We start from the raw sequence: 72,089 nt of genomic DNA, 5'->3' as shown, positions 1-72,089 counted from the left end.
AACCAGCTCCTGTCAAAGATCGATGGAGTGGAGCAGCTCAACAACATCCTTGTCATCGGTAAAGATCAGCAGCTTTTATGTTTGCAATATTTAATTGGAGCTCTATGCTCTCTCTAAGACACGACATTTAAGGATCCAAATACAATAGTTTATTTAAAAGGGTAATCCACAATCGTAGTCAAAAACAGGCTGAAAGTCATAAACACAGCAGTCCAAACCATAACGGCACAGGAACACAGGCAAGCAGGTAAAATACACGAGAGACAGGCAAATAGTGTAACTCCGAAAACAGGCAAACAGTGTCAAAACCAAAGGACGCAAAACCACAGGAGCGCTCAGAAATGCAGTATGACACACCTGGGAACAAGAACTAATCAACAAGAAAAACTTCAAAACATGGTGCAGAACAGGACATAACAAAAGTCCACACAATAATTTAAAAATTTAGTTTTGAGTTTTGAAAGAAATGATTGATTACTGGCCAAAAACAATGCATTTAATTTTAATATAATAATAATAATAAAATTACTATTATTAAAGTCAACGTTTTATGGCGAAACTAATGTGAATTTGGCCATAAACCTAAATAAAATATTCATTACAGTCCAAAAATTATTTCTTTAGTTTTTTATACGTATTATTATAATTATAAAATATGAAAAACTTTTTAAGTAATTATAAAAAAATATATATATATATTATAAATAATTTAATAATTATTATGAATTATTAAATTATTTATAATATATAATATATATATATTTTATAATTACTTAAAAAGTTTTTCATATTTTATAATAAGAATTATAATACGTTTAATGGCAAATCTAATGTGACTTTTAATTATATAGTAATAATAATAATTATTGTTGTTATTATAATTATAATTAAAATTTCAAATTTATGACAAAACTGATAATAATTAATTATATTATACTACTACTACTACTACCACTACTACTACTAATAATAATAGTAATATTATTATTATTATTAGATTACTGTCACGTTTTTATGTTAAGCATAATAAAAGTCACTTTTAATCTCTTATATCCTAATTATTTGTTTGTTTGTTTTCTTCTAACTTGTGCTTTTATCTTTATCTGGAAGGCATGACTAACAGGCCTGACCTCATAGATGAAGCTTTGATGAGACCTGGCCGATTTGAAGTAAAGATGGAAATTGGTAGGGCCTCAAAAACTTGCCCTTTGTTCAAAAAGAAATACATAACACTCTCTCCATCTCTGTTTATTCTCACCGATTTGTCTGTCTCATCACCCAGGTTTGCCAGATGAGAAGGGCCGTGTTCAGATCCTGAACATTCACACATCTAAGATGCGAGAGTTTAATCTCCTGGCTGGTGATGTGGATACTAAAGAACTAGCAGCTGAGACCAAGAACTACAGTGGAGCTGAGCTGGAGGGCCTGGTCAGAGCTGCCCAGTCCACTGCCATGAACCGCCACATTAAGGTGCGTAGAATGATCTGTGCATGCCTTATCAGGGATATGTTTTCATAATTCCTCATTTGAAAGATCTAAACTCATGCTGAACTCTATTCCAGGCCACATCTACTGTAGAGGTGGACATGGAGCGAGCAGAAAAGCTACAGGTCACTCGAACAGATTTCATGGCCTCCTTGAATAACGACATCAAACCTGTAAGTATATGCCGTGTTGAACAATTGAATGTTTTCAAGAGCAGAATGATTTCAGAGTTCAGAGAATCATATGTTGTAGCTGAATTTGTCAAGCGAAACCATGTCATTTTGTCCCTTGTTAGGCTTTTGGCACTAACCAGGAAGACTATTCCTGTTACATCATGAACGGCATCATTAAGTGGGGTGATCCGGTGACCCGAGTGCTGGAGGACGGAGAGCTGCTGGTGCAGCAGACTAAAAACAGTGACCGCACCCCACTGGTGTCGATGCTTCTTGAGGGTGAGGTTGTTCTCACAACTTTTATGCTAACATTACAAAAATTAGTTTAATTCCCGGCTCGGCTTTGCCAATCCTGTTCCCCTCTGTCGTGTATACTGTCCAAAGAAGGCCAAACATATATATATATATAAAAAAGAAAGCAAGTTTTGTTCTAACATTTACATAACCTTTTCAAAATGTTAGTGAAAGTAGAGGGAACGCTTCCTATTAGGTGGGATAATCTCTGTATTTTAGCCAGCTGTAGACTATTTCAGTCTATTCAGACTATAGAGTGCAACAGCTGGATTCCGGAAGTAAATTTATTTTGAACGATAACATAAACTTTCAAAGACAGACCTACTGTGAGCTATGAGGTTGTTAATTAATGATATTTGACTTGACTGTTGACTTTACTTTATTGTCATTCGCACAACACGGATGAGGGGAACGAAATAAGAACTCAGGTCACGGTGTTGACCAACTACTTCAGTAGTTAATAAATACTTACATACTTAAATTTAAGATCCAATTAAAATACAAAATAATTTACAAAGACAGTATCCAAATAGCGGCAAGTTAATAAATAAATAAAGCGCAGTGCTATTTCTTTAGAAGAAAAAGGCATGTCAGTGTGGAGGAGTTCATTAGTCTGACCGCATCCGGGTAGAAGCTGTTCTTGAGCCTGGTGGTCCTTGCCTGGATGCTACGCAGCCTTCTGCCTGAGCGGAGGTGGGAAAACAGTCCGTGTGCAGGGTGTGTAAATGTCTGAGAGGCCTGGTAGGTTGCATCCGATGGTCCGTTGTGCAGACCTTACCACCCTCTGCAGCATCTCTTTTTCTGCCTCTGTGCAGCAACCATACCACACAGTGATGCAGGAGGACAGGGTGCTCTCCACCACGCACATGTAGAAGGAGCTGAGGATGTTTGTGTCCAGCTTTGCCTTCTTCAGCTTCCTTAGGAAATATAGGCGTTGATGGGCTTTTTTTAGGGTGGTCAAGGTGTTTTGGCGCCAGGTGAGGGTGTTGGAGATGTGTACTCCAAGGTATCTGATGCTGGACCCTCTCCACAACTGCACCGTCGATGCGGAGAGGAGGGGGGGTGGAGGGGGGGGCAGTGCCCTTCTTGCGAAAATCCACAATCATCTCCTTGGTCTTGTTCGTGTTCAGGATGAGGTTGTTCTCCTTGCACCACAGCTCTAATCCACCCACCTCCTGCCTGTTTGCTAACTCGTTCCCTTTGGTGATGAGCCCAACCACTGCAGTATCGTCTGCGAACTTCACTATGAGGTTGCTGTCATAGTGAGCTCTGCAGTCATGCGTGAGCAGTGTGTAGAGCAGCGGGCTGAGGACGCAGCCCTGGGGGGAGCTAGTGTTGAGGATGATGTCTGATGATGTAATGTTATTCACTCTTACAGACTGTTGGTCAAGAAGTCCAAAATCCAGTTGTGATGGAGCTAGACCTATTGCTGCCAGTTTATTCACCAATGTCTGTGGGATGATTGTGTTAAATGCAGAACTAAAATCCAAGAAGAGCAGCCTCACATAGGAATCCTTGTTCTCCAGGTGTGTGAGGGACTTGTGGACCACAGCAGCGATGGCGTCAGCCGTCGAGCGGTTCCTCCTGTAGGCATACTGGTGTTGGTCAGCTATATCGATGGAATTTTTTATGTGTGACATAACCAGACTTCATAACCAGATAGTCATTTAGACAGGACACTTTGGCGGCCTTTGGCACTGGGACGATGGTAGACGTCTTAAAGCACGTTGGTACTGTGGCCTGGGAGAGTGAGATGAAAATATCTGACATGACATCTGACAGCTGGTACGCGCAGTCCTTCAGGACCCGGCCCGGGACTCCATCGGGGCCTGCAGCTTTGCGGGGGTTTATTTTCTGCAGTGTCCTCCTCACCTCAGCTGCTGTCAGACTGAGAGGGGGGTCCTCCGGTGGAGGTGGTGGTGTTGTTCAATGCCTCAAACCGGGCATAAAAGGAGTTGAGGGCATCAGGTAGTCGGGGATCTCGGGAAGAATGAAAATTTTTCTTGCTGTAGTCCGTAACGCATTTGATGCCCCTCCACGTGCTCCGAGGGTCATTTGAGGAAAAATGTCACTGGATTTTCCAAGCATAGTTTGATTTTGCCCTCCTTATGCCTCGTCGGGCTGCCCTCGGTGTGTCTGCATCTCCCCCCCTAAATGCAACATCCCGCTCTCTCAGGAGGCGGCGCACTTCTGCATTCAGCCATGGTTTCTGGTTGTGAGAGACCATGACGGTTTTGGTGATTGTAACATCGTCAACGCACTTTTTGATATATCCCAGTACTGATGTAGTATATTCCTCCAAGTTCACTATGTCCCCCTCTGTTACTGCTTCTCTGAACATCTGCCAGTCCGTGGTGTCAAAACAGCCCTGCACCATTGGGGCGGCTTCAGTGGGCCACACATTGATGGTTTTCTGTAAAGATTTCCCGTTGTTTAGTATGGGGCAATATGCAGGGACCATCATGATGGAAATGTGGTCTGAAGCGCCGAGGTGGGGGCGGGGGGGAGGCTCTGTATGTTCCACGTACTCTTTGTGTACACTTTGTCGAGTGTATTTTCCCCTCTAGTGGCGATGGTGACGTGCTGGTGGAACATGGGGAGTATGTCTTGCAGGTGAACATGGTTAAAGTCCCCTGCAACAACATACAGGGCCTCCGGGTGTTTTTTTGTGTGCTTCTGCTGAAGCCGTCAGCCTGCATTATTTCAGCTTTTTTTTAAAGTAATCATGTTAAACGATGGAATTTCTGGTGAAAAACTACATTACCCATGATGCTGTACAGAAAATGACACCAATCGGAGTCGAAAATAGCAACATGCTCCAAAATTGCTCTTTAGCTCCGCCCACTCCCATGAAGCACTGCGAGTCGATCTCCCTACACTCTCAGAATACTGACATTTGTGTATATATATGCATATTTTCTTAAAATATATTGTATTTATACATATAATATGTAAATTAGTAGTTTGATATTTCTCCATCGTTTTAATTGGATTATGCTGTTTGCAATGCTTCATGGGATTGTAGTTCTTTACCTCAATAAAATCGTTAAGTACAGTCTTTTACCTTTGTCTTTTTGTCCAATTTTAAAAACTTTTTAGCTTCAAATGACCTACTACACTATTCTAAAATCCCTATGGGAAAAGTTAATGAAAAAAAAAAAATTGTTCTGGAACTGCTGCACTCTATTGAGTCCTGACACCTCCTGTTTTTGGCCTCAGGACCTCCTCATAGTGGAAAGACAGCCCTGGCCGCCAAAGTCTCAGAGGACTCGGAGTTCCCATTCATTAAGATCTGCTCTCCAGACAAGATGATTGGCTTCTCAGAGATCGCCAAATGCCAGGCAATCAAGAAGGTTAGTGGTAACATGTGCTTATAAATGTCAATATAATATATTATCAATATGTAATGTATTCACATTCACAAATGTTGCATTGTCCACAAAAATGCTCAAATTGTTAATTATTGTAAAAAATGTCTTCTCAGGTCTTTGACGATGCTTACAAGTCTCAGCTCAGCTGTGTTGTGGTTGATGACATTGAGCGTCTGTTAGGTTAGACTTTGTTATTTAAATTTGTTGATTCTGTTTGCTTAAACTAGGGCTCTTCAGTAAGGAAAACTGCCAGTTATTGTTTCATTTTGATACAATTTTTGTGAAGAAATAAAAAGAGCATACCGGTATGTGTTAAAAAAAAAAAATTTAACAAGCAAATGTTTTTTTTTTTCTTCCAACATAATACACAAGTATAATTATGAACTTGTGAATTTATGTGGTGAAGTGCTGAAGACCCCTGGTTTTAAAAAGGTGTCGTTGCTTGTTGGAATAACTTTTAATGTTATTACTTTGTACACTATTAACGGTATACTATCATTCATGTGTGGTGAAACAGATTACGTGCCGATTGGTCCTCGATTCTCCAACCTGGTTCTTCAGGCCCTGCTGGTTTTGCTGAAGAAGACTCCACCTCATGTAAATTATGATGTTTTCATATAGGCGTGATTTATGTGCATTTGTAAATGTGTATCACTCTTTTTTCTGTCTTTGAATGCATTTATCCATGTACTGTGCGCTTGTTAGATTATGGGCATGACACGTCTGGTGTTCTTGTTTTCATCTGAAGGGCCGTAAGCTGCTGATCATCGGTACCACCAGCCGTAAAGATGTGCTGCAGGAGATGGAGATGCTGGATGCGTTCAGCACCACCATCCATGTGCAAAATATCTCCAGCGGGGACCATCTGGTTGAAGCCTTAGAGGTGAGACAGAGCGGATGCAGAGGAAAAGCGCTAAATATATAAATAAATAAAATTACAGCAAAAATAATAGTATATATATAATAGAAGAAATAATTAATTAAATAAAAACAAGAGACAAGGCTGTTATTTCAGTATTCTAGGTTATTTGTTTATTACTGTTTCAGCATTAGCCAGCAGAGGGTGCTATTTAACCACGCTGCAAAAATGATGGCACAGATTTCCTACTGCATCTACTTGCATAAAATGTTATCATCATACTTACCTTTTTTTCTGTTGTTTACAAGCTCCTGGGCAGCTTCACAGATGCTGAGAGAACCACCATTGCCCAGCATGTGAAAGGAAAAAGAGTTTGGATCGGCATTAAAAAGCTTCTCATGCTTATTGAGATGTCTCTGCAGGTAAGCATCAGTGAACTGTGCTGTTGTTTACCTCAGGCCGACGCGAGACAAAGTCTGTAAATACTATTGTGAAGCATTAAGAGTCACCCAAACCCTTTAAATCTTTAGAATTTATTTCTACTAGAAGCTATCAACCTTGCAACTTTGCTTTGTTAAATGTATCTCTTCATGTTGTCGGAGGTGTGGACTAGAAATTTAATGAGCTCAAGCAGTTTCCTACCATCTAAATAATTTAATTCATTTTCTATGCTTTTTATAGCTGTTTCATGCACAGAGGGATCACACACTACATCTAAACTACTGTCTAGCAATCTCATGAGCTCACTTCATCTCGTGACTGACACATGCAGAGAACCAAAGCGAAATTGAAAGTTTATTTATAGCATGTTGTGTTTACTCTCTTCTCAGATGGATCAGGCGTACAGAGTCAGCAAGTTCCTCTCTCTGCTGAAAGATGAGGGAGCGTGAGTACTTACACCTACACTAATACGTTTCATATTTGTCCCAATGATGTCTTCTAAAAGAAGTATTGCCACAGACTCACTGGATCACAAACCTGATGTAGAGTTACACTGTTTTTTTTTTTCCTCTTCACAAATTTGATTTTGTTAATTGACAGGCTGGATGAAAACAATCACATCCGAATTTAACTCTCCCCATGAAAACTGATGGTAAGGGTGTTATGGTATCTAAGTGTGTTGTACTTAGAGCCATCAGAGTGGTTGCTTTGAAATATCTTTATCCTTTCTTTTCCCCTTAAGATTCAGAACCTGAAAACCAGTTTCCTGTAGCAACTCCATACAAGCTAGAACCTGATGCTTTTTAAAAAATCTGCTTTAAATATTAAAACGTTACAGTTTAAAAGTTTGGGGTCAGTAAGATTTTATTTTTAAAAGAAATTTACACTTTTTTTCAGAAAGGACCAATTATATTGATCAGAAGGGACAGTAAAGACATGTACTGTATAATGTTACAAAAGATTCTTTTGAATTTTTTATTTAACAAAAGAATCCTGAAAAATCACAACAAATCACAAAAATATTAAGCAGCACAACTGCTATGATGCTGTAATGATGCTGGAAATTCAGTTTTGCATCACAGGAATAAATTACATTTTAAAATGAGAATGTTATTTTACATAATGTTATTTCATTTCATAATGTTATTGTTTTGATCAAATAATGGCAGCTTTGGTGAGCATAAGAGACTTTTAAAAACATTGAAAAATCTTACCGACCCCAAACTTTTGAATGGTAGTGTATAATAGATTAATTCTGTGCTTATATATTATACCTCACAATTAAGTAGGCGGCGGTTATATGATTACCATACATGCATTTTGTTTTATGTGTAAGCTAGTGTTGCTTCCCGTCCAGCGCCTGTAGAGGTCAGACCTTTCCCATGTGAATCATCGCAGTGATTCATTCTGAAAGTCAAGATGAAATGCTGAAAACTCATTTTACTTCTAGAATCGGACACATTTTTAGTTGAAACAGGGTATTCAAGAAAAGAAAAGGGAAGAAGAAAGAAATAATTTACCACACGTGTTCAAATAATGTAAACATTATATAGTTATTTCTGTGGTTTGAGTTTTTATTAAGGCCAGTTTTCATATGTTGATGCATGTTTAAATTAAATATTTGCATCAATTAAAATGTTAGTTTCATTAACTAAAAATTGCAGAGTTTTAACTAAAAGTAACGGTCAGAGTAAGATGACAGGAATGTATGAATATGACAGGATATTGATTTTGACTAGCATATTTTAATCAAAGGCCTAAAACATTTAAGCTACTTATAGCGATATAGTTAAAGTGGAGAAGAAACAGAAGTAGTGACAAATCTTTTCTTCTGTATTATGGTGTGAAACGGATTGTATGGCATGAGACAGGACATGGTTCTATCCTGTTGATTGCATTTTGAGATGTGGGCATGATTCCACTCGAAAATGAATGCAAGCTTGCAGTTGATCGTAAGAAATGGGCGGTGTTTGAGCGGAAGAAATGATTGGAGAAGTCTGGCATACATCACCAGAGAGAAGTGTTGTTTCACCCAAAGATCAAGATCAATAGGCCTAACATGAATAAAAAAAAAGAAAAAATAGTGTGAATTTTCATTACATGCCGACTTTTAAGAATAGAAATGGAAACAGTATGAAGGCGTAGGCATGTTATGGATAACGTAAAAGTTTTTCCTTTAGAACAGTGTGCACCAATCATGCACAATAATAGCAATAGCGATAGCAACTTTATTTATATAGCGCAATTAAAACAGCACAAGTTGACCAATGTGCTTTACAATGTCACAGATTAAAGAAGAGAAAAAAGCTTCACAGGCAACACAAATGATAAAGTTATTACTGATTAAAAGCTATTGAATAATAAGAGTGTGCATTAAGAACAAAAGCAGGGTTCATTCTGAATTCATGTTGACTTTATTTCTTAGAAAACCAGTCAATGTTGGTAATGATTGACTTTCAGATGGCAGCCATCAAAGTCACAGAGTCTGTGTGCCAGAGCTTGTCTGTAAATTTGGACTGTGCCCAAACGGGTCTGAGGTGAAACCCAAAACCAACCAGCATACCTAACACGCTCCCACAGAGTAAACACTCAGCGCCTCCTCACGCTCCATCCTTCTCTCTGCAGAGATCGTGGTTTCTACGAGTAACAGAAGACAGGAGAGCAGGACGCTTGCTGTTTCTTTAAATGGAGGCACTTGATGCCCTCTGCATGTTCCCTTGGCAACTACAAGCAAACTCCACCCAAACGACATCCTCCCAATACTGATAACTGGACGGCGATCACACAGCTGTCCCCTCATACCAAACCAATATCAAATATAGTCTTGTGCTTTGTGTAATATTTCTGTACGCTGTTTGTTTATTAAATATCCGTTTCAATCTACCCAAAGCCATGAAGATGTAAAAAATCTGGTAAAAAAATGTATATATGCTGCTGGTTGCAGGACATATCTAGTGAATCTATATCATGCAACGTGTGAATCTTTAAGTAGGACATAAGAAAGCTGTTTGTGTGTGTATATAGTGAAGATGAGCCGTGCTGTTCGTAGTGTGCATATGCAGAACCCTTCCTTTGTGATTGTGTTGTTGTGGTAACACAAGAAGAAAACATATAGATCACAGTGTTATTTGATATTGTACATAGGTTCAAAATATAACAATTTTACTTGTTTCATTTGTTTCGTTTTGAAGTTACTGTGTCAGAGCTGGTAATATTTAGTAAGTATATGAAAACTTCTCGACTGTATGTACTGTATGTGCGTACTAGTGTTCGAGAAGTCAGCACATTTTTTTAGATCAACCTTGAGTTCAGTTCTACAGTGGATTGATAATCTGTTGTGGTCACTGTGTGTGTGTGTGTGTGTGTGTGTGTGTGTGTGTGTGTGTGTGTGTGTGTGTGTGTGTGTGTGTGTGTGTGTGTGTGTGTGTGTGTGTGTGTGTGTGTGAGTGAGTGAGTGAGTGAGTGAATGAGTGAGTGAGTGAGTGAGTGAGTGAGTGAGTGAGTGAGTGAGTGAGTGTGAGTGAGTGAGTGAGTGAGTGAGTGAGTGAGTGAGTGAGTGAGTGAGTGAGTGAGTGAGTGAGTGAGTGAGTGAGTGAGTGAGTGAGTGAGAGTGTATTAATGAAAAAAGCTACAGAGTGAATTAGTTTGTTTGGCTGTATTGATCTGTGTAAGTATAGTGTGTGTAGATATTGTTTTTGGAATTACTATTCATATTGTTTTATGTATTTATTTTGCCTGCCCAGTCATATAGTGTATGTGACCAGTGTTCAATGTCCAGAGCTCTTTGATCTGTTATGACTATTGGAGATGTGCGGCCAGACGCAAAATGTGTTACTGCAATAAAAAAATAACAGGCTGCCAGTAAAAGGTTACTCCTTTTTGTGCTGTTGAATATTCCTTCCATTGCTGTGATAGTAGCCACGACAACACTGATATGTAATGTTATTAGTACTATTTTAATAATACATTTAAATAAATATTAAAGGGTTAGTTCACCAAAAATGAAAATTATCCCATCATTTCATCTTTTTTTTCTTTTAATAAATATAGTTTTTATTGAGAACATGTATCGTTTTGGAATGGAGAACATAACATCTGGAATCAAAGGTTTAAAACAAGCAGTTTCGTAATAATTATGAAAGAAATACTGGAAATATTTGATCTATTATACAACGGTCAGTTCCAGTCTTCCAATTTGATTCCAGCAGCAATTTGACTTTTCACAGTTTGTATTATGCTGCAATGACTCTGTTTCATCGATACACCAGTAGGTGACAACAAATCACTTTTCATGCATGAGGGATTGAATCATTCAATCTCCCGATTTCTTTCAATCTTCAAGATTTCTTTCTTCTGTTGAACACAGAAAAATGTATTTTGAAGAATGTCGGTAACCAAACAGTTGACGGTAGCCATTGATTTCCATAGTAGGAAAAAAAATACCATTGAAGTCAATGGCTACCGCCAACTGTCTGGTTACCAGTATTCTTCAAAATATCTTCTTTTGTATTCAACAAAAGAAAGAAACTCATATGAGTTTAGATCAACATGTGGGTAAGTAAATGATGGCACATTTCATTTTTGGGTGAACAATCCCTTTAAGGCTACTACCTATATATTTTGCTGCGTTGATCTTTCCTTCTACTCTGAGGAGTCCCCCAGTCTCTGCCGCTGATAAACACCCGCACAGCATGATGCTGCTACTACACCACACTTCACCGCTGGGATGGTATTGTGCAGGTGATGAGCAGCGCCTGGTTTCCTCCATATTTGGAGGAATATAAACATCCATGTTTGGACCTGAGGTTCATCAGACTGGAGGATATTGTGCGAGAGAGTCCTTTTGTGGTTGTTTTCATTCATGTGTCTTCACTGAGGAGAGAGTTGAGTCTGGCCACTCTGCCATTAAGCCCAGGTCAGTGCAGTGTTGGGGTGATGTCTGTCCTTCTGTAAGTTTGTCCTGTCTCCATATATGATCATGGAGCTCAACCATCAGCTTCTTAGTGTCCACTGTAAGGCCATTATCCATCGATTGCTCCATTTGACCAGCTCTGAGTCCTGGTTGTTCCAAACTTCTTCCATTAAAGATTATGGAAGCTACATGCTTCTGTGTGCCTTCAATACAGCTGATTTTTTTTTGTAGTCTTCCCCAGATCTGTGTCTTAATACAATCGTGTCTTTGAGCTCTACAAGCAGGTTTAAAGCTATCAGCGATAGCAAAATACAGGTCATTGTTTCAGATTTCAGCTGCACCTCTGTAGTGTCAATCTTGAATGTTCTTTAGTGCTAACCACATGTAAACCGCGGGTAATTAAAGACTAGGTTGAGATTAGGAGTTAAGGATTGAACACGTGAGAACAAGACCAAAGACAGATGCACATACGCACACAGTTGAATCGCTGTACTCCTGACATACAAATCTCTTGTTTGTGTTTGAAGGTCTTTGAACCTCCATCAGAGTTTCATAATGAAGTGTGCGCATTATTATCTAGCTGATTCAATGAGTAAATACATTCAGCTTTATAAGCATGAGCAAAAGAATAGCATGACTAATGAAAGAACAGAACAAGTATTTTAAAAACAAGCAAGCATTTCCAAAGTTACTGAAATATTTGGAGCTGTCCATGTACGAGAGATTCATTTGTTCAATAAGTGGGAGAACGTGTCCTGAAAGGCTGTACTTGATTTAATGTTACTTCAACAATTCAATTTCACTTCAAGTACATATGTGTATTGAAGTGGGTTTTTCAACTCTGATATGTTTAAACAGAAAAAGGTTATTTTTCACACTCTCTGGAATGCTTGATTCTAATTGGTCAATCGCAACATTCAGTGGTCAGATAGCCTATTTCCTAATATTTTCAGTTTTTCATGGTCTGCTGATCAGTCTGCTCATCCGGGTAACTGCAACCGGCATACTTTCATGTTTCTTTTATCATATCATGCACTCGTGCTCTTTTGTTTAATACAAACGAAACTGCCATCTTTAGTATCAGTTTATTTATTATAATGTGACCTCAAAGGACGTAAGTAAACTGTTTCGTGAGTTTTAATGGATTATAAAAAAAAAAAATACTTAAATGTTTATTGAATTCAGTTTGTTTTAAGATAATGCTGACTGTATGACTGTATGATATACATAACATCATTAGAACTAAAAAATTTATATTATTGAAAGAATTCCATAATTTGGATTTTGGCTTCTCACTGTTAAGGAGAGAAAACCATCATCACTTATTTGCAGATATTTATATTAATGGAAATCATATTTTTGACAGGAAGAAATGGAAATAGCCTTGTTATAATAGTTCTGAAGCTGAAATGCAGATAACCATACAACACACACACACACACACACACACACACACACACACACACACACACACACACACACACACACACACACACACACACACACACACACACACACACACACACACACAGACACACACACCGCCCTCTTCAGAAGTGTGTCTAACACTTTCATGTGCCTGTGCCCTTGCCCTGCAGTGATGACTTTGATATGTGCTTTTATGGGATCAGTGGGAATAGGATTTTGCATGGTTATTATGACAGAGACCTCCCTATTTCTCTGATCCGCACTCCAGTCCTCTTCTTCGGCATAATCCCCACATGTTCTACTTCAGCCTTCATTTCCCTGCTGGTGGGAGGCCCAGAGAAACATTGAGAATGTTGTCTTCAGCGCCCAGTTCACTAACAGATCAGATCAGATCAGATATGAGCACCTCATTGTAACTAATCGGTTGTTCACCTTATGTTTGTCCATACAGTCATAAATGAAATAAATCTATAATCTCTCCATATGATTTGGAAATGACTTGACTGAGCTTTGAGAAGCAAACACTGATCACTGGATGCAACCCAGTAAATCCCAGTTTGGGCTAATACTAATATTTATTTGGCATTTTGGGGTTATAATTGTTGTCTAATGAGACTTTACGCCAATATCATTCCTACGTCATGTTATTTTATTTCTGCATCATGCTTTGCATAACAGGTGACAAAGTAGAAAACAGTGTGCAGTGAACCGTGTATTATAAACTTCAGACAGTTGAGTGCCTGCCTCATCTCCAAAATGTGTATATTGTGTATATCTCTCATCTATATGGAGAGGATTTCAGACATACAGCTCCTGCACTGCTGAACAGCACATTATGCACTAAAAACTGAATGAATATCGCCTTATTGTTCCTTCACAATCGGGCACTAGGAAAAGCCACTCTTCAAAACTTTCAGCCTCTCGGGTTCTTTCTGGTGGAATGAGCTGACATCCTCCACCTGATCTGCTGAGACCATCACATCTTTCAGGAAGCAGCTGACACACGATGGCCTTTCATCCCTATTGTGACGTATATCCTAGTGAAACGACTTCTCGAACAAGGAAAAATGAAGGGTGGGACTTGATTTTGTCCATCGGGAATTGATTGGATCGTTGGATTGTTGTGGTTTTGCTATTGCAGTGATGTCATTTGAGTGACAGGTTGCCCGCCCTCACGCCAGTAAACACGTCGTCAGAGAAAAGTCGCTCTAAGAGGGAGGGGAGGTTATTTTTATTAAAGAAGATGAGGGCACATGAATTTAAAAAAAGATATGCACAGACACATTTATTTGAAGAAATATTGTAATATTCCATAAAAAATAAGAATAGTGAATTTTAATTTCATGGTGATTTTAACCACCCCTCAAATTTAAACCAATGCACTACAAACAAACACACACACACACAAATGTTTTCTTCCTGATCTAGTTGTCAAATAAACCTGACATTGTACATTACGAACAATGCAAGTCACTTTGGATAAATGTGTTTGCTAAAATGCATAAAGGTAAATACAAATAGTGTATCTTTACATTGTGTGGTATTACAATTAGGCTAATAAAGAAATGAATAAAGACATATTGTGCATCATTCAGCCTTCATTTATACTTTATAATTAAACACGTGCCTACTACAAACCCAGATATTTGAATCACTTATAAACTCTCATGAATCATCATATACAGCACAAAGCACATTTGCAGCAGCTGTTCAAATGTACATGATACAGTTTAGATTCACTGAATGAATCAGATTCACCTCCAGAGGAAGAGCAATCATTCTTCAGACAGAAAAAAGCAACCAGTTCAAGAGAGAATTAACAGAGAAACCTTGTTAAGTCTCTTTTTAAATTAAGTGATGTATCACACACTGACCCTATTAGGTTTTCATTGTAATATGACTGCAAAGAGACAATTCATCTGAATGTGAATAGTCTGTATCCTGGAGAGAAATAAAGCACTGCTGAGCAATGGTCTCATTCTCGCTGTTAATTAATGTACAAACCAATATCCCACAGCCCAATTCACTAAGAACTCTGTGCCGTTCCTCTACATTGGCACAAAGTGAGCAAGGATTCTGAAAGGAGAGACTGACAGAGAAGGGAATGGTCGGCCGGCTCACTGTGGGGAGGGTAAATCAGCCGTGCAATACGATGTCCCCAAAGATTCATTAAAGCTACTATATGGGTTTCAAATAAAGTCAGTAGCAAATCCACTGCTACTGGTTCTCCAAAAGCATGAACTTTATGTGACAATTCAGAGTAAAACAGTGGGACAGATGTATTTATTCTGCTATTGATTTATGGTGCCTGTTGTCATTAATATGAATGAACTTTCCAACTGTGTCTGCACTGCGTAACAGCCAGCAGGGTCAATTCTCTCTGGTTTATGGTTTTCACATGACAACAAAATTACTTTCTACGTGTTGTTTACACCACACAGACATTTATTTGTTGGACAACATGTCATTTGTATAATATATATTAAAATGTTTTAAGAAATAATAACAATCAAGTATATATAGAGGCTATATATTATTATTTATTATTATGATTGTTATTTCAAGTATACAGGTTTTATTGTTACAGGGTTCAAATTATGATTTCATCTTTGTGGGGGTCTCTTTAAAAAAAGAAAAAACAGTAGCAGTGCGCAACTGTGAGCAGGCGCAGTGTATGTGATAAATAAATTGCTTAACATATATTGAAGGAAAAAGTGCTTTATTTGTAATTTAAAATAATGGTGCTGATGATTTTTAGAGACCCCCACAGGTGTATGATTTCACTGCTTTCATGGGAGCTCATCCTCTCTCTAGCACTAGCTCCCACGTAATTCGAACCATGTATATATATATGTGAATTAAAAACTAAAGGAATGAAAACATTTACACCTCCTTCAAATGGTTGAAAACCATCAATCCAAATCCATGAGTAAGCACATTAGTATTATACACAGAATCACTCTGCAGTGTATGAGCAGTTGCCCTCCATCTCAACCCTCTCTTTCTTTGCCCTGATTAAAAATGGAGATGACACCCTTTTCAACGAGCTGTGAAAACCCCACTGAGATCGAAAACAATTAACAACACCCTTGTTGTTTTTGTTAGTGTCTATACTTCACTGATCACTGCTGTGACTCGAGCCATTAAAATTTTTATATTGAGGAGAATCATCATGTCAATATTGCATTTAATACTGTAGTTTATGTATGGTTAAAAAATGTATGTTTGCGATGATAAAATAAGAAACTCAAATTTAATTTAAATGATATATATATATATATTTATAATCATAATATTAAATAATTTAAAATAATTTAATATGTGAAAAACGTTTTTCATTAATAAAATTATTTTTAATTCAGAAATTGTCAAATATGTTCTTAGACTATTCATTTGTTGTACAAATATTATTTACAATGTGTTTTTGAATACTTATTGCCAACTTTTTGGCAATATACAGCAAAATATGTTTGAATTAGCATGCTGCAAGTTCACAACAATGCAATGTCCTCGAGATGTATAGATCTGTGGGCACTGGCAACCACACAGCTGTCTCAGGAAGTACTTTCAAACACAGGGTCATCCATCTCACATAGGGTTAAAAGGTTTAAGCTGTTGTGAACCTGTAGAGAGCAGCATTTGATATAATCACATACTTCTATACTATCAGCTCTTCCTTACAGTAAAGGGGGCGGAGCGATTATAGTAAAGCTCGAGCATTTTCCTGTCGTGGCAGCCGAAACATAATCGTTTTTACACCAAACAAATTATCTACCAACAGCGTCTAAGCGGATATATTCCGAATATAGGCTATCATTTTAACTAGTTACTAGCGGTTTGCAAGCGTATGTTCACGCTGAACGCTGATTCGCGACGAAGACCGCTCGTTAGAAGCCTGGTGGGACTTCAGTGTACCAATTCGTTTTTTTGGAAGCAGGCTGTCTTTATTCACAAGGAAGTGGGTGAGTAATTGTCCTGCTGTCTTCTGGTCAGCTGTCGTGTTGAGCTTCTCACTTCAGAGGTGTCCGCTTATGGTGCGCGCGAAAGCGCAGAGCTGTCAAACATCTGCGCCGTCGTCACTCTGCCGCTTATGTTTTAAGGCTCTGCACTTTGCACGCGGCGTTAGAGGACACCAAGTGAGTGCTACTTACAAAGTTCGGTTTAGCACACACAGAAAACGATTAGTTAACTAGTTCCGGTTCTTGTGGCTTGAACACAGACGTGAACAGAACCATTGAGATGAACAGAACGAAATGTACAGAGTTGATTGCACTCGAGAGATTGGCGCCGGCGCGCGATTTCTTCACCACCCAGGTGTCATGTAACGTTAGAAACATTTCATTCGTGAGATCACTCTAAAGTAGTTTTGTATCACTTTAAAGTAGCTAGTTTATTTTGCGACGTCTAGAAGAATGTACAACCTTCCAAATAGGCCTACAATAGGATATGGACGTAAAATATAGAATGAAGTTAAAATGGTTTTATTAAAGGGATAGTGCACCCCCCCCCCCCCCAACCCCCCCAAAGAAAAGAAAATTCTGTCATCATTTACTCACCCTCATGTTGTTTCAAACCTGTATGAGTTTCTTTCTTCTGCTAAACACAAAAGAAGATATTTTGAATGACAAGAATATTTTTTTCTCTCCATAATATGGAAGTCAAAGGTCAACTCTTTGGTTACCATATTCTTCAAAATATATTATTTTGTATTCAACAGAAGAAAGAAATGCATAAATGTTTGAAACAACTTGAGGGTGAGTAAACAATGACAGAATTTTCATTTTTTGGTGAACTATCCTTTTAACTTAAGATCTTTTACATCCAAACGACTCTTAAATATGATCATCCTCGTGAGAGGGACCTCCTCCTGAATGTTTTTTTTTAAAGGCATCATATAGTTTATTGTATATAAATCTAATTTATAATGTGAAAAATGTATAGGCTATTACTAAATATGTAAAAAATTATTTGGCAAATATTTAGTTTCCATTAAGTTACATTATTGTTTCTTTTTTTCCTACTCCTTATAGTAGCCTACTGTTAGATGTATTATTTATTTACTTATTTATTGTTATCAAATTATTTATGTAATCAAATTATTGTAATACAATGTTTACCCCTGTATTAACTTGTTGAGAACATGAGCACAGCTGTGTTGGAAACAGGTTTACCGGATGAGGGGTCAATTGCACAGTGTTGCCCTGAGCAGCCTGGTTATTCTGAAATATTTGAGCTGCAGCGATTGACCAATCAGAATGAAGTATTTTACAGAGCAGTGTACTGAAGGTGCATGTTTAATGACTTGTCTTTGATTTTACTAAGATTATTTGTTGGTGGACTTGTTACCATCTGATTAGTTTTGGCAGTTTATTCATGGGTGGTGAGGAATAAATACATCCTTTCACCTTGATAGAGGTTCATCATTCAGCAGTGCAGTTTTACAAGGCTTGATTTTAAAGACTCCTTTGGAGAAATCTGTCAGTTCAACATGCAATGGTATAATCCACAGCGGATGATGTTGCCTCAAACTTAAACTCAGAATTGGAATGTAAATTACGAATTACTATTGTTGCTATTTATAAGCCTCGACCGGCCAACTGATCTATTGTTTCATCTAATCGCAGTTATTGCAATAATAATACTAAGCTTCAGTTATGACAACAACAATAATAAAATATTATATTACTTTATACTACAGGGCTGTTGAATGCTTGAATCTGATTGGTTGACGAACGTTCTGAGGTGTGCAATTATTTTCAGGGAACCGCATGGCTAAAGTAGTTCCAGCAGGTCTGTAACCGCATTACAGTTCCATATCACTGCGCCTACTTAACTGTAATAACGGAAAATAGGATACAATTCATAACAAGAAAAACAATGCAGCCCCATGCGCTTGATCTGCAGTTTTCAATGTCTAACTTCACAATAAATGGAAACATGCAGTTTAATTTTAATAAATAAAGTATATAGTCCTATATATAATCAATAGAAAATTAAACTGAATATTTAAATAAATTGATAGTCCTGCTGCACGGGTTTTCGTAATTATTGCAGATAATATAACAAATAATAAATTATTGATAGGCCTATACTTGTTAAAAGGGCTTTGTGTTTCATTTATTAGGCTAGTCTACTGTCACTAATAGAAAAAAGAATGAACAAATTCATTCAAACAAATTGAATTAATAAATAAATCATAATATTGACACACATGCTTCTCTCTCTCTCATAACTGCATGAATAACTGCATAAAGCCGGGGACACACTTACAGTAAGGCTTGGTTATGATGTCATTTGATACTTATGACTGATCATGCACGCGTTTTCAGCGCATTCAGTCTGTGTTATAATTGAAATTTATTGTTGAGGATAACCCCTTGAGATGAAACATCTCGTTTTCAAGGGGGTCCTCGAGACAGAAACAAAAGATAATACAACACATATACATTCACACTCGCAAAAGCTCTCCCTCATCCCACCTTACCCGCCCCGCATAAACATGTATCTACATGCATTCGCACACCTACACCCATAATCACATAAAAAGATAAAGAAATGAAAAAAAAAAAAAAAAAAGAAAAGAAAAAGTCCCATTTATTTAGGTGTAGAAGACATAAAAAATATATATAAATAAATAAATAAAATCACAGCGGTGTTTAAAATCTGCTGCAGTCGATGGAAACAGTCAGAGAATGTGTCAGTCGTTAAGTGTGTGTCCCCAGCATTAGTCTGCTATCAGCGGCTCAAACCTCCGTTACTAACTCTAAAATTAAGTTTTGGAATTAGCAACGGAGCACGGGTTTAGATGCGCAAGGAATTAGTCCTACATACAAGAGCGTTTTAATGACAAAAACTTTACAAACGTCTTGAAATACATCATCTGAACAATATTTCGAGGCGTGGTAACTGTAGTATAAGCGGAATAATTGACTCCAGGCCGTTGAATTATTAGAAAAATAATGCACACCTGGGGTGTAACGGCCACTCCGCTTCGCGTCGTGACCGCATTACCACCTCAGGTGTGCATTATATTTAGAATAATTCAACGGCCTGGAGTCAATTATTTCTTATGGCCCCGTAGAAGCAGTTTTTGTAAAAATAGGCTAACGATTGCGTCATAACCACTCGACTCTCTGTCGCACAGTAGATAAATTACCGTATAGACAGGAGGAGAAGCTCGCAGGCAATCGGGGGGACGTGGAGGCATAAAGTAAAGGGAGAAGCCCATAGAGAGTCATAAAGTTGATCCTGCTGCTAGCTCATGGACAGCTCGTACTCACACTCTCCGTCTCTGCAAGATTCGAAAGGGAATTATTCAGATTTCTCTCGGCACAGCTACTAGAAGACTTACAATTGTCAGACAGGTTGCTCACGTCACGTCTACGTTGCTTCTAATTTACTTCAATTTTCTCCGTTGAAATCTATGGGGTCGTTGTGTCCATTTCTTTTACTGTCTATGGTTGTGGTTTGCTATTGATGTGATGTCATGTGAGTGACAGGTTGTCCCGCCCTCACGCCAGTAAACACGTCATCAGAGAAGAGAGATGTTACTGCAAGAGAGAGGGGAAGTTATTTTGATGAAATATTATGAGGGCTAATTAATTAAAGAAAATACTGAGGTGCATGGGTAAATCGTTTATAATAAATGGGCTACTGCAGAATTAACCAGTTGTCCAGAGACATATTTATAAAACGTTTGTGAATATTTTCATATTTAATAATTATTACTAGGCATTCTACCCCCTTATGTTTACAAAATCATTGTAGGAAATTTTAGACTCCAAGTATAATGAATGTGTGCATAATTAAATCGTCAATCGAAATTATTCGTGAAAAAAACAGTCATAAATGTCCTAAAATGTCATAATCGTACCAGCCTTAGCGGATGCAACGGCATTGAATAAGAGCATACAAGCTTGGTCAAGAGGAGCTAAATAATTCAGTGCACGATGGGAACGTGCGTCCTTAAAGAACCTAGACTGTGGAACATATGCGATAAACAGCCCGTCAGCTCCAGTCTTCCTCGGGTTTCTGCTTCAGACACCGAGAACACGGTTTACGAATAGGCAGGCACACTTCAGCGCGACTCTTGGGCCGATGTGACCCGTGAGCGCCGTGTCTTGCATTTGGGTGTTCAGCACACAGTGCGCTTGTAAGAACGAGCGAGGTAGTTAAATAGTTCAGTTGCATAAGAGCGTAGCTGACGTCCCGATCTGCATTCATTATATGTTGACGTCAGAGCGGCCGTCTCGGGAGCGCGCTGCGCGCAGCAGGTCATATGAGGGAACTGCCTGCTTCACTCTCTTACTGTCTGAAGTCTGAACATAATGTACGGATGAATTATTCTCCGTGTTTTAAGCAGTCGTTGAAGCTTACCATACAAAATGGTGCCCTGTTTGTGTTCTATTTACAGTACTTTATTTTTAGTGCAGCAGGTTTCTGAGTAGGCCTAAACTGATTTAGCTCCGTGATCGTTTATAGATTAGCAGTCATTTCTTTACGTGCCTGAAGCATGCAGGACATGGATTACACCTTCGGATGAAGGATGAGACGTTAAAGGGATAGTTCACCCAAAAATGAAAATTACCCCATACGGCCTAGCCTTCTCACCCTCAAGCCACAGGTGCATGACATTCTACTTTCAGATGAATAGCCTACAATCTGAGTTATATTTAAAAATATCATGGCTCTTCCAAGCTTTATAATGGCAGGCAGTGGATGGGAGGCAAAAATTTTATTTGAAGCCCAAAAAATCCATCCATGCATCCATCCATTATAAAAATAATCCACATGACTCCGGGTGGTTAATAAAGGCAAAACGATAGCCTACGTTTGTAATTGCGATCTTGTAATTATGGTTACGACATGGCATGGACGCAACATGAGCTTGTTTTGGTTTGTTTTTGGCACTCAGCTGTTTGTATACAACTGGCAGAACACGCTGATGACGTGTGATGTCTGCGCAAGCATCCTTACATGTTGACAGGCAGGTAGGGCATCGTATCATTGCATTCGGACAGAATGTGATGGTTGGACATTTATTTTTTTGGTCCTAAGATCTCCACAGAAGATATATGTACATGTTTTAATATTTAGACCACTTCTGTTATTGATTACTGTATCAGGGTGTGAAGAGCGTTTCAACCAACAAAAAGGGTTTATACTCTATCTTCAACATCATGATTTTACGTAAAGCTGCTTTGAAAGAATATGCATCAAATGAAAAGCGCTATATAAATTCATTTGACTTATAATTACAAATATTTTGTTAGAATGTGTAGTCTTCTGTTAATGGATACTTTTTGTCTTGGCAAATTTAACTTCAATCAATGTTACTTTGTTTTCTTAGTGTAATCAATAGAGTGTACATTAGTTGCACAATTCATTTGATTGTAATGAATGCTCAGACACATATATCTCTCAAGTTCAGTATTGGTTCAATAGATCAGTGGTTCCCAGCCTATTTTTCCACCAAAGGTCTCCAATCAAAAAACAAATACACATGCACTTAATTTTCTCTGCATTATTGAATCACATATTGTGAGAAGGTGCAAATTTATTGTTTGGAACATTTTGATTTCTGCTCACTGAATTTTGATCACAACCACTGTGCTGTGAGTGAAGTCTTCGCAATCAGTTCCTTTCTCCCAGATCTATCACTGTATTATGTAGTATGCATATTTTTGTTCTGAAGAAATGTGGTGATAAGACCCAGAAACCATCGGTCACCACTAGACTTAGTAATGGAAGTCAGTGACAGATATGGGCCTATGTACACTAATGGTCAGTGAGTGTCTCCTAAACCACAGGTCTGACCTTGAGACAAGAGTTAACAACTATCCCCTTTTTATCTCAGCAAATCATAATTATTATATTAACACAGTTGTGGTCACTACAAATAAGGATCTGCTTTAGTTGAGATATAATTGGAACATAAAATTATATGATTAAATTATTTACATCATTGATCATTTGAGATAAGAGTTTATGGTTATATGAAAACATACACTACCATTTAAAATATTTTTTTATGCTTTTGAAAAAAGTATTGAGAAAAGTTTTCTATTGTTATATATTTTTTTAAGTGTAATTTATTCATGTTGTGCCAAAGCTGACTTTTCAGCACCATTACTCCAGTCTTCAGTCACATGATCAGTCACATGATCCTTCAGAAATCATTCTCTGATGATTTGCTGCTCAAGAAACATTATTATCAATGTTGAAAACAGTTGTGCTGCTAAATATTTTTGCGGACACATGTGATTTCTTTTCAGGATTCTTTTATGAATAGAACGTTCAAAAGAACAGCATTTATTTGAAACATTATAAATGTATTTTCTGTTACTTTTGATCAATTTTATGCTTTCTTCCTGAATAAAAGTATTCATTTATTTTAGTGTTTAGTATTGCAGCTCAAAACATTATCCCAAAAAGCCCATCCTAAAGTCTTTGTGCCAAAAAGTCAACATAAAGTCTATATTTAACATTTAACAGCTTTCATGCAGGAATGACTGTACAGTGTATTTTGTACAGTGTACCACATTGAGAACAAGAGCACCAGCAGCCCAACACCTTTAACAGCCTCATAGGTCAAAATATATCATGTAAATAAGATATGATGACATTCCTATAGGAAATTTATGGAAACTCTTTTAAAAAATAAAACATAACGCATTCAAAAATAACAGGTCTTTCCCTGTATATCAAATAACATATCAAATAACACTTAATTTTAACATTTACTCTCCTTATCCAGATACTATGCAACGTGTGCTGAACTAGAAATCCATTACCCAAGTTACCAAGACAATTTCATTGTTACAATCTACAATCCATTAACACAGTTTAAATTATGCACAATATTAAGTTAATGTAATGATCAACATTAGTATGTCAACTGATATCAACAAAATAATGTTTTCAACCTAAAAGGATAATTAAATCAATTAATAATACATTTTAACTTGTGATCATGCACTTTATTTAAGTTGTGGTAACAGGAGGTCGTCCCTTGAATTACTTTTTAGAGCAGTAAAAATCTAAGCTGATTTATAAATCTAAATAAATATGTTTTAGAATGATTTCTCATTCCTCATTAGACACTTAATAATGAAGAATGGCTGTCTTATTTAGGTCATTTTTGAAAAACAGAAAAACATCCTGGGTCATTGACTTCTCATTGTGTATAGATCTAAGAGTGATGCTAGTCACTCAGTTCACTTTGTAAACAGATTTCAGGTTTAATTTCAAACCCTTCATCTCTTGTCCCGGTAGTTTGATTTAACTGTTTGTGGGAATTCTTGATTTACTTGATCACAACACATATACACGACACACTTGTCGTCAGTTGGTATCTGTGTTGGTAAAGCAGAAACCAGTTTGACTATCACTGGAGGAAGGAAGTGGTTGCAAAGGGAATTTTGTGTTCTGCAAAATAATCAAAATGACTCAAAACAACATAAGTTGTGTTTCTTGCGCATCAGATATTTTACATTGATCATTAGTTGCTTTCACTCATGCTTGTTCAATAATCATGTTATATATGCCATGTGCCAATGCATTTGCAATTACGCTAATGTGTGTTTTGTCATGCAGTTGGATTATTTGAATATGTTTGGACTTACTCACTTTCCCCTGCAGAGCAGACTGTATAACTAAGCAACCAATTAAGAGAGAGAGAGAGAGAGAGAGAGAGAGAGAGAGAGAGAGAGAGAGAGAGAGAGAGAGAGAGAGAGAGAGAGAGAGAGAGAGAGAGAGAGAGAGAGAGAGAGAGTGAGAGAGTGAGAGAGTGAGAGAGTGAGAGAGTGAGAGTGAGTGAGTGAGTGAGAGTGAGAGTGAGAGTGAGAGTGAGAGTGAGAGTGAGAGTGAGTGAGTGTCAAGTCTATAGTTCTATTGTATTTCATATTAAACTGTTGGAGGAAAAAGGGAATGTAGAGTCCAAACAGGATGTAGTAGTTTGGCAGCTTGTTTAGTGATGTGAAGTATTTTGGCATGAATGCTCTCTAAACATTTTCCAGATGGAAGAAGTGTGAACAGGCTTTGTGATGGATGATAGCAACAAAACTGGCCCCATGCACTGAACTGGGACATTTGGAGACCCTTTGCAGGGTTTGAGGTTGTTGAAACTGCAAAATAGATCTTGATTACCGGTACCTCTTTTTAGTGAGAATTACACTACCATTCAAAAGTTTGGGGTCAGTAAGGCCATCAGGGCCAAAACTAGCAGGCTGGCCAACAGTCTTTACCCCCTCGAAAAACATTCGCAATTGACTGATGGGCAACCATGATGAATCGGTCATTTGCTGTGAGTCACATCTGAGGGCTCAAATCTCTGTTCTTGACTACTCTGTTCTTTCTTTTATCCTCTGTGGCTACAAAACCCTCTCAGATGGCAAGATCAGAGCATATGCCTGATGTAGAGAAAACTATCATATTTCTTGATTTCACTGCACACAGATGGCATTGAAATATCAGTATCAGACAGTTCTGTGAGACCGCCAACAGATGACATAATTTTCCTTGTATACTTCATATCTGCTTCTTTGTGCGGTGTACATTCGGTCGACACAAAAACACAAACCCCTCTTTTCCCGGAAAGGCTTTCCCAGAATGCTTTGCTATGTTGAATGCACGTGCCGTGCTGTGAGCCATGAGTTTATGAAGTGTCAATGACTGTATAGAATGGCAGCTTGTTTAAAAAGCGGCACAGGTGCAGTGGAAATGTCCCCAAGGTCGGACCGTGACCCTGCGTCTCCCCAAAAAGCCATTACGCATTACAGCGATAGCACTGTAACCGGAAGATCGAAGCAGATCGTGTTCCACTGGCCTCCCTCTGCCCCCTCAGTCACCTCATTCAGATTGTTGATCCTGCGCGACTGTGTGCGAGTCTGCATGTAAATGTGAAATAGGAAGATCGCGTATATATATTCCGGCAGGGTGATTTATGTGTTAGTCAGGTTTGTCATGCCCTCACCTCCCTGTTTTCCCTCACAACTATGTGTTTGTCTTTCTGCTATAGTGTGACATGTGTCTGTTTAGTTGGCAACATAACTATGTGCTGTGATACTTATGATAGTGCCACACCTTGAGCTCCTTGGAGATAAAGTATAGCCTTATAGTGATTAATGCAAACACAAACACGTAGAAACGCATGCATACTTGTTCATTATGAGTAACTCATCTCCTGTTGTTTGCTTAACAGCCATTCCACCTCTGCTACTATATGTACACTAATCTGTATCGTGGAACAACAGAGTGCCACTTTTAGTACTTATGGTAGTAGTTGAGCAGAGCAGAGTAGTATACAACAGAGCTCAGCTTACACTGTGATATACTGTCTGTATCCCACAGTGCAGTGTGGTTTACTTGGCCATACATTGCTAGTGTGATGGATAAACTGGAAGCAATCTATTTGATTCATTATTTTTTCAGACTGTCAAACATTTATATATTTTTATAAACAGAGGAAAAAAGGATAAAAAATGGATTCTGAATAGATTTGATTTTAAATGGAATTAAATTCAATATTAGGTCACGTGACAGAGTGAGGTCATGTGACTGCAATTTAGCATACTATAAGGTGTGTTAAGGTGTGCAGCACTCTGAGCTTCTCCAAGAACCAATGAGGTTCATTCTCATGTGTTGTGCAGCACGTCTGAGCTTCTGTTCTCGTGGGTCAAGCAGGTTCAGTTGAGCTTCTGTTTATGTTCGCTGATCAATTTTTATATGTAAATAAAAGCCTAAATTAAATCTGTTCATCATATAAAGCGATCGAGTCGAGTCGAAAATTCGGACTAAACCGCTCAATTCACAGCGCAAGAATTCCTCTTCGGGAAGCAGAACTTGACGGCTCCGTGTTTTTTTTATTCTGCCCCAACTGCAAGCGGCAAATCTCACCGATCAGTCTGCACAGCGCCTCATGAAGTTCAACACACCTATTGAGTGCAATATGCCCATCCACATTTTCAGTGGCTTTGCTTCCGGAAGTATTTTTTTCCAGAAATTTAAAAGACTAAAATATATTATAGACGATATACAATATAATATAGAAACACGTTGGCCCGGTTTCACAGAAAGGGCTTAGATTAGGCCAGGATTAGGCCTTGGTTAAATTAAGACATTTAAGTAGCTTTTATTAACATGCCAGAAAAAACATTACTGGTGCTGGTGCATATTTGCTGACATATTTTAAGATATGTTATAAGTTGTTTTCAGTTAAAACAGCTCAAACATGCATTTTAGTCTTGGACTAGATTTCTGTGAAACTGGCCATATATTTTATGTTTGTTGCAAAATATACCTCTATATATACAAATATTTAAGTCGTTTGAAAGCATATGGAGACTATGAAGTTCAGATAATGCAAACAGATGGCTTTACTTTTACTTGGACACTATTGTTTACACCTACAGTACTTTTTTGGGTGACAGGCAGAGTGTTCTATAAAAAGGCTTGAATTGGGGAATCATTTCTTTCGAATGGTTAATTTATTTGAACTTTACAAATTAACCTAATCACTAAAATTAATAAAACTTTCCAGATCTTTCAAATGAGAGAGAGGACATTTTAATAGGCGCACACGTTTGATTGCTACTTCAGTTCGCTCGACTGTAGAACAGTGTACACAATATACAGTATATGATATACAAACATCTTTGTAGCACTATTCTTGTCTGAAAAATGTGCTTGTTATAAGAAAAGCTACAATGTTTTTAAGACAGAAATATCAGGGGCCACAAAAAGACTGAAAACCCACCTGGATGTTTACCACACCGCTTAAAGGGGTCATTTTTTTTTTATATTGTTGTCTGAGGTCAACTTATGATGTTCACTTGGTTTTTACATTTAAAAACATTAAAAATGAATAAGTAATAGGCCTAGGCTATTTTCTACCCTGCCTTTGAGCCTAGCTCCTAAAACGCTCGGTTTTTATGGCCGTGCCGCATGGAAGACTTGGAAGTAAACGCCCACTGCTATGATTGGATAACAGTTTTGCATATTATGAGTTTCATGTAATGCGTGAATCGTTGGGCGGGGCTAAACAGGGAAGTTGAAGTCGGCGTTGATCTTCTTCTGCGGAGACGGTCTTTGACGTCATAGATCCCCACTTTGAAAAACCTGTCGTTCGCTGAGCCTGGTGTCAATAAAAGCTTTTATTGGACTAATAAGGAAGTTTTTAGTTCTGACACTTACAGGATATTCTTATAATATGATGACCTCTTATATGTCAAAAGCTCAAGGAAAATTTGATTTCTCAGTTCATCACCTCTTTAAAGTGAAGTGAACAAGTGTGTTGGTTTGTGTAGCATCAAGTTCTCTGCAGAGAACTGCTATGATATTTTATTTTTATTAGAGTACAGTATCTTTCTCTTTAATTCTGTAAACCAAGGTGAACCAGTTAATGTGAACTTTCACAACTAAGATTATCTCCACTTTCAAATGAAAGATGAAACACATTATGGCACTTTTGAATTTAAGAAGGAATGATCTTTATTACTAGGTCCTTGAGGTGACTGGCTCCACATAAAAACAAAACACAACAACGAGTCTTCATCTCATGCATTTATCAAAACCTTTTAATTTCTTGGTGTAAAATGAGAAAAGATTTCTCCCTTAAATACTCTCTTTGTCACCTATGTTTTTATAGTAGTATTTAGTGTAATTTGATCTGCTCAAGCTCAATGCTGCCACCAAAGTCAAGAATCATTATTTCAAAAAAAGTTTCTGGGAAATTATATTGCACTATTAAATGGCCTCAGCATACTAAGTTACTTTCCATGAAGAATAATCTGCTTGTGTTTCTGTGGGGTTTGTAGGAGCGCTACAGTATATAATAGGTGAAGGAACATGTTGGCTGTGAATCTGATGTTTACTGTGTAACCCAAGGTTTGTTGTTTATTTTGGCCTGACCACATGTTCACAGTACCTCTAAGGAACTGTTGGGACATTGCCAGAGGACCTAAATCTAACTCCTGCCCATCTATATATTGATCTCTAATGTTTTGAGCATGAATTCGTACAGTGGATTACGTTTATATGTTTCCCTTTGTTTTTTCCTCCCCATGCTATCCATTTCTTGCCCAGGACTAACAGTCCTGCTAAACCTAATCTAACCCCTAAATCTAATGCTTAGCCGGCTGGTGCCATGGACCTCATGGACCTAATGGCTGTGTTATATGGACTCAGAGGGGATCAGGGGCTGTTGTAAGCACAAATTCAAACATTGGATTTGTGTTGCATTACTGCCAACAATCTGATTTGTCCTTTGCATCCTTAGCAAACAGAAACTCAATGGCAGATTTACTTTAGGGTTAGTAGGCACTAAGATCAAGGTAAGGTAAGGACACGTTCCTTCATATTGTGAAAACATGTGAGAGGCTTTTACAATATTTATTTGAACTTAACATGATCTGACTCGGACACTTAATGCAGCTCTATGCATTTTCCTACGTAACCCCATAACCCGATGGAAAATAAGACTATGCAATACTGTATGTGAGAGGTTAACCCCTTTCCAAATTTGTTTTTAAGTCTTTCTCACGGTCATCTATTATTAAACCTTATTGTAAAGTGTCACCAAATTGCAAAACCAAACTGTTTTTATTCTGATTTCAAAAGACACATAAGATTATTCATTCATTTATTTTAATTATTTTATATTGACAGCCATAGTTTTATGTTCTTCCCTTTATGCATCAAACTCTAATGGTGGGGTAGAAAAAAATGTATATACGTATATAAAAATCACATTTATTTTACAAACATTTATGATGTTTTATTTTTCACAGTATATATGAAATATACCTATAGCTGTCTTTATATTTAATAAGGTGTCTCTCACAATAAGGGGCTCATCATATTTGTCAGGTCTTTGGCATGAAAAAACAATTCAGATCACCTACACTACTGTTTAAAAGTTTGGAGCCGGTGAGATTTTTAAAAATGTTTTTGGAAGAAGTTTCTTGCTCACCAAGGCTGTATTTATTTGATAAAATATACAGTAAAATTTGCTAACTTTGCAAAAAGTGCAATAAAGTTTACATTTCTCAACCGAATTCAGCGGTTTATGGTATGCGTAGAGTACGAAAAAGTTGATTTATCCAATTACTCAATATCTCGCTAGTTAGAACTTGAAAATAATTAATTGTAAGTAGAAATTTTGAAAACTCCCTAATGTAATATATAATGTACATGAAAATGGCATTTTCTGTCTTCTACACCATCATTTTAGCATTTTCTCTTGTGCCTTTTGCTTTTGAATTACATCATAATATGTCACTGGACAATTTCAAATGAATGTGGAGATAATTTGAAACCTTATTTATCTAAAGCCTTTACCTTAATATATTTACCTTAATATATTGTTTATAATATATTTCTGTATGGGTTGCCTCCTAATATTATGCTTGCAGTTTAACACAAATGTTTGTTAAAACATTAATACCACAACAATTCATGTATTTATAGAATTTGTATATTATAGTAAAATCATTTTAAATGGAGAGAATTATACAGGTGAAACGTGAAAGATTTGAATATCATGCAAAAGTTCAACTCAAAAGGTGAAACTAATATATTGTATAGACTCATTACATGCAACGTGAGATATTTCAAGCCTTTATTGTTATAATTTTGATGATTATGGCTTACAGATTATGAAAACCTTTTCACAATATTCTTATTTTGAATTTGGGGTTTTCATAAGCTGTAAGCCATAATCATCAAAATTATAACAAATAAGGCCTTGAAATATCTCAATTTGCATGTAATGAGTCTATATAATATATTAGTTTCACCTTTTAAGTTTAATTACTGAAATTAACTTTTGCACGATATTCTAATTTTTTGAGCTTCACCTGTATTTAATTGTGTCTGGAAACTTAAAAAGGTTTTATTAGGGTCTAAATAACATTTATAGTACAACTACAGTACAATTTAAATTGTATGAAATATAAGTGTAATATAAGGTCAGATGTAATAGTTAAATATAAAGTAAATGGCAGTTTTATAGCATATTATTATTTATTAATAATAGCCTAAAAATACAATTGAGGATGAGTATAATATAATAAATAAAACAGCAAATAGTGTATATATAGCATGAATTGTAAAATAATATAGTCATTAAAAGAAAAATAGTAAATTGAATAGTACAATCATACTAGAATAGATCGATACAATATAATATACAATATAATAATATCATATATAATAATATAGAGGTGCAGTCTCTTGGAAATGCAGAGAACAGTCCACTGACAGGCTCTCTTCTTAAAAATGCAATATGAAATGGCATATTGATCAACGCGACATGGCGCATAAACTTAAACCTACTTACCTCAAGCTCCATTTGTAAAATAAATGGCATGCCAAGTTGGCCTCTTTTCCCATGACTGCATCCATATTCTCCTCTTTCGCTTTCTCCTGTCCTGTGTTTTTCTGCGCACATAAAAACCACAATTCCCAAAATGCGAGTCATCTTGCTATATTTGTTTAGTAGTGCGTCTTGATGACGTTTTATTCTTCCATAACTTGTCATAGCCTACCATTCAATTGGTGTCATCACTACATACATACTACTACATACATGCTTACCCAAGTTTATTAGATCCATGTGGTACAGTGTGATTTGTAATGATCTTGTAGGATTGCTGAAATCGCAGTCTGGAGCAGGTATAAGATGTCATCTGCTCTAATGATTATACCAAACCTGCTCCTATAGGGTCACTGTCCTGCAGAGTTTAGCCCCAACTTGCCTCAACACACCTGCCCGGAAGTTTCTAGTATGCCTGTAAGAGCTTGTTTAGCTGCTTCAGGTGTGTTTAATCGGAGTTGGAGCTGAACTCTGCAGGACAGTGACCCACCAGGAGCAGGATTGGACACTCCTGGATTGTAAGTTGTTTCCATTTTCACCATTTGCTTAAAGCTTGCAAAAGGTCCCACCGGGCTTTCTTATATGGTGTGACTGAAGGCCATGAGGCATTTCACAGTGAATGCATGCAGTTGTCAGTTTCTCATTCAGTCACCGCTTGTCAGCTCGGCTTTGCGCTAGCAAGTTAATTAATCACAATGTCAGGGATACATCTAATTCTTCATCCTGCTTATCATATTGCCTTCTTGTGAATGTTACATGCTGCTCTGACTCATGCAAGTGTTCCAGTGCTCAGTCACTGTGGAGAGACGCAATTGCTATCGACAGCACAATAAACAGGAGCACATGGAGGGGATGGAGCACACATTTGATTCATTTGCTTTAAACCCTCTTGACCTCAGCTGTCAGTACCTGCCATAATTATTATGCAACATCAATAATCAGTTATTCACTTGTTGTTGAGGGCCGAATAGGAGGACAGTTACCACAGTAACAAGCAGTAGATTATTTGATGGTTTAAAAAGGCTGTAAGGCTTTTTAGAGGCATTCACATTGAAAAAAACAAACGTTTCATTTTCGGTTACTTTTGATATTAAACATATTAAACAAAGTCTCAAGTTTCAAATTTGGTAATTTTTTAAAAGAAATTTAAACAATAAATACCGTTTTGTGGCTTTTTAATGTGTCTGACAGATTGCTGTAGAGCATCAGTTTAAGCTGCTTGTGAACCGATCATCTTTTCCTTCTAGTTCATAGCATCAAATGAACATGAAGGAACATAAGAAGGAGTGTTGTTTTAACCGCGGAAAGACGTCATTACACTCCGTTTTTCAATTTCAAATCCTCCCATGTTAATCAACTAACTCTCCTGACTGCTTTGTCAGACAAAATGGCGGATGGCGAAGTAAAATAGGTCAGATCACCTGTCAATCAAGTTCCCTGCGAAGGGTCAATTAAGTCGAATTCCAAACATCCTCTTAAATTCGATTTGACAAATCTGCCACTTCGCAGACATGGTTTTAGCTTTTCAACTGCTGTAGCTAGACAATCTGCCCAGTCACGCATTTCCTGACTAATACATTACCCACAATATTATAGCACTCAAGGCACTTGTTTGGGTTTCTGTTATTTAATTCTAAACATACGTTGCTGTGTTCCTGTTTCTGCTTGGTTTATTTCCCCATTGAAAATAAATGAGAGATGGAAAGCAGAGCTAGCGGTCCACTTCACCTGGAAGGGAATGAGAGAGGTCAATTTTATTTTGCAAATCTAGTCATTTTCTTGGCATCCCATGAGTCCTCTTCTGACAAAATGTGTTTTAGCCATATGGCTGTGTGCATGAGCTGTATACAAATGTATGTCCTCTGTCTGTACTTGAATCAGTTCAGAAAGCAATGAATGAAGCTGCTTTCTACTTAAATTGTTTCTGATTTTAAATAGCCATTTAGCTGATAAATTAGTAAACCGTGGTCATCTGAATCACTGATAGTTTTATTTTAGTTATTTCTGAATGTTCTGCAGATGTTCAAGGCTCTATGGTTGCAACAATCAGATTTAAACAACAGATTTCCTGAGGGAAGGTTATGTGTCTTTGGCCAAGGCTGCTGCAATGCCTGTGTAAACACACACACACACACACACAATCAGATTGTTCCATTAGAGTGACAATAGAAGCTATTGACCAGAACTATTGAATTAGAAAAATGGAACTACAGTAGATTGTTGAATAAAATCAGTTAAATTATTTGTTTAATATCAAACAGAATGATAGGCAGATACTGCAGCAAATAAAGCGTTCTCTATGATAATTACAGATGGTCAAATCCTCCATCATATCTCAAACCTGTACTAAACATATACGTTTATTTTGGTCTGGACCAAAAGAACCAAGATAATTGAACTACAAGTATGAACACACCCTACATGTTTTACCAGGAATAATCCTAAATATTGTATCAAATATTGAATGTTTTAGATGTTTTTAGTGAAATACATTAATCTTGCCATGAAAATAGCCATAGATGCTGGTATAGCAATACAAATAAACAAATATCAACTAGAACAATTGACATTTGATTTTTCACTTGTTCAGAACTTCATATGGTAGATTTTGGCAATTGTTTTTATATATATATATATATATATATATATATATATATATATATATATATATATATATATTTCTGTCATGTCTACTCTCAAGAGTGTTTGACATAATGGATATGTCAATGTTAATATTTTTGTTTTTTCGCTGAACAGATCTGCTACGCTGCTGCTGTGCTGCTGTTGTTGTGGGTTTTTGCTGCTGCAGAGCAACACAGGACTTGCTACTACCAATACTGCACATACACAACACGCTGCTGTGAGCAAGACGTGCTGCTGTACAATACTATGCATTACTTTCACATAGCAGATCTATACAGGTGGAGCTGGGGGAAGGTGGGGGGGTTTATATATATATATATATATCAGAAATCGCGTTAGACTTCCACATTGACTGAAGGACAGGATCGTAAAAATTCTGTCATAACTGAGTTTGATATTGTTGTGATCCGGTTTAAAACATTAACTTACACAGACGAAGAACTAATCGAGACGGATGCTAAAAGGGCAGAAATTGAACTGTAACGTTATCTCCACTAACGTTGTCATTGTCATTCTATCAGTTCTGAAAGGGACTAGCTTCATAGATAGCTATAGTAGCCTAACAAAAGTTATTAACTAATCATGTGTAGGTGTTGGTGCATCTGTAAAGACGGCTGGAACTGCATTCCTTGTCAGTGACTTACGAGCGTTTCCATTATGGGTTTTTTTTCATAATTTTTCATAAGTCGTCTGGTCTAAAATGATCACTACAAATTCGCAACTTAACGTTAGTAGAGTCTGCTGGTGTCTTGTTGTCCAAGCCAGCAGCAAGAAGCCACAGTTTGTTCCTTTCTGGATCTCTCAATGGAAATTTGTGGAAACTTTTTGGTGATGACCATCTATTCGGTTTATTTTTACAATTTCGAAATGCACAACGAATCACCATGTTGCCAATTCCTTAGTTAACAATCAAATGTTTTTCAATATCGTTGTTCAAGGCTACAACTAGCTAGCTAGATGTCCCGACTGTAGTGCGCGCTTCTGTTCTGTGTTTACTTTTCGGCGCAGTACTACTAACGTTAACCGGAGCAAAGTAAAATTCCGCTGCTGCTGAGAAACTAGTTCCTGTAAATGTAATGCGATCATTGAGATGCAAGAGTACTTTGATTTCTAACATTATTCTTTCAATAGACATTTACATCGATAGTCTGGCGTTATAATTTATTTTATTTTGGTGTTCTGTGGAGTGGGTAAAACTGTTTTTAATGACAGGCTAGCAGTTACCGTTGACTCACGATAGCCTAGCACCGGCGAACTATGCAACTGGAAGGACTGGATGAAATTTTTTTTAAACTGTCTCCACTGATGAATAACAACCAGGCTAACTTTAAAATGAGGTCCGATGTCCAAAATCCTGAACCACCCCTTTAAAGGTGTGACATGATGCAGGAAATAATGCATATGTTAGTGCAATGAAAGAGAGAGACAGAAAAAAGTGTGACATCCTTCACAAACTAAATCTCTAAAATCTTTTTTTTTTTTTTTTAAGAAAAAAATATTAATCCCGAGATGGAATAAACTGCTAAATATAAAATACTGAGGTCAGCCATTATGAAATAACCCAATTCAGCTTTGCTATAATTAGACCGAGTGGTTGCCTTGGAAATGACAGAGTTATTGACCTTGCACAATGAAGCCAAATCAGCTTCAGAGCAGGAATGGAAAAATAACACACAGGCGTGAGGGATATGCATTTATCATTTGGCCTTTTCCCTCTAATGAGAGCAGCAGCTTGGCCTGAGCTCTGGGGGTGAGAGGTCAGACATGATGATCTCATGCGCATGTGCACCACCGTGTGTTGAAACTGAGCCACAGCTGCTTTACAAATGAAGTTTGGTGCATCCTCTAGGACAGGAGCAGTGAAGAGCAGTGTCATGTGAAGATGATTCGATTCGAGAAATTCCCTGTTTGACTCCGTTTGTGCTTGAACTGTTTATTACTTTATTTAAGATTAATTATATTTTTCTCTTAAACAGGTATAGACGCATGTCTATGTCATCATGACCCATCTTATAGCAGTTGACTGATACTGACCCTGCGTATGCTGAGCAAAGCGGCGGGGTCGGGTCCGCCTCAGTCTCGTGTGATTGGATGCTGGATGGAATCAAGGTGAATGGAACAAAAAGAGCAGGAGCTTAACCTGCCAGAGGGAGATGAGACACGGTGAGTTATCCTGTGTGAGTTATCCTGTGTGTGTGTGTGTGTGTGTACCATTTATAAAATATGTTAGCTCTTACAGGGATAGTTCCACCAAAAATGAAAATTCTGTCATCAATTATTCATTCTGTTCTTCCAAAACGGAATAACTTTCTTTCTTCTCTGGAACATAAACATTTTTTTGAGTTTGAGTTTTTTTGAGAAATATCTCAATGTCACAAAACTGCTTGGTCAAGAATATTCTTGAGAATATCTTCTTTTGTGGTCCACAGAAGAAAGAAATTCATACAGGTTTGGAACACCATGATGGTGAGTAAATGATGACAGATTTTTCATTTTTGGCTGAACTACCCCTGATTTACTTATCGGCTGATATTTGTCCAGTTTGAGATTACCAGTAACTGTGCTTCATTACAAAAAAATATAAAAAAATATGAATATAATTTATAATACTAATGTTTTACATTTTTATTTTGATAAACCCTGAGTATATTATGATGAATGAATATTGACTGTTGGTTAGACAAAATCCAGCATATTACAAATCTGAATTTATGTGTACTTTTTACGTTCACTCAAATTGTAATGCTGATACATGAATAATAACAACAATAATATTAAATAATAATAATATATGATACAATTCTAAATGAATAATAATTGTAATATATTCTATAATACATTTTGAGAGTTTTTAATGATAAAGATTATTATGATCAAATTGTCAGTTATCATCAAATACTCAATTAGAATAATTCAAAACAGAAAGAGTTTCTCTAATTGTTACACTTACACCTTCAACCACATCAATTGAAATATTGATTTGAGTTGAAATAATTTTATTATGTGAGATGAAAGAGGCCGCAGAGTGATAAGAGAGACATAAAACTAGATTGGCTGCCAGGTACAATGGTCAATAATAGAGTGTAGCATCATTATATTTATATATTTGACTGCTCAATGCTTTGACTGAACAATCAGACTCAAGTATATAATAAATTCAAACAGCAGCATTAATATAATGTTTAAACACATATAAGGAGTCATTACACAGGAAGCATTAAGTATTAACCTAACCGAGTGCCTGATGATTCGTCCAAGTGTTTTAAGATTAGATGATACGATTAGATGAGGAATAAGACAAATAGAGAGAGAGATTAGAGTGCAGAAGAGAGAGAGGAACCAAAGGCAGATGGGGCCACTGTCCTGCAAGGGACAATTCAGGACACTGAATCATTACGACAGTCGGTGGATTGTCTGTGACCAGTGTGTGTGTGTGTGTGTTTGAAGCGTTCAAGCACGTGTCTCTCACATGTGCTGCCTCATGGTCTCGCCCTCCCCCCAGACTTTCAGTTACTGCATGCACAAAACCGCACACCCTCACACACAGTTTTATTGCCCTGTGGGTCAGTTGTGGGATTATTATGCAGCTAGAGAACTTTCAGATGGTTCCCTGAAAGGCAGATTTGTCCTGCGCCCCACCATTTAATTACGCCTCTATAATTTGATTAGCAGAAAGCATGCGTGAGTGAGCATTTAAAGGCTTATTCACTCTGAGCGTGTACGTTTGTCTCTCAGCGTCTCCGCTCCTCTCTCCTTTAAAGCATGTGCAGGAATTATAAATGAGGAAGTGGAACTTTGATGTCCACCCGTGGACTTTGTTTTGATGTGTCATCGGCTCACGTGTAGCTTTAGCCACGAGATAGAAACTCTCATTTTTAACTTGTTCGCAACCAAAAAGTGTATACTGGTATATATATACTGTTAACAGACATGCTACACTTCTTTGTGTATAATTGCAGTGATTTAAAATGTTCAAAATAAATATATATTTTTTTTCATTTTGTTTACATTTTTACAAAAATTTTATATCCCAGATTTCCACTGTCTATTTACATAGATACAACAAACATTATTGTCATATAATTCATAATAATAAAAATGTTGCTGAAATTGTTATTCTGATACAACAACAATAATAATAACTAATATTGTAATAAATGCAATAAATGAAAAATTATAAACAACAACAAAATATTATTATAAAAATAAATAAAAATGTATAATAATAATAATTAAAAAGCATAATAATAATAATTTTATTTAGTAACTAATCATTTGTATTATTATAATACAAATTATTAAGGACAAATATTTATTCAGAATAATGCAAAATATTAGTATTTTTACTAGTAGTCTCAGTATTTTGAACTCGTCTGTATACCTGACATAATTGTTTTTGCATTGAATTGATGCACTGAAGATGTGTACAACACTGTGTGTCCGGCTCTAACATAGTTCTGTTGATGATTTATGCATGAATGTATAAATATGCTAGAAACTCTAAAGCTGACTATTAGTATTTGCTATTTGTAGAATGTGCAAATAACAGCACTGACTGCTTCAGACATTATTTAGCTAAAGACAGAGGGTCCTTTGCTTCAGTGTGTATGATTTTGTCAGACAGAAACAGTGAGAGAGTCAAGAGGAAGATGAGAGCTGAGGGTTAGTGATGGAGGAGGGGTGGGGCTCACAGGGCTGATGCACAGGAGCTGTGGCAGGAGGAGGAGTGTGTGTGTGTGTGTGTGTGTGTGGGGAGGGAGAGAGGGATGGGTTGGGGTTGGTGAGAGAAGTGTCATCCTACCAGCTCAGAGTCCCTGTTACTGCAGATAGATTGCTGACAGCTTGGCAAGAGGAGGGAGACTGCAATCATGCACATTTTACAGCCCTATTATGTCAACAGGTTAGAATATAAATGTTTTTTCTCCATCCATCCCATTCCTTCTGTTTGTTCAGTTGTGTCTGTTGATGTATGGACAGATTGCCAGTTGGACTTAATACTGTTCTGTCCGAGAGGGTAGAGAGAAAAGGTCGCTTACATTTTGTTTTGTTTTGTTTTGTGTGTGTGTGTGTGTGTGTTTGTTTGTGTGTGTGTGTGTTTGTTCGTTTAATGAAACTCAAATCCCACATATCTGATGATGTTTGAGTATATTGCATTTGATAGTAAGTTTTCCCGTTCTTTTCAGTTATTTGCTACGTTTGCAGTCATGTTGTTGGTTTTGAGTTCAGTAGATTGTCATGTTTTGGTCATTGGTTATGTAACAATCTTATCTTCATGCAGTATTTGAATAATGTAACACTATTGTACCTTCATAATTATTATGTTGAGTGATGTTGATATGGATACTAGTATCGATGTTGATGTGTTCAGCTCCATACACACAAGCATCACCTCGTGTGAACTGGACTGTGCTGGTTCATGGAGGTGTGTCAGGGTCATTTGCTGGGAGTTCATAACCTCCACATGTAGACGGGTACATTTGTTGTTATTCACTACCAACTGAGGTACTTGCGTGAAAGTGCTGCTTATGTTTTTTGGGGGGGATTTTAATGTTATGAAGGTAGTCACGTGAATTTAACACTTGAAACCGGTTTGTGGTTTGATCTAATGCTTTTCTTTCAGTTTTACAAGGTGATGCAACAATGTTGACAGACGAATTAAGGCAGTTAGCTGAGGTGATTAATGCAGTGTGAAATTATTTTAAAACAGTGCCACCGCATGGTCACCACATGTATTTATTTTCCCCACTTAGCCAAAAATGAAAAACATTCTGTCATCAATTACTCACCCTCTTGTTGTTCCAACCCTGAATTATTTTCATTCATTGAATATAAAGATATTTTGAAGAATGTTTGTAACCAAACTGTTTTGGTCCCCATTGACTTCCACTGTATTGACAAAAAAAAAAAAAGACACATTTCTCAAAGTGAATTACTTTACGTTCCACAGAAGAAAGAAAGTCATACAGGTTTGGATTGACATGAGGGTGAGTAAATTATGACCTAATTAAAATGTTTGGGTGAACTATCCCTTTAAAGGTGAAGTGTTACATTTTTTTTTTTTTGTTATAAAACGGTTAGTTTCAATCCTTGATTCTGATTGGTCAATAGCTGTGTTTTATTCACGATAAAACACGGCTATGACCGCTTCACCCAACTGTTCTATGTATCACTACACAACACCCCTAGCAACCACTCTTAGCAACTTAAACACATGTTTGATCTCATCGATATTGCCTAATGTAACGTTATGTACGTTACTTCTGTTGCTGTTTACGGTCAGGGACAATTTTTTCCAGCGGAAGGAAGGCTTTTAGTGATTTTACTTCATGAAAGTTGCATAGATGCATATTTTTCGGCTTTAATTAGTTGTATTGTGTGGTAATACAACTATACTCCGCTTCGCGTCGTGCCTAACAACGCCCTTCAGCCGTGACTTATTCAGGATACAGCACTTGCATCGAGTACCTTATTGCTTACTTAAAACACTTTGTCCTGTCTGAGTTAGCATGGTGTGAGTTTTTTGCGGGACTGCCTGTTTGTCTAAATGAGTGGAGTGTTTGGTAATTATTCTGTTTGATGAAGCTATAATAGTATCAGTTTTACCATTAGACCTTACATACTGTAAAACAATGGAAATAATAAGGGAATACAAATTACACTCGTTCAAGTGAAGACTGGAGTATGCTGAAAATTCAGCTTTGCATCACAGAAATAAATTACGTTATAAAATATTCAATATATATATTCAATTAGAAAACATTTTTAGATATTTCACAATATTAATAGTTTTTGATCACATGCATCTAACCTTAAATGTGAGCATAAAAGACTTTCAAAAATATTAAAAATCATACAGACTTCAAACTTTTCAGCTGTTGTGTGTATAGGAGGCTTTTTTTACATTTTAGATTTTAAATAGCTTGTGTAAAATGTCAGTCTTGTGAAATAGTAAATGAAAATCTGCTTATTTTACTGTTTACTTATCTCTCCCTTCTCTCTTTTCTCTCATCAGGTGGCCGAATGGAGTGAAAAGAAAAAGAAAGAATAGTCAATGCTCTATGCAGAACACATCTGGTAAGGATTTTGGATACGCTGTCACTTCAGTCTAAACCTAAATATTTGGCTTATGATGCCCAAACGTATCCCCTCCTTTTTTTTGAGCAAAGCGTATTTTGAATGCAACTTCCAAAATTAAATATGTATATTTTTGAGAATTATGTTAAAGCATGATTATTCTAGGTACCGTTGAATGTATTTGTCTGTAACGCCATGGCAAAAAGCACACCAAAATGTCTATGTTTAGTCAGTTCAGTTGAGTTGCACCATCTGCAGATCATTTTGGAATAAATAAATAAAAATCTGTTACATTTACATTTATGCATTTGGCAGACGCTTTTATCCAAAGCAACTTACATTGCATTTCAACGTACACACTGTTATCATCTCACCATCATGATGGTGAACAAAAGTGCGTGTGTGTGTGTGTGTGTGTATTCTGCTGTAACAGCCCATTTTCCTCCTCCTCTTCTAGTGAATAGCATCTCTGTTCTAGGGTATGTTCCCAGCTACCTGGAGAAAGATGAGCCATGTGTGGTGTGCGGGGACAAGGCCACCGGCTACCATTACCGTTGCATCACATGTGAGGGCTGCAAGGTGAGATTTCTAACCCATGAACCGCTTGACTCTCAATCACACGTACTCAATCGTACTTACTCATTCATTTGCTTCCTTCTGCTCTTAGGGTTTCTTCAGGAGGACTATACAGAAGAATCTTCATCCTTCCTATTCTTGTAAATATGACAGCTGCTGCATCATTGATAAAATCACCCGCAACCAGTGCCAGCTGTGCCGCTTCAAGAAGTGCGTCTCGGTGGGCATGGCCATTGACTGTGAGTGTTCACCCACACATGTTGAGTTTTTGTGTTTTATGAGGATTCTCCTAGACATAATCATTTTTATACTGGAAATTATATCCCTTAAACCTAAATCTTACATAAAACATACCGGTACTGTGTTTTTACATTTTCAAAAAACCCCGACATAATTTAGTATGATTTAGTTTCATGGGGGCCGAAGTTTTTTTCACCACAACATCAAAAATGTCAGGTTTTACTATCCTTGTGGGGACATTTGGTTACAGTTTTTAGTTTATTGCTTTGGCCCAATTTTCACAAGCAGATTTTCAACTCTGTCAGTACTAATAATACAACAAATCATCACTTTTTTCAAACAAATTTTCAATTGTGTTAGTACAATACACAAAATCACAAAGAACCCTTTTCACTACAGAAAAAGAGTGTTTAATCTATATAAATGTTCAATTCACAGTAACTGCCTTTTATAAAGCCCTTACTATCAAACTTTTGATTTGCATCTCTTCTCGTTCAGTTTCATTTGTCTATTATTTAATCCCACTGATCTTAATGGTTAATCAGTGGATCATTTGGTACGTCTATAGAGTTCTTTAGATATCGATTCGGTGGAGTCCAGTGTCGACATTTTATAGAACTTGTTTGGTATGTATTACCAAATGTAATGAATTCTTTTTCATAAGTGATTGCCAGCCAACTCTGTTCTAGCACACATACCGGTACTTAGATACTAAGATACACACTAAATAGATACTATTACAAACATTATTTTTATTATTTTATTATTGTAATTTTAGGTAATGATAGTGTATTTTCTAATGTGGCACCTGTAGCCTGCGTTACTGTAATTATTTCAGCAACAGGGCTGATTTGAAACATGCATCTTGCATTGTTAACCATTGAATGAACTGATTGTTAAAAGTACTAAATTGAAAGAAGATCATACTGTGTTTTTTCAGTGATTAAACCAAATATTCTCATTATGTTCTCACAATAATCTTGTGTTTCAAACAATGATTATGTGAACTGAAATGTGTATAACTTAATGAAAGGATGTGTCTGTGTGTGTATATATATATATATACTGTATATATAATAACACAAAATATTAATTCAGCATAATCGGATGTTGAGATTTCTGTCTCAGTAAAAAATGACATATTAGTCTTTGAAAGACATTGTCAAAAAATACATTTATAAATGTGGCCTTTGGAAAAATCTGCTATAATCTCCTTACACATAATAACATTACATAACATTGTCTGTCATTTCCTGTTTAGTACTGAGAGTATTAAATGAGTGATTGTGCGAGTGATTCATGTCCCTGGCAGTGGTGCTGGATGATTCAAAGCGTGTGGCCAAGAGGCGTCTGATCGAGGAAAACCGGGAACGGAGGAAGAAAGAGGAGGTTGTGAAAACGCTGCACAACCGACCTGAGCCCACCGTCACGGAGTGGGAGCTCATTCGTATGGTGACGGAGGCTCATCGCCACACCAACGCCCAGGGCCCTCACTGGAAACAGAAACGCAAGTTCCTAGTAAGAGGCCTGGCTGTGTCTGTATGTCTGTGATCACTCATGAGAACTTGTCAAAGTACATGAATAGCATTGCATTAGCATTTACTATATTGCACAGGTGGCTGGGTTCTCAGCTAGATCTCGAATAACCTCTAGCTCTCATCTTTGCTGGCAGCTTTTGCGCACAAATGTACCTCACGAAAAACTGATTTCGGACAGACTGCACCATAACGGTTTAACTAAGTACTAGCTAGAGAGAGCTTTGATGATAAATAAGCAAATATTCAATTACTTTAATAGTAATTTCTCTCTAGAAATGACATAAAAAGTAGGTAACGTTGGTTAAAAACAAACATTTACACTCAAACCTACCACCAACCGCAACTTTCAGAGACCATCTTTATTTTTTTTTAGCTTAACTGCCACAGAATGGAAGGCACAGGATTAAGGGATATCAAAGGCAGTGAAGGATACATCTACGCTGCCTTTAAAATTAGATCAGATGAAGGTGTCTCAGGAGACAGGAAGTGAATCTAACATTGTATTCGTGCGTACTTTGATGCCCTCTTATCTTGAAATGTGTCCCCTGAAGGCAGCATTTATACATTTTCGGATGCAGCCATTGACCAAAGAGCACTTAAATGACCCTCAAACAATCAGATAAATTAGTTTGATGACAAATTAATCTATTCATCCATCCTCAGAGTTCAATTTGTTTGGTTAGTGTGCACACGAGCGAATTGAAGATTAGAATGATTTGATCAAAAATACAGTAAAAAATGTATATTGTGAAATAGTATTACAATGTAAAATAGCTGTTTTCTACTTGAATATATTTTAAAATATATTTATTGCTGTGATGGCAAATCTGTATTTTCAGCATCACTTCTCCAGTCTTCATTGTCACATGATCCTTCAGAAATCATTCTAATATGATGATTTGCTGCTCAAGAAACTTGACTGATTATGATCAACATGGAAACAGTTGTGCTGATTGCAATTATTGGAAAATGTGTGGAATTTTTTTTGTGTTACATTATATGAATCTATGCTGAATAAAAGTATTGATTAACTTTTAAAACAATAATAAAAATATATATCTACTGACCCCAAACTTTTGAAGGTTAGTATGTTTTCCACTGTATGCCATCATAGTAAAAGTGCATTTATAGCTGTCAGAGTAACACAGTGGGCCCTATTTTAACGATCTGAAACGCAAATAACTTTGTGGGTGGATCCCGCAAATGACTCTTCCGCCCAACGCAAATCTAAAATAGGTTGGTCTGAAGTAGTTTCATTATTCATAGGAGCGAAAGTTCATTCCCTAATTTACCGACGTGCGTCTGTGGAGGGAAAAGTCCGCTGTGCGCGGGAGCAAAATAGGAATGAGACATGCGGCGGTGTACAAAGTCAATTGCGCTGGGTGCCAGATAGGGCCCTATAGCTTTATTTCCAATTGTTGCAAATTTCGAAGAATCCTATTGATTTAGATACTTAAAAAACATACAAAACACATGCTGTCACAAGTAGTGGCTGTAGTAATCGCATGATGCAGGAGAATCCAATCAAACACTTCTTTATTGATCCTCAAAGGAACATGCAGGACACACAGCCACATAAAACACAGACGATTCCGGGGAATTAAACAAAGGAAACTGAGGGCTTAGATACAAAGGGGAGTAATTAAGGTAAAGCAGAATCGGTGTAGGATCTAAACTACCATGGAGACTACCGGTAATAATGATGACCAGGAAGACAGGCAAAATGGGAACAGGGAAAACAGAACCAAAACACAATGGCCCTCATTTATGAAAAGTGCGTACACCAAATTTCCAGCGTACACCCAAAACCACGGTGACTTTACGATTTATTAATATGGACGTTGGCGTACGGCACGCTCAAATCCTACGCCGGCTCAGGAGGTGGTGTACATGTACGCACGTTTTGAGTTCGTGCTGAAATGCGCAGAAAAACAATTCCTAACACCACAAAACGCACTGACAAACTAAAGATAAGATATATTATGACCCGCTGTAAAAAAACAACAACATAGAAATGATAAACTTCAGTGTTTATTTTTGTGTTAAGCCCGGCGGCAGGTGCGCACGGACTGGGTTCAGTAATGAAAGGCTTTCAATGACCAAAAAATAATTCAGACTGACAAAATAATTAAAATGACATTCTTCTTTTAAATAATAATAATAATACAAATGATAATAATAACAAAGACATTCTTCTTCTAAATAACAATAAGCGTAATTAATAATCAAAATCATAATACTAATAAGAAGAATATTTCAAAAAATTGTCATGCAATTATTCACATCATCATTGTACACACCATCACATGTGACGTCATGCGAAATTCAATGTTAATAGTTTCAAAACACTTGTGCTGTAAAATAATGCATTGTGATAGGTAATTTGCTCAACCAACCAGCGATTTAAACTGGATTTCCACCGGAGAAGTTTCTCCTCTTTGCCGTCTTCCGTGTGTCCATGGTGTAAAATGAGGGCGTGGGGGAGGCGGAGACGTGAATACATAGGGGCGTGTTAATCTAATGACGATCGTTTTCAGCCGCGGCATTTATCAAGAGGCAGGTATTGCGTACACCTGAATTTCAAAGGTACGCACAGCTTCATAAATCAGGCGGTGAGAGGAGTGTAAGCATAATCTTACGCCAACATATACGCCCGTTTCGACGCAAGATTGATAAATGAGGGCCATTGAAACTACACAGACACAGAACTACACGTTACACATACATCATTCTCACAAATTTAGTACAAATGAAATGTATTGTTTCTTATGGTGGGGCAAGTAAATATTTAGAAAATGTGAATGATGTCTGTTGTTGAACCTTATTTAATTAGTTAAATCTCTTTCACTCCAAACCTCTTCATTGTTTGTCTTTCAGCCAGAAGACATTGGGCAGTCTCCAGCACCCACATCAGACAACGACAAAGTCGACCTGGAGGCCTTCAGTGAGTTCACCAAGATCATCACCCCTGCCATCACACGAGTTGTGGACTTTGCCAAAAAACTGCCCATGTTCTCTGAGGTCAGTGTCTGTTGTTGTAGGGCACAATTCTCCATCGGGCCTGAAAAAGCCTCTTCACAGCTAATAGTTATTCCATAAATGCAGAGACCGCTGTGACAGAGCAATTATATGCTCGGCTCCAGCTGTCCCTGTACTTTTTGAACCACGACTGCTGGCTGTGATTATGGGCTGTTGCTGTGCTTTCAATTACTTATTTTGCCACTCTAATTGCTCATGTGAACGCATAATGATCTCAAATGACCACTTGTTATCTTGCTACATTGGAGGACATTGAAGCCTTTAGTTTAATTGCACTAGGAATCCCAAAAGACCTCCTTTTTTAAAGCCAGATTTGTCAGGTCAAAGGTGGCAGGAAAATAAGGATAGTTTTTTTGTTAGAAAAATTTGAGCCATAAAATTCTGATTTCTGCTTACCAGACAACATTTAACGTTTTTTTTTTTTTTTTTTCAATTACAATTTTCATAATAATTTTAAATGAATTACTTATGCAATTATACATTTACATGTATGATTTTTTTTATTTTGTCCTAATTTTTTATATATTCATGGAATTTAACTTTATAAATGTATAATTTTAATATTTATAATATATTTGTAAAATACTTTATTATTTAAAATTTTCACACTTATAAATGAAAAAGACACACATCAAATGAAAAATATTTTTTTTTATAATTAAAAAGGAACTTCTATACAGCCAAATATGTCTTTCAATTTCAGCAAAGCCCCATCTATGTTAGTCAGGTTGATTTTATTTATTTTTCTTCCTTAAGTTGTTGACCAGCACAATTCACAATCAAATAGTGAACCATCCTTGTTTTTGAGCCTTGAAAGATATCATGTGTTCTGTAAAAGCACAAGAATCAGTTCCTCCACTTGTGTCCAGCTGCCCTGTGAAGACCAGATTATCCTGCTGAAAGGCTGCTGTATGGAGATCATGTCCTTGCGTGCAGCGGTGCGGTATGACCCCGAGAGCGAGACGCTGACCTTAAGCGGAGAGATGGCTGTCAGTCGAGAGCAGCTGAAGAATGGAGGGTTAGGAGTGGTGTCTGATGCCATCTTTGATTTGGGCAAGAGCCTGTCACAGTTCAACCTGGATGACTCGGAGGTGGCGCTGCTGCAGGCTGTACTTCTCATGAGCTCAGGTGAGATGGACTGAGAGCTGCTATAGCCATACATGGGTTTCTAAGAATCATCACAATTAATCGTATGCTCTTGAAGGGATATGGTTCACCCAAAAATTAGTAAAAAAAAAAAGGTTTATCATGATTTACTCACCCTTATGTGGTTTTAAATATGCATGACATTTTTTCTTGTCCCATGAAACACACAAAAGGAGAATTTTTTTATTTTAAATTTCTAAAGTTATTGTTCCCTTGCCCTCCACTGCAGCTTTGAAATCAAATATGGTTTACTAAGGCTAGTTAGAGCAGGACGAGGTCGAGGGACGTGAGAGAACGGCGCGAGACCGGTGGCGTGATTACTGATAAGCGATACCTGCGTGACGCACCGGTCTCGTATCTCTCACGGAGGAGCAGAAGCATAAAAGGGGGAGCGACGACAGTGGAGATCGAGAGAGGCACAGGCCTGATTTTATTTGATGTGTTGTTTCTGTTTTATGTGGCCAGCAGTCGCCCGCGAGGGGCTGCTGGCTTATACTTTCGTTTTTGTATTTGTTTTAATTTGGTATTAAAATATTTGAATGTTCGCCGGTTCCTGCCTCCTCCTTCCCATAACAACGAACCTTGTTACAGCTACGTTCAGTCCAAATCAGATTTTTGTGCATATCTGATTGAAATGCGATCAGATTTAGGCAAGATTTAACACGTGTAAACGGCAAAAAAATAACATGAAATGCGTTTCGAGCAACATTCATATGTGGTTTGAAATCTTATTAAAATCGCATTTCTGCAAATGCGTCAAGTCTGAACGCTCTGATTGGATTTTGAGTAGTTTATAAGTCTTTCTCACACCACGTAAAATGTAAACGTCAGACGTTGTCAAAGTAAACATGCTGAAAGTTGCTGCAGAAACAAGTTTGTGCTGTTGTAAAATGCCGGATGAGCAGAAGACAATAAAATTGAGTAAAATGGATTCACATATCAATGATACAAACAATCAACAGCACAGAAGACAACAATAAGACACAATAAAAAAGGAACTCACATAGCGTCAAATGCCAGACTATAAAAATAAGTTTTTAGGCTAGATTTAAAGCAGATCTATGCATTTTCGGGAATTTCTTCGCTGTATTCTCGCTTTTTGCTCGCAGGTTTCTCTATAGCGCTCCCCCTACAGCTTCGGAATATTTGACAACACTGTCGTAAAAACTCGTTGGTGACTCTCAGATACCAGAGGCTAGTGGATCAACGACATCAAAGCAGACGGGACATTCCACAATTTGGACAGTTAACTAATTTAAATCAGATTCCAACCGGATACACAAATAATCGGATTTGGACTGACAGTGTGAATGATGCTTATGTAAGTGTAACCGGTCCTAATCGACCCGCTCTAAGATGGATTCGCACAGCTTATACTGGCCTACGACAGTTACACTCAACCCCCTAAACCTCACTCCCATCCAGGACAACAGCACCAATTGTAACGGTTACATAATGTTTGTGACAAGACAAACAATCCAATGATGTTTCATCAGCAATTGGAAGGATGTTTTTCAGTGAAAAACGACTTTCATTTAATTTGGTTCCTCACACAATCTTTTGTGTATCTTCATATAGCACATAGCACACATATGGACTGCTTTTATTTAACATCCATTCATGTTCAAGTGAATTGTGAGAACAGAAATTCTTGATGTATAACATTTTAAATAAATCAGTAGTCTGTTCGACATAACCCATAGTCAAATGATTTACCTTTATGCAAAAAACGCATTAATATAACAGTTTGCATATCAGTTATCAGTAATTCTCCTTATGTGTTAAATGGGAAAAGCAACATATGGGTTTTAAACCAGAGGAGAGTGAGTAAATGTTGAAATATTTTGAATTTGGGGGTGAACTATCCCGTTAACTTTCCATTACCCTTTGTTATGACCTCCTGACAGCATCTTTAAAGACGAGTTCACTTTAATTTATGTTTAATATTCCATTTCACAGATCGTTCTGGACTCACATGTGTGGAAAAGATCGAGAAGTGTCAGGAGATGTACCTGTTGGCATTCGAGCACTACATCAACCATCGCAAGCACAACATCTCTCACTTCTGGCCCAAGCTGCTGATGAAGGTGACGAACCTGCGCATGATCGGCGCCTGTCACGCCAGCCGCTTCCTGCACATGAAAGTGGAGTGTCCCACAGAACTCTTCCCCCCGCTCTTCCTAGAGGTCTTCGAGGATCAGGAGGTGTGACTCAGAGCCACAGGGAAATTTTAGGAGGGGAAAAAAGGGGGCAAAACTGATCATGAATTTATTTTCTCAAAACATAGCAGAAGCATTTGATTTTTTTCCATCCTCATGCAATGCCGAATTGTACATGTTGAAGCAACATGTACTTTATTTTGCACCGTCGGTCCCTCATCAGCTTTGTCTGGGAAATGTTTTGGGTTGTCGGCCTCCACAACTTTCGACCCCACAGTCACTTGCCATTCAGATTCCTTCCACAGACGGACAAAAAACTAGCATGCATCAACCTACCTCTCGTACCAACATACCTCCCATCCTCAGAAGGAGCTTATTATAAAAGCGTGACAAAGAAAGCCACTCTTTCAATATCCATTTCATAACCTGTTTCAGAAACGCTAGCTGTTGTAAGGACAGAGGGAACGTCTTTGAGCAACATCAAACACTTACATTTGGGCTCTACACTATTAATCTACAAAATAATGCCAATTTTCTTCAAATTACAGTAGTATTTTAGCATTCATCTTCCTCTTTGCACGCATAGAATATCTCCTTTATAAACATAACTACCTGTGTGCACTCGTACACACTGTACAGACATTAACATGTTGTGTGAACTTCTCATACCTCATATATACGCCAGCATACAAACATACATGTAGCAACATGTCCATACATGTATGCTCACAATTCTACCTGCATCAACCCATCTTTCTTCTTAAGATGCAGTATATACAGTTCTCATATACCTTCCTATCTATCATATCCACTTGTATTGAGTATGTTACTTAAGCTGAACATTTTGTGACATCTCTTGTTGCTTTCTGCTGTGTGACCCATATAGCTGTCGTGAGGTATCGGTCTGTCCTAGTGTTATCCAATTGACCCTTCGCAGGGAGCTTGATTAACAGGTGATCTGACCAATCATACTTCACCATCCGCCATTTTGTCCGACAAAGCAGTCAGGAGAGTTAGTAGATAGCGGACATAGCGACAGAAACTAAGGGGGGCGGGTCTTTGCGAACGGGCAATTGGACTGACAGATTAATTTACACATGCTATACGCTATATGCTGTATTTGAGACATGCATCTCCTCATCATGGCCTTCAGATCGCTCGTTGTGCTCATCTGTCTCATCAGATGGTAGTAATGCTTTGAAATCTACTGTTGCATAGTTACTTCAAAGAATACTATGGTATTGTCCAAAAAACATGGTAATGCTATGGTACTTCTTTTTAGTAAAATCTTAATATTACCCCTGAAATCCATCCATCCTTCCTTTTTATCTGGACAACATTAGGAGTACAGGGTGGGAAATGATCCTAAGATAATCGGGTGAAAATTATAATTTGTCAAATGATTAATAAAAGTAGAAGCTAAGGGTTAGATCATAAGAGTTGTAGGGTACAACTAGTCTAAACATCAAAATAACCACTTCCACAAAGGGTGTTGAACAGTTATATGTTTATTTAATTGTTTTAAATGGAAATATGATTACCGGTAGAATAAATACTGAAATAGTTTTAGTATTTAAGAACTTTTGGATTATTTTGTTTTAGCTATAATGTTTCACAAATTAATCTCCATTGTTATTGGAGCAGTCAATATGGGCCCACCTATTAGCCATTTTGGCTTCGGAAGTATTTTTTCCATTCATTTTCTCCATAAGAATTGATAAAAATTATTTTGAACCAAACCAACCAGCTCCAAGTTGAATCACAACAACATCAGTTAATAATCTCAGATCTTATTGTAGGTTTGTCTTGAAACCAACAGAATTATAATTGGCATCTATTTTCTAAATGCGTGTTATTGATCTTTAATCCATACGTTTCTTTTTTCTTTTTTTTGGACCTCGGTATGTGTGTAATCATAATGAATCAAATCAATCTTCCAGTGACTTCTCTATGATGATGTATGTTGGACTTCTCCAATCATTAAGTCAGTTTAAACTCCGCCCCTTTCTTACAGTTGACAGTAGGCTCACATTCAGATCTGCCTGCATCCAATCATCAACCAATTAAAATGTCCCCACCCTGCTTTTTTTTTCTTTCTTCTGATAACCAATTTCACTTGGATGCGCATTACAATACGAAAAAAAAGATCTGTTGCTACTTCGTTTAATCGCGACTATCTATTTCTCTATGGAGAAAATATGGGATTTTTACCTGCCTAAACAGCCACTATGAGGCTTTTTAATCCCCAAAACAAATTCACTAATTGCCCGTTTGCTGATAAACTGTTGGTTTAATCACTTTCAACAAATCTGAAAATCATAAACAACATTTAAAACTGGTTCTATACATTTTTTTAAATAAATAAATAATTTTATTTTGCAGGGCATAGCGATAAATCGTTGCTTGGGAAAGTGTTGTAGTTGTGTTTTTTGCTATTCCGTGTTTTGGGAGGGAAAAGAAAAACAACAAGGACTTTTAGCCATATTGTACCCTATCTTTACTGATTTTGAAAGGAGGTAACTTACGATCTCCCAAACCTCCTTGCAAGAGGAAATTAAATAATTGCACTTATCTCTCCATGTCTTCAAAAAGACTCTACCTCACCCCTCATCCCTGCATATATGTTCCTGCTTAAACCTGTACATAAACGTGCACATTTACACTAAAGTCACATAAATGTGATAGCAACCTCACCCATATGTGTATTCTGCTTTCCCTTTCACTTGCGATGTGGGACCAAGTCTTGTTCTCTGTTTCTGAGGACAGTAAGAATGTGCCAGGCTGAATGAATTTCGCAGTGCTGTAACAAAGCTAACCGACTGCTCAGCAGATTACTTTGCTTTAAGGAAGCGCTGGAGAGGCAGCACAAGAAGCTGGCTCCTGCACAAGGTGAACCTCATTCCTGTCCCCGTGCCTCCGAACCCGACCTGTTCACATGCAACCGACCATCTCACACAAAGGACTTGACATAAACTTTTGCCCAGCAAAGGACACAGCCAAACCCCCAATGCATCTCTTCAAATAGTTTAACCAGCTTATTTTTTTCTGGTTCAAATTAATAGCAGGGTTTCAGTGTCCTTTTTGACCGATACTGTGTCAGTATGGCTCTAGGAAGTGAGGCATGGGCTCCATTGAAAGTGACACAGAGGAACAAAAGGGCAGAAAGGACATCCTCACTGTGACTAGCTAAACTCAGGCATGGAGGCCATGCACCTGACTCAGGCTCAATCCTACCCACCAGCACTGTCCACCGTCACAATCTACTGCACCAGCAAGGGTCAGCTCAGCTGAGCCCTGCCCACAGACCCTGCGCTTGATAACGGGGAATCAGGAAGCCTTTTTTTTTCTTTTTTTTTTCTGGATGTACAAACCTGGTTTACAGCACTTTTATTAGAACAGAATTCAGTCCTTTACACCTAGCCAGATCATGGATATGTTGATTGAGACTTTGACTCTTAAAGGGGTCATATCATGATATTTTGAAATAAAAGTTTATTGTGCGATGAAATCATACTTTCAGAACTTCTTCCCTCGTTCAGATTTAGATCTGAATACCGTATTCGACTAAAAACGGAAAACTTTGTATGCGTTTTGGCCGTTCATTTACACGACAAAGGCGTTTTGGGGGCCAGAAAACGCAAACTTCTGAAAACTGATTTCAAAGTGCAAGTTTTTAAAAATTATACCAATATTGTCTCCGCGTAAACTAAAAAAACATGAATTTGTGAAAACGTTGATGTCATTTGCATGTGTATTATGTGTTCAGTCTAAGAGTGGTGCAGGAATGACGTAAGGTCAAATCGCGGAAACCAGTTTACAACAAGTTTAGGGTTTCAGGGAAGATTGAATCCAGTTTACAGATGAGAACATGCTAAATACGACATGTTTCAATACGAAAAAAAAATGATGTAGATGACTTAAAGGCACAAAAACCATTAAAAAAATATATTTTACAATCGTTGGGGGTAAAATTAATGAATAAATAAGTGGACCTTAGGGAGGAAAATGTAATGCTATGACTCCTTTATTAGGTCGTAAAACAGGGTATTTCAACAGCCCTCTGGAAGTTTCACTCGAACTATTAAATCCCTTGTCAACTGCATGTCCAAAGTCTGCAATGTAGCAAGTCATTTTTGAGTTGTGTCAAGACCTGCCATTCCATTAAAAAAACACCCTGTCCATCTTCTGATGAGGAATTAAAAAAATAAATAAAGAGAGAAAACACTCATTCTTTACTCAGAATACTTGCTGTATGTTATGCTGAGTGGAAATGACACATTTGCAGGCTGTTTATGGAAGTATGAACTGGACTGTGAATTTTCAGTGAGTGGATTGTTACGAGCAAATTGTTCAGAGCAAAACTAAAGTTAATTTTAGACACTGCTTTTTTGTAGATGCTTTTTGATTTGACACACTGTCTCCCTTCTCTTGTAGTGACTCGATAAAAAACAATGACTTCTGTTATTTCAAACTTTCATACCTCATGCAAATGCTATAGGAGGGTGAGTTCAGCGTATAAATCATTGTCACATTTGTGTCAATATTAAACAGTAATTCTCACTCCTCCAGTATCTTAGCCAACACACAAGCTGGCATGATGTGATCAGGCTGGATAAATGTTGAATGTTAATGTTAGTTAAAACGATTTTATCCAGCTTATAAAGGACACATCTGCAGCAAATCTGTTTTTTTTTTTTTTTTTTTTTTTTTTTATCTAAACCACCATCACCAGTACCTGAAACTACAATAGTCAACGGGGTCTAATACACAAAAGGACCTCACTTACTGTAAGAAACCATCCTCATCCTCACCACAGGCACCTCACTGGCCTTTGTTTCGGTGAAATGGGCCTTTTTTATGTTCAATAAGTGATATATGTGTACATTATGTGCATTGTTGTATTTTAACAATGCTTTTATCTGCACTCTCAAATAGCTCAATATAATGACAAAGACAATGATGCTTGCACAAATGTTTGTCTTGTTCTTGCTTGTGGAGCATTATCGATGTGCTTTACACTAACCATGCTAATCCAGGAAGTTGTTGAGATGCCCTCTTCTCTATGAGTCAGTGGTGCACCATCTAGTCAAACGTGCAGAATTGCTGTTAAATCATCCTATTTGCAGCTATTCAAATCACAGCATATTAAAATGTACAATACCAATCAGATGAAAGCAGAAAATGTGGGAGGGGTTTCAGTGTAACTCAGGTACGTGTGCTACTTTTCACTTTAAAAAAATGTTTAATAAATGATTGTTGTCTGTTGTGAAGACCTCTTGTGTTTGATTATGTAGTTATTTGGAACAAAACGGTAATTGTTATCATGGGCTATAAAAGTATATTTCTGCCTAAACTCCTCTGATTGACAGTGCCACTAGAGGGCAGGAGACACTTCAGAAATGAAGAAAACAATCATTCCAAATGGTAAACTAAATGCTTACCAGAATTGACTTGCCAACTAAAATCAGTTAGCTGATAAAAACACAGATTCATTGTAATGCCCCGGTCTTCCTTCGCCTTCCAGACAATCGTTTAGCTGGCAGAGCTGGCGCAGGAATCCATCATTGGGTCCGATCTCCCGTTTCTCTCGTACTGTGGCCACAGCAGCTCGAACACCCATCCTGTGATGCAGCATCAGGTGTGCGATGACTAGTGCAGCCGAACGACTGTAGCCTTTCTGACAGTGTACGTACACTTTACCTACAGAAGAAATTAAAGTCTGTGACTGTTTTATATGTAGTTTAGGCTATACTAATCAGATCGAAGTTGCCAAAAACGTAAAAAAACAAAACAAAACAAAAACACACACACACAATAGGCTACAAATCGTCATACAGGTCGTCGAATGGGCTTTATGCACAGCTGCACTACTTCCTGAACTTTAGCCAGCTCCTTTGTTTCCTTTCTGCCATTATTGGAAAACTGATTAATCCAGGTGTGTCTGATTATTGTTGTTGGTCAGGCACACCTGGATTAATCAGTTTGTCCAATAATGGCAGACAGGAAACAAAGGAGCTGGCTAAAGTTCAGGAAGTAGTGCCGCCGCTGTGCATAAAGTCCATTCGATTGAGTGGCGCTTCAAGAATGCTGACATAACAGTCCAAAAGCACTGGGACTTGTTCCACTGTTTTGTATCACTCCGCCTGTCCGCGTTTTTCTGAAGGCTACATTACCAGTAGGTGGCGACATTTGACTGTTTTTTATAAGTGAGTGGCATTTATTGAATGTTCAAAAGACTCGTTCAAAAACACTGCTTTTAGGGAGTAAAAACCTCTACTGTGTGTGGCTCAAAAATGTGCAGCGATTATGCTTTGGCTTACTCTGGAACTTTACTGGTGGACAGAAATGGACAAAACTTTGTCTGAAATGCAATTAACTTATTGTTTATTAAACTGTTATATAAAAGCAATGTTTTTGCTCACAATCGTGCTCATGTTCTTGATAACAGCACTCTTGCTTGCATGATATTGATTAAATTGTTATTGTTAGCTTACATTAGGCTATATTGCTCAATACAAATTGTGCCATCATTTATTTGAGGTAAATTATGACAGAATTTCAATTTTTTGGGTTGAAAAAAAAAGAAAAACTGTCCCTTTAAGGTTGATGTTGATAATGCACCAATTAGCAGTGAGAGCAGGGAGCATGCAAGCAGTTTATTGTTACTGGGTCATTGAAACAAGAAGACTTAGGATATGTAAGGGATAATGTATAGCGAGGCGGTTGTTATAGCGAATACAACCCCGACAGGCTGATCGCGGAGGGGTCTTGAATCAGCTTGAAGGGGTTGTATTCGCTATAACAACCGCCTCGCTATACATTATCCCGCTTATTACATGGCTACCTACCAAATAAATCAATAATTTGACACAAAATATTGATTTAAAAAATAGTTATCAAGAAATAACAGACCACATTCTACATTAGAATTTAACCAAGCCATGTAATAATAACAGATAATGCACTATTAGATATGCAGCTTTAATGCAGAACGAATGCCATTAAATGAGGGATGAGAGAAAAAAAAGATACACATTTAAAAGTAGCTACTTCTTTTTTCTAAGACCTCTCCCACCTTTCATTGCCAAAGCTTTTTCAATGAAATTAGAAGCCTCTTCGAAATACACACTGAGGTCAAAATGGTCCGTGTCAAAGGCTGGTATCCCATGATAGATGATTCCTGTGTCTGCGTAGAACTCTGCATCCGTGTTCACATGCATGTCCGACTGGCCTTCTGCAGCATTGAGGATGTGTGTCACTCCCAGCTGATGCAAATGTGTTACATTTGTGGCTACAGACCTGTTGAGATTCAGGTGTAATAAAACAGTCACCTCTATTTAACTGATCTCTTTCAGTCTCTCAGTGAGTGTGTGAGAGTGCAAGCAGAACAACCTTCACACATGGAAAATGGGCCATGTTTATTTAAAGCCTTGCCATTGGGAATTTGCAACATGATCATGTTTTTTAATATTAGCTTATCAGATAGGAAAGGCTTAAACATACAGTTTAACTGCAAAGTGTAAATGTTTGTTGAGCAATGTTTCTGTATGGTAAGAAAATAATCCACCCACTACATATCTGCAGGCTATGTGAGGACTTACTCATTTCCTAGGAGTATCCCGGGGTAGACTTCATTAAAATGATTGGAGGGCATACAGAAGTCTCCGTTTTCATCTGTCAACAGATCATTGAGCTGTTGAACGGACACTTCATAGTCGGTCATGTTTAGCTGAAAATAATTTGCCTTTCTTTCAAGTAGAAAATGTTGTTGCTTAGGTCTCAATGCTGAAGTGATTTTCTGTAATCCAGTTCCATCTTCACTGTGTCATCTTCTAATCTAGAGTAATAACGGTAATGTTTTCAATACAGAGGTCAGTATCCAGCTAAACATAATACTAAAGCTTTTCACATTAATGTTTGTTAGGCCGAGAGAGAGTTAGCTTCCGTCAAACACCCAAAGCTAGCATGGTGTGTTTTCAAACCACTAGGTGGCATCAGACAGTCTTGTGTCTTGAACAGAGAATATATAAGATTACATTTTGTGTGTATGGCATGACATGCTGTACTCCATCTAATTGTTTTAAGCCTAATTTTGTTAAATATTTTATAGTTATTATGCTCACAACTTTTTTTTTCTTTTTTTTTTCTCTTTAAACATTTTGTATTTTTATTGCATTCATTTGTCACACTGTAGGGGGAAAAAAGCTTCTCATAAATATATTTTCCTAAAACAAATCGGTGTATATTTCAAGACTGTCATTTCAGGACTGCTGTTTTAACCAAGGGATAATAATATGCAATAAACTGATAAATAGGCTTTAGAGGTTGGAAGCTTTGAAATAGACATTCAAGGCAGTCAGACAATGACATTTTATTAAATTTACAAGAGTTTACAAAATCCAAGTTTAGGTTAGGCTGTCTATTCAGTCTTTAAAAAAAATCCACCACAAAAACCTGCAAGAAAAAAAAAAGAAAAAAGCCAGCAATGTAAATCTTCATGATGAAAACACTGGGGAGGAACTTGAAGAATGTTTGGCTGTGAGTAAACCGTGCTAAAGAGTGCTGTCGTGAACTGGTAGAATCAGTAGAGGGGATCTGGATGCTCTGAAGACTGTCCTAAACCCCCATCACATCATCTGAGTTCTGGCCATTGGGTCTTGATGATGACCAGGGTACCAGTGTCCAAAAGAGTTCATATATCCTCCAGAGTGGATGGGGGCACCTTTGGTTGACATGGAAACATCCCACAAGGGCGGCATTCCTGGTGAACACGTTGGTCCGGAGGCAGAAGCCGCTTGAAGGTGTTCTCCTTCCGGTCCGCTTGAGCCATGTTTCATGATCTTTTTGAACTTGGAACGCTTGTTCTGGAACCATATCTTTACCTGCAACATTTGCATTTGGATTAGAATTTGTGCTATCATCTATTTAAATGCATAGTTTAAAACTCATTTTTATTATTCATAACACATAGGCCGAGAGGAATGGAAGGAATTATCAAAATATATGTAGAACAATAAGCACTTTTCGTGGAGGATATGTGTATGGTGACGTTTCAGACATTACGGGATTGTATGTTCATAACAGTTTATTTTTTTAACCGCAAACTTTTTTCACTGTATGTAGGCCTATGTATTCATCTTATGTGAAAGTACTGTGAAATTTTCATTTTTAAACCACATTTAGTGTAATATGGTAATATGGTTTTTTCTCCAAAAAAATCTTGGAGTCATTATTGATAGTTCTTTTAAATTAGAGAAACAAATTAGTTCAGTAGTTAAAACAAGCTTTTTTCAGCTTAGACTGTTGGGGAAAGTAAAACTATACCTGCCGCAAAGTCAACTAGAAAAAGTTATACATGCCCTCATTACAAATCGCTTGGACTACTGTAACTCTTTATACTATGGCTTAGATCAGTCGTCTATTCACCGTTTACAATTAGTACAAAACGCAGCCGCCCGCCTGTTGACAGGGAAAAAACGGTTTGATCATATTACTCCGGTACTGTCATCCCTCCACTGGTTGCCTGTTGCTTTTAGAATCCATTTTAAGATTTTATTATTTGTTTTTAAATCTTTAAATGGATTAGCACCGTCTTATTTAGCGGATTTGCTGACTATGCACACCTCAGTCAGAGCACTTAGGTCAAATGACGATCGACTTCTAGACTGTCCTAGATCTAGATTGAAAACCAGAGGAGACAGAGCATTTTCTGTTGCAGGACCTAAGCTATGGAATGCTCTCCCCCTCAATATTAAGGAAGCTAGCTCTATTGAGTCATTTAAATCGCTTTTAAAGACTCATCTTTTTGAAAAATCTTTTAATACAATATGAGCTGTGACGTTGTGATGTTTGATTGTAACAATGTTTATATGTGTTTTAACTATTACTACTATTATTGGGACATTTTTACCTTTGTAATTTCTCTCTTTGATTAAATTAGCATGTTTTTATGTTTGGTATATCTGTACAGCACTTTGTGGCAGTAATGACTGCTTGGAAATGTGCTTTATAAATAAAGTTGACCTTGACCTTGACCTAATATGTTTTCTTGTTAAATACAGATTTTCACAGTAAATTGTTGTAATTCATACTTTTTAAACAACAGTAAGTTTGCTTTACAGTAAAATTACATGTTGTCCTGTTAAATGTACTAAAAATTTTAGTATTAAAGGTAAATTAACTTAAAGGGATAGTTCACTTTAAAATGAAAATTCCGTCATCATTTACTCACCCTCCAGTTGTTCCAAAGAAATTCATACAGGTTTGGAACAACTGGAGGGTGAGTAAATGATGGAATTTTCATTTTAAAGTGAACTATCCCTTTAAATGAACAGATTTTAATTGACTATTTTTATGTTTTCAGCTACAAATACTAAGATTTTGAGTTGTAGCCTACTTTGTATGATTAACTTTTACAATATCAACCACAGGGTGGCAGCGCTTGAATTGTTTTACTGAGTTATGACACTGATGTCAGATTTGCTTTCAGAAAAGCTTTGATTCTGCATGAATTTTTGTGGTACAACAGGGCTTCTGCCAACACCAGCACGCCTTCAGCTTGCTGCAAGTGAGAGGGGGGGAAAGCTCTTTGGATGCAGCAAAACTCCAAACATTATTACTGTTATTTGTGATCAGTCCAACATTTTTTACCCAGAACTCTCCAGCACAAACTCGTGCATGCCTTTTCAAGAATATATGATAAAAACAAGTCTTGATATTACACTCAGGGTTTTTACTTTCTTAATTATGTGACCATAATGTGGAAAATTCATGCTAATTTACAATGAATTTTTACAGTGACACCCACAGAGCTTTAAACCCGTTCTATAATAAGACATAATTAAAGTGATGTTTTCCAAGAGACTTTTAAGATGGATTAAACCCCAATTACCCTTTTAACAGTTTTCTCATGCACACTTGACACCCAAAATAATTATTTTAATTTAGACTTTTATGTGATGTTCCTCTTGCCACATTTTGAACACCGCTATCATGTGGTGATGCCTTTATTTTTATCCCTAAAATCATATCCGCATGTATTATTATTATCATCATCATCAGAAAATAGATGAAATGAGCCGCCTGGACTAAAAGGCTGGAACAAGTGCCAGCGGCAACATTCAACACTCTTAAACTACTGCGATTCAATTGCTAATTAAAAGTCTGACACTGCAAACTGGCCACGCACACCTCCACATAAGCACACATCTTCAAGTTTTGATATGTGGGTCTGTCTGCTGAACAGATAATCATCTGTCAATGTCTAGGAGAAAGCGATAACACTAATCAATGAAAATATGATTCATTTACTAACCGAAACAAAAGGATTGTATTGGAGGATGCTTAACACAAAATAATTTGATTTTTAATTAATAATGCTCATATAAGTTTAAGATTTAGGATACTATTTAGTTCACTTCAGTGTATCAGAATTTATTACATGTGTTCATAGTTTTATATTGTTATGAGGGATAAAGGGGCATACCTTGGTTATGGACTGAGAATAATCGTTGAGACATTTTTTATGGCTGTTATGATGTTAATACAGACTCAGAGTAAAATGAATAAATAAAATTCAATCTAAAAAAAATAACTATTACACTAAAAAAGTTGCTGCTTTAAAATATTAATCAACTTGGCTGCTTAAGTCATTTCAACTTAAACTACATTAAACTGACTTTAAAACAACTTATAAAAAAAGTTTAAAATTGCTTAACTTATTTTGATGAGCTAAAGCAATGTAAAATCATATGTTGTCATATCTCACAATATATTAAAGGAAGATCAAATGCATTTAACCAGCACAAATGATTAAGTAATTTGAGAACATATCTCTGTTCATGAAAGTTCAGAGAGTTCGCTTTATGCATTACCTGCTAGAATTACAAAATACAAAGCATTTAGTGACTTCAAATGTATGCTCCTGGTTATCTTCAGGTTGTGATTGTAATGAATCAATCGTGTATTCAAATTATTCAGGCAGAAAAGCTGATCATTTTTTTGGAAATGTTTACCAATTCAGAGCATAAATGCTTCTTTTATACTTCTTTTAAACCCACTAAATAAACTGGCTTATTTAATTTATCAACTAACAATGTGGAACGATGGACATATATAAAACAGGAGGCTTTTTTATATTTGTTTTCTGAAAGGAAATGAACAATCCCACCACAGTTTCGTTTTCCTCACATCTCAAATCATGTATTGTGTTTAGCATTATGGCTGAAGTGACATTTTAAGCATAGTTTTACTAAATAAAAGCTTGATTGGAAAAATTATTCACATTTAGGGCTGGGTATCGATACAGATGTTCCAATTCGATTCGATTTCGATTCGCAACCTCTGAATTCGATTCGATTTCGATTCTCGATTCAATTTTGATTCTAAATTCGATTTCGATTCCCGATTCGAATCAATGAATATAATGAATATAATACAAATCCTTTATTTATTTATTTTTAAACGGTGAACATAAGTTTACGAGTGGTTAATTAATAAAAAGAAATAGAGCCACAAACCTGTATATTAAACTTTTTTTATTTTAGATACTCATGGCTACATTAAAACCCAACTTCAAATGCATACAATGAATAGACAGGATTTTGATGCAAGATGAAAAATTGATGCTGAAAATTAGACAAGCCAGAACAGTCGCATGGAAAAAAAATCGATTTTTGGCCTTTGAGAATCGATTTTGAATCGACCACATTTTAAAAATCGATTAATCGAAAAATCGATTTTTTTTTTGCCCAGCCCTATTCACATTTATTTAATCTCAAGCATGTTTTCACCGACACTTTTTTACATATCCATGCTAACCAAGTAGATTTTAATTTGATAAATATTTATTTGAATCAAAATAGTTTCTAGTGGGGAATTTTTTTTATAAAAATGTATCAATTATTTTCAGAGCATAAATGTTGTAACAGTTTTTGCTTCACTTTCGCTCTTTGTTTACATGATCATATTAGTATTATACTACATATTTTACAAAATACAAATACAAACCCAGACTTTCAATCTGTATTCAATTGTATATATTACAAACTATATTCAATTCTTCATAAAATTTGAAAAGTATCTAAATAACTGGAGGCATGGTTTTAAAAAAGCTTTTAAGACTGTTTTAATATGACATTTATATTCCAAAAAGAAAAAAAGCTGACATCTGGTTTTTAAGAGGTGACTTGTATTTTTAATAAATCATAATAAAGGGCCCGTAGTTGAAGAAGCAAAATTTTACTAAAATGTGCTTTGTATGTTGTCAGTTAGGCTTCATGTGTGGGTGGATGGTTTGTCATTTTTCGAAGCTTTGATTAAGTTACTGAATAGGGTGAAGTCGGGTGAACTTGTCCATCGAGTAGCATGGGTCACATACTGTACGGTTGGAATAGAGTGGGGTGGAACAGTTATAGATGAGTGTCCTGACATCCTGTTTGCTAGACTTTTCTATTAGATATATTTGTATGAGACATCTATAAGTTAGATATTTCATATTATGATTCATTTTTTGAAAAATATGAATTTTTCCTAAATAACAATTTAGTCAATTATTATATTTCGCTGCCCATTTGAACTTAATCCCTGGAGATGTTTTGATGGTTCCCTTCAATAAATCAGTTTTCACACGTTCACACAATAACAATTATGATTGAGTTTTAATATATTTAGGTTAGTTCGGTTGCATGGACAATACTTGTAACCAGGCACTGAAAGTTATTAAATGCTGCTACTGTAAATAAATATAATACAAGAAATAATTACTAAATAACTTTAGTAAGACAGGATTTCAGAAATATTGATGCTCAAAGAGAAGAGCATATATAGAAAAATAAAAAATTATTTATGAAGCTACTGTCAAAAAATATGAATGATAATTTAGACTCAATGTGTGTGCCCTAAGCCTAACCCCATGTTGTTGGAAGGGAACTGTAAGTATAGGCCTGCTATTAATCAAATAAATTATTTAATATAAATCTGGACAACATTTTTTTATATTAAAGACATATTCATGCAAACTCCCTGTTAATATAAAAAGACTGCTTCATGTGAAGAATTATGGAACACTGCAGTTAACGCTGATAGTTGTGCTATCAGAAAAAGAACAGAGCTACACTACAACATATCCGCACTGCAGTGAACTACTATCCCATATATCTGCACTGTGCATTCATAGATTACCATTTGTAGTCTAGGCATATGTAATAACATACGTGGCTGCCAAGCTTTTGACTATTGGAGCAGAGTAGAACCTGTCATTGAAGGAGGAAGGGACTCGTTCTCACTTTTTTGTCTTGTTTGTGAAATTAGGAGTGAAAATTTGCAGGGCCAATTACTTGCACAAGAAATATTATTAAGAATAGCCAACCCCTAACGAAAAAGAAGTTTATTAAAGTGTGCTATCAGCATACTTCTTTTAAATCAAGAAAGTGTACTTTCCGTCTTCTTCTTATGTACTTCTCAGAAATAAAATTGCACTTAAGTATACTTGACTTATACTAACAGAAATGTCTAAATATTTGGACTATAAATGTACTAAAAAAAATTATCAATATAAACTTTTCTTAAGTATAATTATAATAAGTATAATTAAGTATTTTTGTAGCCTATTCTTGGCTTGTAGTTGAGTTTACTCTTTTGATTGAGTAGCCTATTTGATTATTTTTTACCTATTTAAGTTTTACATACTGTCTAATAAACTTTCATTGTTTGAAATTATTGATTTATAAAGAAAACAGATTAGTCCCTAATAGTGTAGTGTACATAGAAATGTACTTCAAACATAGCATACTCTTTCCCCTCCATGTTTTCACTGTCATACGGTAGGCGGCGCTATTACGCATCTTCAAGCACAGAATCTCCCCATCAAACACACACAGGTGAAGAATAAACAAGTGATAGAAGTTTGCTTACGCAAATAAAAATAAAAAAACGCGATCATCAAACATTAAACAACATATAAATCAAAACTACCTAACATTATGAACTTACCCACACTCAATTGTTGATAAAAAAGAAAAGAAAAGAATGCACAAAGCTATAATAAATGTTCTTATTTTTAAATGGAAAGAGTAGCTACCGTTTCAAGTTTAATTTTCAAGTTCAAAAATGAATACCTAAATATAGGAACATAGCCTACTTAACGTGCAAAAATAATAAATAAATAGTAAGCTAAACTGAGTATGGTGTTATGTGCACTTAAAGAAAACTTACAAGTGTAGGCAGTATAAAACTATTAAAATAGTTTACTGAGTGTGCATCAGGATGTAGCCTACTTTTGTAGACTACAAGTAAAATAGTAAACTACAATTAAGTTCAGGTGTAGTAGGCTACAGATAGCCTACAGTACAATTGGAAACGTAGGCTAGTTGTGAACTAGTTGTACACTTAAAGTTCACTAGTTAGGCTATACACTTAAAGTAGCCTACACTTAAATGTATACTTTTTTATATAGGCCTACTAAACGTTGGGCCAATTTAGTCCCAAGCAGTATTGAAATAATACACTTACAAGTTTACTACTACATTGATATTAGTACTTACTACATAAAAGTATACTTAAAAATACACTTAAACATTAAGAAGGTATCCTAGCCTACTTCATAAAATGAACTTGAAATTAATTTATTGAGGCCTAATTCTTTTTCGCAAGGGAAATCATACCTCAAAGTTGTTTATGAGTCTATTGCCTATCATATAGGCTACATTCCGTTGCATGCATAGCTCCCAGTTATCGTTTCAATGCTATATTTACCAACATTTAGGCCTATAAATTAAATTAACATTTCAATAGCCTAATAATGGAAGAGAGGCCTACAATTAATGTCGTTTTTTTCTTCTTCAATATATTATTTCGTTCCTACTCTGATAAGTGATTCGATGCTCTCGATAATTTACCATATCGATGTAGGCTAATAGTGGAAACGTGGCGCAAAGATTAAATGCACTTTACGCTCCAACGTTCTGCTTTCTGGTTTACATAGGCTATTGGAGACTTCACATTGTTTGTATTGTTCTAGACTATCAACCTTATGGTATTTAGAAAAATAATAATAAAGACCATTCATTTTTATTATAAAGCAACTGTCTTTTGAAAACTTTTGAGAAGCATGCATACTATAGGCCTTGACGGCGTAAATAGCTTTTTTTCCTTCTTTAATTTAGTGTTGTCATGTGTAGGCCTACCTGTGTTTGTGTCAGACCCAGTTTGGCCGCCAGATCAGCGCGTTCAGGCAGCGCGAGGTACTGGGTCTGTTGGAAGCGCTGGTTGAGCGCCTGCAGCTGTAAGCTCGAGTAGATCGTGCGCGGTTTGCGAATCTTTTTCCCCTTTCCGTTCAGCCGTATTTCTCCACTTTCAATTGAACTTTGCTTCTCGGAATCTTGATTAAGAAAATGAAATATGACATTATATAGCCTAATAAAAGGCTTATAATAATATGAATAGGCTAATACTAATACTAATAATAATATCAGAAGTAGAAATAGGCTAACTGTTAAAAATTACAACAAAATTGTTAAATAATTTCTCTAAAGTGTAGGCTATTCTGTCAGAAGAAAACCGCAATACAAGACAATTTTGTCAACTGCATACAAGACAATTTCGTTAGCATTTATGTAATTGTCATTTTCTCTAGTTGGAATCTCGTTCTGAAATGTCAGTGAGAACTCTTGCGTATTTTGAATCATTTTTCAAAAGTTTCTTTTAAATAACATGGTCAAATTTCACGTTATTGGAAATGTAAAAAAAAAAACTATAATTAATAAAAGGTTGCCATATGAAGACTAAACCATCATTTTTGTCTTAGTCTATTTCTTTTTGCAATCCGTGTATGTGTGTGTGTGTGTGTGTGTGTGTGTGTGTGTGTGTGTCCGACATTTACTTGATTTGTTAGGTCATTGAGGTCATTACAATAATCCATATTGCGTAGTAGGCTACAGCAGCCAGTAAAGTAACAGCATAATACAAAAATGTAGCCTATACATTTAGAGTTGGGAAAAGCAAAAGCAAATATGCTCACTTTTAAAATAATCGTTTAATCCGTTCATTAGTTAAGTTTGTGATTTAACTATGTAGCCTATCGTAGCCTATATTTTCTCTCTTCTGTCTACACTGGGCTTTAAATACGTTCTCTTTATCCAGGATTGTTTAATTCTATGGATTGTTGCAAATGATTAGCTACTTGACAATTTAAACGTTTTAACACGTTATTGATTACTAGGCCTATTGCGTTATGGGTTAGGTAGCCTAATTAAATTAGGCTAAACACAAATTTAAAGAGCAATATCAAGTCTAAATCGTGCGGTTTTTCTCTTCAGAAAACAGGATTATTCTAATGCAGTTAACTAGGAATAGCCTAATTAATTTTCTCAAAGCCTATATTAGAACGGAATAGCAATAGCCTACGTTTTTAATCGAATTTTGTGGGTGAAGGAAAGCACACTTTACCTGCATCCTCCACTCTTGAATGAGCGACTGCGCTGTTGTGCTGATAGGGTAGGTAAGCTCCGGGGTGATGATGGGCGCTGGGATAGTGGTAAGTGAGCGGACGGCCGTACGATGCAGCGCCAGAAGAAAAGGCCGCATCGTACTGCGAATGTGCGCTTTGATGCAAACCGTGCACCGGATAGTGCGCGTGAGACACACCGGGTGAATGCTGCTGGTGAGACTGGTAACCGTGACTGAACTCCAGAAATGCCGATTTTGAAGGGTCTGAAGCTACCAAACTTTCAGACAGTGAAGTCATAGTCATTTTTTAGAGTTATGTCCATTAGACCGGTGCATCATAAAAGTATCATCTATTTAGAAGAGTCATGTGATTTCCATCCCTTAAAGAAGTCCATTAGAGACATCCATGTCCGTGAAATCGCGAGGCGCATGAGTTTGCTTTCGTTTTGGCAGTGTATGAAGTCTGTGAAGTTCATCTCAACATTCCCATCACATACTGAAGTTAATTTCCAGCAGTGAGAACGCGCTCTCTTATTGGTCGCATGCGCCGTCCGCGTCATTTCTTAGAGGCGGTGACGCCAGTGTAACATGTAGGCTAGACGAAACATCGCAATTCCCACGTTTTAAAAGTTCCCAAGATTTAAAAATTAAACGTTTGCTTCGTTGGACTAATAGGCTACCATTCTGTTTAGTGTGAAATAAATAAAACAAAGTATTTGGAAACTGTTCTCAAAAAAATAAACTCTGAACTCAGACCATGTCGGCTAAAGATGAATAAAGGTTGACAAATAAAAAATAACATTTCCGTTTGTTATAGCCTACGGTCAAAAATGTAAACTTAAATGTAAGCCTGTGGTAGGCTAATACCTGACAACTGTGGTTGCCATAAATGTATCGTTGTTAAAGAAAGAGAAAAAAAGCTATCATTTTGGGACTGTACGCTATGTCATTTAATATAATCTTAGCTAATAACCTCTGAAATAAAGTATGTTTTCATCGAAAATAACACAAGTGACATGCAATTGCCCGCCAAGAAGATTTAATCCAAACTATATACAACTAGGCCTATGTGATCATTAGCCTAAGACAAAACACCACCAGCTGGGTAACACATTAGCTAAAAGCAAGAATTATAAACTTAATAACATAAAATACAAAATAAACATTATTTTCTACATAAACAGAATAAAAATAAAAAGGCGATTTTAAAATATAGCCTATCTGACAAGGCCTATATGGCCTAGTATTTTTTTTTACTTGAATATAATTTTAACAATAATTTTAAGTTCTCTGTAAATTATGGACCTGATTCAACATTTAGCCTATATATAGCCTATCCAATCCAAACAGTTAGCCTATTAATTTTTATTATATAGTTTATACAAATATTTTACAATAAAATTACAACTAGCCTACTGTCTTTTAAAATATTTTCTCATGATAATTTAGTATGCAATTTTTGTTAAATTAGGCTACTCGCGTTAATAGTTTCGACAGACGTGTCTAAATCCGATTCTGTTATTTTAGCCACAGAGCTTAACAGCTTTCAAACAAATTATTATTTGATAAGGAAGTCTGATAGACAAGACAAAGTGATTGCAGCATCCCACATATCCACCCTTTGATTTCCGTTTAAACTCATTTTTATCGTGGTTGAGAAAAGTTGGAAAGAGCCGCTATTGATGCACAATGTTTTTACATGTTTTGGTTGAAGGGCACGCGTTATTAAACCAAAATAGTGACGTGAGGAGAGAATTATACAAATTATAGATGCTTTTATCTTGTGCCAACATTCCTCAACACACAGGTACATCCAACCGTCACGACACGCCCAGCCTCGATGCCTGCCGATCCAGACAGTCCTTACAATGCTGAAACCTGACCTTGGCCAAACTCGAGGAAACTAATTGAGGAAAAACAATGCTTTTTATGTTAATGAGATTTGTTTTTCACGATGTATTACAACACTACACTGGAAATATGACAACATGTGTTTTTACATGCTTTAAACTAAAAAATAGTCAGTTTAATGTAATTTAGGTTGAAATGACTAAAACATCCACGTTGATTGTCCTACTTAAAAATTTACGGGAGCAACTTTTTTTTTTTTTTTTTTTTTTAACAGTGTAATAAAAGTAGAGTTTAATAACTGAACATTTAGATTTAGCCTACAATGGTGTTGAGTTCAGCAATAGGCCTACAGGTCATAACCCTTTATGATTGAGGAAGCACTGCTTTAACAAATGTGACAAAAAATGAGAGAAGGGAGAGAGAGAGATAAGCAGAGAGAGTTTGACAGAGATAAGGCCACAATACGAGAAAGAGAGGATAGTACGAGATGCACAGAGAAAGAAAGAGAAGTGTAGCTCCATCAGTCTGTTATTATGTACATGATAGATGGGAACAAAGCAAGCCCCTGAAGTCATAACACACGGATATGCCCTCACTTTGGTTTTCATTCACACTGGGGGAAAAGAGGTTAATAACAATACTTCTTGTCCTAGGCCAGACTAGCTGGCGTCGTCACTGTGTGTCTCTCTTCTGGTGTGTATGTATATTTCTGCACTCTGTTGCCAAGATACTGTGTATTGTGTGTATGTCACCATATGATTTGAGGGCAGGTGATAATGTTATGGCACTGTTTCACTGACTTAAGCTGAAGACCAGTGCTGACAAATGTTCTCTTGATGTAAACTAGGCAAACTCTATGGATGAGGAAAGAAATATGGACCAGTAATGGATATACACAGTAAATGTTCAGGAGAAGTTTAGCCTATTTTTTGGAACATATAGTTTGCTTTCAAATATGTTAGATAAATTAGATAATTGTGTTAAATTGGCAGGCAATTCAAGCTCTTTGAAGTTTGTTGTAATTATCTAAGGTGTGTATAAGTTGTCCATCAGTTAGTCTAATGATTTCTTGTATAAGCAGATCCTAAACCACCAAGAAGTCTTGATATAGCCTAGCCTTCATACAATTCAAAAGTCCCTAAAAGTCCGTTCACAGTTGCAATCTTTCCTACTGTCAGTTAAAAAATGAATGTAATCGTTATCATGTAACCCTCCTACCTTGCTAAATTATTTATATCATTATTTCTTGAGAATATATTTGTCCTCTTCAGTAGCCTAGCCTATAAAACGAAGAATTCTCCACTCTGGAACGCGAACCATAAATGGAATTTAAACATAAACCGCTTCCGCTAACACATATATCGCTTGACCCATTACTGGGTGTCCAAACCATTTTAAACTTTGAACCAAAATTCTATTTGGCTTTTGTTCTAATTTTTTTTTTGTCGCGGATGATACAATGAACATAGACAATGAAGAGACTCGATTAAAATGCGCATGCTTCCGCGTACCAACTGACTAAATATAGGCTACTTGCCACTTTTTCGCCATATAAAGATCCATAAAAAGGGAAGTTAATTGTATGAGTTTTATAAAGATTTTAATGAACGTTTGGCAACTCACAAATCTAAAATTATATTCTTCTATAATTATAATGCACGGAACGTCCTCGTTTATATGTCATATGTCATATATTTCTGTCAAATATTTAGGCGTACTCGTTTTTACGAGGTAGAGGTCTGCAATCACAACTTTTCGTTTTCAAGACAATACAGGATGTTCTTGTGAACTATTTCAATTCGAATTATGATATTCACATAAATATGAAACAATCCGGCACCTTTTAACTCAGATGTAGCCTAATTATTATCAGATATAATTATTAGGCCTAAACAGACTTGAACCATTCATTGGCTAAATAATATTATTAATTTTATTATTTATTATTATTTTTAGCAAGAATGTTTAAGTGAAAATGTTTGTTTAATGTTGTATTATATACTGTTTAAAGAGTTAAATTGTGAAGAGTGTGGAATGTAAGAATTAGAGTTTTTGAAACGTGATAAAAAAAAGTAGGCCTATAAGATCATTTGCTTTGTAAAACATATTTTCTAATGCAGTCTGCATATGAATACAGTAAAGTGTTTATGACACAAACAGTTGTATGCAAGCATATCTGGAGAAGTTAAGTGGCTTCATTTTGGAATGGGTTTTTAATGTTTTCAGCATGAGCTCTTTAAGAAAGCAAAAAAATATAGTTTTAAGGTAGGCCATTACAAGTTGAAAATGTATCTACCCAAAGCACGTGTTTGAGTGATTTAACCTCTTCTTCTTTACTGTGTGATTTGTAAGTGTAAAAAAACAGCTTCTGAGTTACATATAAATAATTGCTCAGATAAATAGGAAATATTGAATGTAATGTCTTTTGAAATGTGTTACCATAATGTAAATCTAGAAAAAATATTATCGCTATGAAATACATAATTTTGGAATGTTAATCTTGCTTGTGTTTTGTTTTAACAATTTGGATTTTTTTTTTTTAAGTTACAATTTTCTAAACCTTAAATTTTTCTCCTGTCCGCAGTGAAAAAATATGTGCTGTCTTTGAAGTCTGATATTACTGATCCTTTTCCAGCATGATTGGAAACTTTCAGTGCTAACAGATCATTCCAATGCATGTCCAAAGATTGTTTGATGACTGAGTTTATCATGCAATTGTCATGTAAACTTCCTTAAAAATCCGTTTATGTAGCACTGTGTATGACCAAATGACTCTGAAGGATTTTCTGACCCTAAACATGATGTCTAATAGCAACAAGTTAAATTCAACCTCTGACACAATAATCTTTGACCTCAATACGCAACAGACTTGATTGACCACAATATAAACTTTTTCTGGAGTGAATGCGTGCCTAACTTTCCCTGTTAATGGCAATTAGTTTGAACAATAGTCCAGATATTCCGTCTTGTCTGGGCTGAATGGTGAAAGTGAATATAAGAGATATCAGCATTTGAGATTGACCCCCTGATCCTGCACCTCAC

At 36.7% G+C, this 72,089-nt stretch overlaps 4 protein-coding genes across 19 annotated transcripts in view; 2 read left to right on the top strand and 2 right to left on the bottom strand.

Annotated features, from left to right (window-relative positions):
- nsfa (N-ethylmaleimide-sensitive factor a) overlaps positions 1–10,620 on the top strand; it is a gene marked incomplete at its 3' end in the record, with an annotated part of 27,705 nt that extends 17,085 nt beyond the window's left edge. For 2 of the 11 annotated variants that reach the window (XM_079618893.1, XM_079618890.1), the window contains 13 exons: positions 1–58; positions 1,111–1,185; positions 1,283–1,470; positions 1,563–1,658; positions 1,781–1,937; positions 5,172–5,305; positions 5,437–5,503; positions 5,841–5,920; positions 6,072–6,206; positions 6,491–6,604; positions 7,013–7,068; positions 7,224–7,275; positions 9,249–10,147. The exon at positions 1–58 is cut by the window's left edge and continues 108 nt beyond it. In XM_079618893.1, coding sequence (XP_079475019.1) covers positions 1–58; positions 1,111–1,185; positions 1,283–1,470; positions 1,563–1,658; positions 1,781–1,937; positions 5,172–5,305; positions 5,437–5,503; positions 5,841–5,920; positions 6,072–6,206; positions 6,491–6,604; positions 7,013–7,068; positions 7,224–7,254 — 1,191 coding nt within the window. Of the gene's footprint in view, positions 59–1,110; positions 1,186–1,282; positions 1,471–1,562; positions 1,659–1,780; positions 1,938–5,171; positions 5,306–5,436; positions 5,504–5,840; positions 5,921–6,071; positions 6,207–6,490; positions 6,605–7,012; positions 7,073–7,223; positions 7,276–9,248 lie in introns of those variants that run through there. The other 9 variants (XM_079618894.1, XM_079618892.1, XR_013798345.1 and 6 more) reach the window with 8 other exon arrangements.
- Positions 10,621–16,554: 5,934 nt separating this feature from the next.
- Positions 16,555–49,802, top strand: thraa (thyroid hormone receptor alpha a; the record flags this gene model as incomplete). Of its 5 annotated transcripts, none has more annotated exons than XM_079616841.1 (9): positions 16,555–16,925; positions 35,956–36,142; positions 40,992–41,053; positions 41,532–41,632; positions 41,721–41,868; positions 43,182–43,387; positions 46,285–46,428; positions 47,316–47,574; positions 49,552–49,802. In XM_079616841.1, exons 2-9 carry the CDS (start codon positions 36,093–36,095, stop codon positions 49,800–49,802), a joined length of 1,221 nt encoding a protein of 406 aa, XP_079472967.1. In that variant the 5' UTR covers positions 16,555–16,925; positions 35,956–36,092. The 5 variants fall into 5 exon arrangements, with proteins under 5 accessions (XP_079472967.1, XP_079472964.1, XP_079472965.1 ...); XM_079616838.1 differs by having other exon boundaries at positions 16,556–16,925; positions 41,511–41,632; XM_079616839.1 differs by lacking the exon at positions 16,555–16,925 and adding an exon at positions 17,085–17,099 and having other exon boundaries at positions 41,511–41,632.
- A 4,643-nt stretch (positions 49,803–54,445) lies between these two features.
- dusp3b (dual specificity phosphatase 3b) lies at positions 54,446–57,734 on the bottom strand. 2 transcript variants are annotated; one of them, XM_079617306.1, is made up of 3 exons: positions 57,353–57,718; positions 56,881–57,050; positions 54,446–55,451 (listed from the first exon to the last, which is right to left on the bottom strand). In XM_079617306.1, the coding sequence occupies exons 1-3, from the start codon at positions 57,472–57,474 to the stop codon at positions 55,216–55,218; spliced, it is 528 nt and encodes a 175-aa protein (XP_079473432.1). In that variant the 5' UTR covers positions 57,475–57,718; the 3' UTR covers positions 54,446–55,215. The 2 variants fall into 2 exon arrangements, with proteins under 2 accessions (XP_079473432.1, XP_079473431.1); XM_079617305.1 differs by having other exon boundaries at positions 55,196–55,451; positions 56,827–57,050; positions 57,353–57,734.
- Positions 57,735–58,102: 368 nt separating this feature from the next.
- On the bottom strand, positions 58,103–67,700 carry dlx4a (distal-less homeobox 4a). Its single transcript, XM_079613947.1, has 3 exons — positions 67,197–67,700; positions 65,936–66,129; positions 58,103–58,633 (listed from the first exon to the last, which is right to left on the bottom strand). Exons 1-3 carry the CDS (start codon positions 67,498–67,500, stop codon positions 58,379–58,381), a joined length of 753 nt encoding a protein of 250 aa, XP_079470073.1. The 5' UTR covers positions 67,501–67,700; the 3' UTR covers positions 58,103–58,378.
- Positions 67,701–72,089: the final 4,389 nt, after the last annotated feature.

Source organism: Phoxinus phoxinus (genome assembly GCF_949152265.1).
Source record: "Phoxinus phoxinus genome assembly, chromosome: 1".
Taxonomy (NCBI): Eukaryota; Metazoa; Chordata; class Actinopteri; order Cypriniformes; family Leuciscidae; genus Phoxinus; species Phoxinus phoxinus.
Note: the sequence above shows the minus strand (reverse complement) of the source record. Positions and strands in the feature narration are given on the sequence as shown.

Excerpts from the sequence above, each read along its gene's own strand:
- dlx4a (XM_079613947.1), bottom strand. The coding sequence starts at position 67,500 with ATGACTATGACTTCACTGTCTGAAAGTTTGGTAGCTTCAGACCCTTCA. Across the intron at positions 66,130-67,196 it reads TTCAAGAGTGGAGGATGCAG|ATTCCGAGAAGCAAAGTTCA; the intron begins GTAAAGTGTGCT and ends TTCTTAATCAAG. Across the intron at positions 58,634-65,935 it reads TGGGTCTGACACAAACACAG|GTAAAGATATGGTTCCAGAA; the intron begins GTAGGCCTACAC and ends CAAATGTTGCAG.
- dusp3b (XM_079617305.1), bottom strand. The coding sequence starts at position 57,474 with ATGACCGACTATGAAGTGTCCGTTCAACAGCTCAATGATCTGTTGACA. Across the intron at positions 57,051-57,352 it reads GGGATACTCCTAGGAAATGA|GTCTGTAGCCACAAATGTAA; the intron begins GTAAGTCCTCAC and ends GAATCTCAACAG. Across the intron at positions 55,452-56,826 it reads AAAAGCTTTGGCAATGAAAG|GTAAAGTGTACGTACACTGT; the intron begins GTGGGAGAGGTC and ends TTTCTTCTGTAG.